A 67,488-nucleotide genomic window follows, 5' to 3' on the forward strand; every position below is an offset into this window, starting at 1 on the left:
AGTGCAGCCAAAAACCCAGGTGAAATATAAAAAAACCCAATTTTGAGTTTTTAATTCATTGAAACCAAACCCAGATGAAATCTTTTTCCAATTTTGAGCTTAATCACCGAACATCATGAAAATCAAATAAAAATTAAGCCAAAAACCCAAATAATGTTTCTCCACAACAGGAACGACGTGACTTGGATTCGATTTGCCACCTTTGGTTTTCCGTTCAAAATATACTTGATGCTAATCGGAGGTGGGAATGGAGAAAGAGGGAGAGAAGGAATACCTTAGTCGAGAAGGATTTCCCGATGTGTAGAAGCAAATGGCGAAATGGTTGAAGCAGTTGTTTTTGCTTTAGCGTGAAGTTCGTGAACCCGACTAAATAATACCAAGGTATAGGACTGGATAAGCAAGCGGGCATAAGGGGTATGAAAAAAGGTTGGGCCAGATTAATAATCTGGTGCTTATTTAGTCCAAAACTCACCAAACACCTGTTTTGTATTATATAGTACTATTCGGTGTCTTATACGGTGTGCCAAACGAAGCCTACTCTGGAGATGACTGGAAAAAGAAAAGGTTGAATCGAGGTAGTGAGTGGATCCAATCCATTCATTTCATATTAGATACGGGCCAGTTTGGGACCCCGTGCTTCTTAAGTTTTGGATCCGCCCCTCCCCGTAATTACATTCACCTCGCCTCGCTCTATCCCATTTCTTCTTTGAAAAATTCGAACCCGCCCCAAATCGCAAGTACCCGCCTCTACTCACTGGTCCTGGACCCATTTGCCCACCCTAATAATGAGAATTGGAGAGGGTATTTGTCACATCCCCGCCCGGGCCCCCATCACATCTCGGGCTCGACTCCATCGTAACACGATATTGTCCGCTTTAGGCCCCGACCATGCCCTCACGGTTTTATTTCTGGGAACTCACACGAGAACTTCCTAGTGGGTCACCCATCCTGGGATTACTCTCGTGCGAACTCGCTTAACTTCGGAGTTCCAATGAGCTCCGAAGCCAGTGAACTCCTAAAAGGCCTCATGCTATGTAGAGATGAGAATATACATATAAGTCTTATAGGATCCACACCCCTGGGCGATGTGGGATCTTACAGTCCACCCCCTTAGGAGCCCAACATCCTCGTCAGCATACTTCTGACTAGAGATTGGCTATGATACCAAATTGTGACCCACTGGGAAATTCTCGTGTGAGTTCCCAGAAACAAAACCGTGAGAGCGTGGTCGGGGCCCAAAATGGACAATATCGTGCAATGGTGGAGTCGAGTCTGAGATGTGGTGGGGGTCCAGGCGGGGATGTGACAGTATTTTCTATAGTTATATGGATAGTTGAGTTGGGCTTTTGAATTAATGAGATTGGTGTAATAAAAATAAGGGCAAATTATATTTTGCACCTTCAAGTTTTGGTGTAATTGCACCTCACACAACATCTTTAAAATAGTGTAATCACATATATTTACTATTATTTCATTTTACTGTCATACAACCGTTAAATAATTTGTTAAGTTAACCATTAAGAAATATTTAACTAATAAAAAATTAATATTTAATAAAATATTTAATTATTAAAAAATTAGAAAAATTTAATAATTAAAAACTTAAAAATAGAAAAAGAAAAGAAATTATACGTATACTAATGAGGTGTATTCAATTGAGAATTTGAGAGATTCTAATAGATTTATAAATCCATGAATTTTTATGGAGTTTAATTGATTTGTAGAGATTTCATATAAAATTTTGATTCAATTTTCTCGAAATCTCATGTAAAGAGGAGAGATTTGTGGATACTCAAAATATACTACAAAATCTCTCAAATTCTCTCAAATTCCTCAACTTTCTCAAATTCTTTAAAATCAATTTCTAATTGAATACACCTAGAATGTTATAAACTTCTAAATATTTTAATAAACTATTTTAAAATTCTAATTGAATACACCTTGAATTTTAGAGAATCACTGAAAATTCTGATTGAATATCCTAGATTCATTAAAAGAATGAAATAATCTCAAAATCCCAATTGAATACACCCCACTAAAACTCAACTAAAAACATTGTTCATTAACAGTGTAAGGACGAAAATGCCATCCAATTCCTTTGATATTAGCCCTTCTTTTCCATTTTACACAAGAAAAAGACAGGTTTGCCCTCCTATCCCACGCGTCCATCATCACTGCACCTTCTGCTTCGACTTCCGCTTCTCGGCTTTTCTGCTGTATTCCGCTTTCTCTCATCCAAAAAAATAAAAGATCGTTGCTTCTCCTACCCTCTCTCTCTCTCTCCTTTTCTTTACTAGGATTGCTGCGTGCTTCAGATTGGTTTCTGGAAATCGGAGGAACCGATGAAATTGGCGTTTGGATTTCGAGGGGAGGTTGAATTCTTTAATGTTTCTGATGAGGTTTCCTGTGTACCAAGTGCTTTCCATCTCCCATTTTCTTGATTTATTAAGGACATACTTGCATTTTGTTGGATTTGTAGATGGAAAAATATCAAAGTGAGGAAGAAGTAGCTCTTGGTCGTGGGAAGCGCCTGCGGAAAGCTGTTCCACAAGGAAGCATATGCTGCACACCTAACTGAAACCTTGAGTGAGGTACTCAAGTATAGCTTTGGTTTCATTAACCTTTTGGGTTATTAAATTTGTATGCTCTGATTGTTTTACAATTTGAGTTTGGATTGGAATTTAATTTTGATTTACAAATTTCTGATAAAACCTCAAAAAGAAATTTAGGAACGTGTTTCTTTTTTTTTTTTTTTGGTCTTCTTTCTTCTGATTTTTTGGGTTTTCATCTGGGATATTTTCTGAACATGCTTCATTTATTTTACGCTTGGTTTCGTATACCCTGCAGCAGTCAAATAAATAACCTTACAGAACCAGAAGCCACTGAAATGGCGAGTGGCATATATGTTTATTTCTATGTTTTCAAATCTGGGTTTTAGATATTTTTCTTTGTTTTGGTTAATTATGGAATTTTGGCTCCTAATTTCTTAAAACTTTAGATTTTTTTTCCCTATTTAGTGTGAGAATATGGGTCCAATATTGGATTCTTCCAATTTCTAGGCAGAGAAAACAGGGTGGTGACAATAGAGAATTCGAACTTCTTTGTGGTGGAAATCATAGTTTCATTTTAGATTTTCTTTTGGGTTTATGAAATGAGTTGGAATGATGTCTCATGATTATGTGAATTTTTTTTTAATTTAGTTGTGAACCTAATAATCTAATCGTGTCTCATCTCTCATGATTATGTGAATATTAATAAATTTAGTTGTGAACCAGAACCTGGGTATCAACCAAGGACTGGTATCAATCCCAGAAGGTCATGTTGGGGTATATTGGAAAGGAAGTGCTCTTCTGAAGATAATTATAGATCCAGGGTGATGTGCATTGAGAAGTTGCTTGTATAGGGCCTTAAATTTGCCTGCTTCTCATTATTTCAAATTTCAAGTTTTCATCTCAATCTGCCTGTGGTCACCCATTTTGAACCTGTTCAAGTGACCCTGCAGACTGATCTTGTAACTTTGGTAATCCATGTTTGAAAGATTGAGGATTCTATCTTTCCATTCATTATAGTTTTGAAGGCTTCTGTTAGCAACATTGTAGGCAAGGGGTATTTCATATGGTACGAAAGGGGGTGTCATGATCAATTTTGAGAAGATTGAGGTAAGGCTATGCGATATTATTCTTTGGTATTTGTATATTAGTTTCACTTAGTTGAAGGTCTTGAAAAACTCCATTTAATAAATCCAAAATGTGTATACCCTTAGGAGCCGTTTGATAACCATTTGGTTTTTAGTTTCAAGTTTTTGTTTAGATTTATTTTTGGGCATTTACGATAACTTTACTTTAGTATATGTAGATTTAATATTACAATTTAGTATTAATTTATATATTATCTTCTTCTTAGGTTCTTCAAGCATTTAGCTTCTTAGAATATCATTTTTGAAAAAAAGCTGGAGTTGTGCATTTTATAGTGTGGCCTAACTTCCTTTTCATTGAAGTGAGATTTTTGAGAGGGACTGGTGGATCTCTGAAAATGAACTTGGTGGAAATTCCTTATTACACTGTTCTGTCTCTAAAGTTGTGAATTATATGCAGGTATGGATTTTGTCTTAGCTAGATCGTTGTTTTAAACAACTGACTCATTTTTTGCTATTACTTCTCAGATTTTACTTATGTAGATACTCTCTCTTCATTTTTCAGATGGTTGACAAATTGGATGATGAAACCATGGCAATAGAATTTGGTCCACCTGATTTTACTGAGGCCCTATAAGGTAATATGCTCTGCCTCAATTTCACAAAGCTCTTACATTAGTTTTTTCTTGCTCCTTTTTAACTCCTGACATGATTTCAGGATGTTGGAAGAGCCCGCTTCCGAGCACATGTTGAGGGTCAACTAAAGGTTAACAAATTTGTATATTTATTATTAGCTAACTCTTAATTATGATGCCGTTAAAAAAAAAAAAAGTCAAGGATAATTTGAAGGGTTTGAAAGAAACTAAAGTGGAATTAATTGGAACTGAACCATTCACTAGAAAGCGATATATTTTTAGGTGTATTCAGAATACAAAGCAGTATAATAAGTGGTATATGTGGTTTGTATTTTCTATACTTTTTCTTATAATCTCTTATGCCTTGGTCTAATTACTTTCTTGAATTTGATTTGTTTTTGTAGAAACTTGGTTGCAAGGCAAGTTGCAAAGGCACAAAAGTTTGATCGCATCCTATAGAAATGCCAGAGAAGGTCATTTCCATTTCGTGCAAAATCAGACTTCTTTCTGCATACAAAAACACTAGGTAAACACGCATTATCCTTATTTTGTTCATGATATACTGTCTATAAATTTATTTCAATTTTTTCCCCTTGCTTGGGATGCTTGCTTAATGACCAACATAGCAGAAGACAACTTTTAGCGTTGCAGTAAACAACATTTCCCATTAATGTTTTTGGACAGGAAGCAATTTGTGTTTTTTCATATCCAAAGAACTTCGTAATATTTTTAATAGACGAAACAGGTTTCTCTTTTGATATTTAAATTTGTTTCATTCATGATGAGGTTGTATATAATTTGCATTGACATTGGTAACTCAGTTTTTGACTCAAACATTATTTATGAAGATTGAAATTGTATAATTTTTCATATAATTTTCAATCCCGCAACAACGCGTGGGTACAAATTCTAGTTATACATATAACTCAACAGAAAAGTTACTGTTTATTAACAGTGTGCTTCCCTTTTTGCCCCGCTTTTTTTGTTGTTATTTCAACTTTGCCACTTTTGCTTTGCTGTCAAACGGAGAGCAGAATCGCTCTAGACGTTTCTTTGCCTTCCTTTTTTCCTCTCTCACATACCTCGGGTTCCATCGTCTGCCGTTCTGTTTTATGTCTTCATCTTTCTTCGTTGGTTTTGTTGTTCAAAATCTTGAGCCATTTGCTTTGCTGTTCTTCAATTATCGTTAATTTATGCTTCTTTTGGGTTCGATTCGAAATATTTTCCCGCTCATTCGATCGGTCCTTTACAAGGAAGTTTTGCATGTTTCTGACGGCGAGGGTTTTGATTTTGCCTTTTTTTTTTCTTTTTTTTGTTGATATCTGATGTGTTTTGGTTTTGGATTTCAAAGATTTGTACCTATTTTGGATTCGATTGGGATTTGGTTGGAATCGATCTAATCCAGCGTTTCCAAGTCAGTTTTGCTCTGACGACGAGCCTGTGGCTCATTCCCTTGAGAGGGACAAGTCCGAAACGGGGAGTATTGAGAGCATTGGAGGAGGAGGAGGAGGAGGAGAAGACGAAGAGGAAGAGCCAGTGGATGAGCCCGACGATCCCATGGAAGAAGACGATGTCAACCCCGCTGTCGTCTTCTGCATCAGGCTGAAGCACCCCAGGTCCAATTTGCAGCACAAGATGAGCGTCCCCTAACTTTGTCGCAATTTTAGGTAAATTTTGAAATTCGAACTCCAATCTATTAATTTTTTTAGTTTTGTTCATTGAATTATGCTTCTTTTAATGGGGGTGGGGGGCATTTGATTGAATTGTGTTTAGATATTGGTTTCGAAGTGGTACCACAAATAAAATGAGAATATTTGTATTGGTTTGAGCTTTGTAGTTGTGTGTTCATGGAGAAAAATTCAAATTTTCTGAAATGAAACAAGAAATTGTTGTTATATAGTATATATTGAGATGGGAAGGAGAGAGAAGTTGTTAATTTTGAAATGCGGAGAGAGGAGGATTGATATTTGGGGGATTCTATGGCGGGTATTCCCAAAATTTTAGGTCTTTATTGATTTAGTTATGCCATTACTCTATGAACCGTTGCCAATCAATGACTTTCTATGATGTGAATAAAGGTGGACATGAGAATTTTTGGTACTGGATAATGTTTACTTCATTCTTACAACTCAGGAGAACTTACCTCCTCTCTTCACTTTGTAATTCAATCGTTAGTTTTAATACTAATTTCCTGCCTTAGTCTGAGAGTTGTATGAGTTATCAGCTTTTTGCAATAAAGGAATTGTTATATTTAGGTGCTCTTTCGTTTCTGGTTCAATTTTTTGCGTGAAAATTTTAAAAAGGAGAAATGATGATGGTTAATTTTTCTCCGATACATGATTTTCTTGGTTTGTTACTACTGATCTTTTGTTTCTTGGGCTGATTACACTTCTTTTTCATTATTTTTGGTGCAGATATGAAGAGGATTTGTGAAGTTGCTGTGATTTCATGGTAAGTTTCTTTGAACGGATTTGAGAATTTGGGATCGTTTGGGGTGTTTGAAGGGTTTTTCTTTTCTTTTTTTGGAAAAAAAATTGTTAACAGTTAATTGATTGTATTTTTATTTTTATTCAATTCAGGTACTCATGTTCAGTTTTTAGATTTTATTTAAAGGAATTTCTAGGGTTTATTGGTGAGTTCTTCAAGATGTGAAATGGGTAGTTTTCTTTTGTTTAAATCTGGGGCTTTTGTATTGTGGGATTTGTAAATGAATTGAAATTTATTGTATTATGATTTGGTTCTCTTTTTATTTTCAAGAAACGGTGGTCTTCATTTTTTGGGGCTATTGTGTGTAGGCTTCCAAGCTGTTTGTGCTTGAGGTATATAATTTCAGCTTTTCTTTTTGGGGTTTTTATTGAAGAATTTAAATTTTAATGTGCTCTGAATCGACTCATTTTTTGCTATCACTTTTCAGATTTTACTTAAGTAGATACTCTCTTTTCATTTTTCAGATGGTTGACAAATTGGATGATGAAACCATGGCAATAGAACTTGGTCCACCTGATTTTAAAGAGGCCCTATAAGGTAATATGCTCTGCCTCAATTTTACAGAGCTCTTACATTAGTATTTTCTTGCTCCTTTTTAACTCTTGACATGATTTCAGGATGTTGGAAGAGCCCTCTTACGAGCACGTGTTGAGAGTCAACTAAAGGTTAACAGATTTGTATATTTATTATTTGTGCATTGAATAAGAATCAGAAAATGGTTCATGAACACAAAATGATTTTGGCATATATACAGAATGATATAGTGTTTAAGCCTGACCTGTTTGTGGCGCCTCATTTAGAATTGCCACTTTTTCTTTTGGATCAAATGACGTATGTTGTATAGCATCTTATCTTTGCACAACATGTCGCTATTATTTAACTCCGAATGAATCTCATTTTTTTCAATAATTAGAATTTTGGGAAATTTACTTGGACTTATTTTTACGTTAGGCTCGTGAAGGGATTTTGCTCTTATCTACTCAGATTATCATTACACAAACAAAATGATGCATCATTGTTCACATATTTCTTCCTGATGAGATGGGTTGGAAGGATCAAGCTGGCAACCACTGTTCAGTAGTCAAAGCACTACATTTTTGAATTACATCAGTAAAATAGGATCAACAACTCTTTATATGTATATTGGAGTTAGTGAACAACTACTATATATTTTATGTAAATACTTTGTACATGTTTTAGGTTTATAGTTTATAGTTTTACATATTTATGCACAATGCTTTTAGTCCCTTATTCTAACACTTGCTTACATTACTTATAATCCATTTGACATTATTTGGAGCTCATGGTTTTATAGAAAGGATATATATGCTGACATGAATGCATGCATACAGTATTTCCTCTTCAATTAAAGATAGAAATTCCTAAACGATAAGATATATTATGAATGCATGCATATATTATTACGTAGCAAGATTCTAGAACACATTTAATGGCATTTAATTTTGTCTATCAAGAAACTAGAAACTAGAAGACATTGAATACCATTAGAAATTTAAGATGCATTACCTTCTTTTTGTATAATATTTTGAAGTTCTTTTTGAGTCGGTGAAAAATTTATTTTGTGGACAATTTTTCGATGAAATATGATTAAGTATAATACTTTCTGAGTTATTTTGTTTCGAGTCAGAGTAATTGAATTTTTCATGTGGTAGAAAGGAATTAGAATTTTGCATGAATAGAATTATTTGTTTTCACATTCCAAATTGAATGTAGTGTGTTTTATATATTGTTGTATTAGTTGCAAGGAAATAAAATGTTTATGCATATTATTATGAATTTAATATATTTTCACTTATTTAAAAACAGAGATTAATTGTAAATATAATACCTACAATATTTAACGTAGCTTTTTTCTCAATGTCATTTTCCAATGCTTAACGTTTGCTTTTGTTTATGCATTTGATTGAAGTGTTATTTCATATTTTAACGCTTTTAATTGATTCATGTTTATGTTTGAATCAGGAAAATAACGTTGCTAATGGTGAACCTGTGGTACGAGAACTTACTCTAACCACCTCCCCCCCCCCCCCCCCCCCCCCCCCCCCCCCCCCCGGAAGTTTAATTCATTTTGTGTATCAGTTTAAGTGGAAGCAATAAGTATGTTTTATACAGCATATTTTAAATAATTACATAAAAAAATTACTTTCTAAAGATTGATGTGAAAATTTATAAACTGAATTTAAATTTAAGAAACGCATGAATGAATTTAGCAAAGAATTGAAGTGTTATTTCATTTTTTTAACGCTTTTAATTAATTCATGTTTATGTTTGAATCAGTAAAGAAACGTTGCTGATGGTGTACCTGTGACGATGCAACGTTGATATACTTCTGTGTCAATTTGGCTTCAGTTATTTGGTAAGAGAACTTACTTTAACCTCCCAGCTTAATTCATTTCTTGTTATCAATTTTCTTAAGTGGAAGCAATAAGTATGTTTTATACAACATATTTTAAATAAGTACATAAAAAATTATGTTCTAAAGATTGATGTGAAAATTTATAAACTGAATTTAAATTTAAGAAACACGACTGAATTTAGCAAAGAAAACAAAAAATGATAACTATTTAAAAATTTTAAAATGTGTTGTAGGGTTTAGTAAGAAAAGTTGTTCCATGAGTTGTGTTTTGAGGTTTACGTTCATGATGTGAATAGAATATATGAATGAAATGCACATACATTATTTTTAATATTTTAAGAGATGATGTTTTTTGTCCGGAGAAAATAACATCATCATTCCTACATGTCAAGTTTATTTATTTTTTCAATTATTCTGGAGAAAATCTGAGGCCAAGTTCTTCGCTCTTCTCAGTTTCTGCTGCTGATCTGTTATCATCACACTATGTAATGAACTCTTCTCCTTCAAATATCATCTTCTGATTGTGTAATCTTCATGGTCTGTTTGGTCTATTCCATTTCCAATTGGATTCTCGCTGTTAGTTCTATGTTTGAAGTTGGAAAAACTCATGTTGCTTTTACAGTTTGATTAACAATTCTTAATTAGAATTGGCAAATTCTTTTACCAAACATTTTTTTTACTCATATTTCTGACGTTGGAGGTTCATTCTAATTTGATATGGAAATTAATGTTATCAAGAGTTTAAAATGTGATGTAAGACATAAACTATTATGATTTTGTAGAGAAAATAAGCTTTTAAATGAAGGAGCTGTAAAAACAAAGTCAATGTTAGGTTAAAGGGTTTAAGAGAGTAAAATTGGGATTATGAAGGGTTAGAGAGGTATGGGTGGGATTGGTTGAAGGATTTGATGGAAGCTAACTCTTCATTATGATGCCGTTAAAAAAAATGTCTAGGATAAGTTGAAGGGTTTGAAAGAAACTAAAGTGGGATTAATTGGAACCGAACAATTCACTAGAAATTGATATATTTTTAGGTATATTCAGAATACAAAGTAGTATAATAAGTGATATATGTGGTTTATATTTTCTGAACTTTTTCTTATAATCTCTTATGCCTTGGTCTAATTACTTTCTTGAATTTGATATGTTTTTGTAGAAACTTGGTTGCAAGGCAAGTTGGAAAATCACCAAAGTTTGATCGCGTCCTATAGCATTGCCAGAGAAGGTCATCTCCATTCGTGCAAAATCAAACTTCTTTCTGCACACAAAAACATTAGGTAAACACGTTTTATTCTTATTTTGGTCATGATATAATTCTACTGTCTATAAATTTATTTCAATTTTTTTCCCTTGCCTGGGATGCTTCCTTAATGACCAAGATAGCAGAGGACAACTTTTAGTGTTGCAATAAACAACATTTCCCATTAATGTTTTTGGACAGGAAGCAATTTGTGTTTTTTTGTATCCAAAGAACTTCGTATTATTTTTAATAGACGAAATAGGTTTCTCTTTTGATATTTAAATTTGTTTCATTCATGATGAGGTTGTGTATAATTTGCATTGGCATTGGTAACTCAGTTTTTGACTCAAACATTGTTTTTGAGCTCTCTGATAAAAACCCGGACTGGCGTTAATCGAGCAGAGCTCGGCTGTGGAGAGTCCCAACCCCAATCCCTATCCAACACCCAGTCACCCGCTCAGTCTCAACCCTAGTCTCACAAATTGGCTCGTCGGAGTCAATTGAAAACCGTCGGAGTTGACTGAAAGCCGTTGGCGAACAACAACCGTCATCACTGCAAACCCGCCACCACACCCACCAGTGACGAAGCGGCGATGCTCTTCTGTTTCGGCTTCCTGGAAAGAAAATTTTCTGTTTGTTTCTCAGGAAAATTGGGATGGAAATTTGGGATTTGATCTTCTTCTTCTTGTTTGAAATTTGAAGCTTTATTTATGTGCAATTTAAAGTTTGGAGAGAGAAAAAGAGATGGAATGCGGGACGAGGGACTGGAAGAAGGGGTGGGCGGAGCATCTCCTCCTTTGAGGTTTCGTATTTCATTTTTTTAGGAATATCAGGAGAAGAGTGGAGGTTTCATTTTTTTCACCTTAGTTTTTAATATTTAATTATTTTTTTAGGTTCCTTTGCATCAACTGTATAGATTCACACCATTTCCATTAAGAAATAACTATAGGCAATCAAATAATTCATTTATGGGGAAACTTGACATCTGATGGTAAGGAGTAATCTGCAGTACCATGAAACAAAATAATAGGAGCTAAGAGAGAAGCATCATTTCGAACATTCTAGTCTTGAATCAAAAGTTTTGGGGGAAAAAAGTTGTGAAGATTGTTCTTCTTCCATTATACTGTGAGAGGTTCTAAAGTCAAAAAAATAAAATGCAATTCTGGCTTCTTTTTTTTTTTTTTTTTTTGAACGAAAATGCATTTTTGACTAAAACTATGAAATTATAAGATATTATGTAGGGCCAACATTTTAGGAGACCAAGAAGTCTATACCCTAGAAAGATTTAATGATATATATACCTCAGCGGTGGAATTGATCCACTAAAGTTAGGCAAATTGTATCTGTTCGAAATCAGAAAACTCAGAAGTCAACTAAATACATGAGGCAATTCGAAGGAGATAGAAAATATAGTTGAGAGCAACTTTATTTGGTGAGAAAACTTCTTGTTCATTTGCATTGGATAGTCATTTTTTGTGTAAGAGAAAGAACCATGAACATAAACATAAAAACTGTAATGCTGATCAATTTTTTAGTAACATGATTTGTATTGGGGTGCTGCCATTTTTTTGTTAGGGTTTGATTAATGAGTGTGAGTTTATTGATAAATTTTATTTTTATTGTTAATTGTATCTTGTACTTGATGGTAATTATGCAATAGGATAATATTGACATTTCATATTTAAAATTTAAGTTGTGTGTAGAAAGAGGTTATATGAGTTCAAATAAAATTTCTCATTTTTTATTTATCACGTCATTAAAATATAAGGGTTTTATATATGCCACGTCATCATTTAATGGTCAAATTGACCATTTGACTAATGGATGTATGAATTTGCAATGAAATGATAGAAAATGTATGAGATTGAAATATTTTAAAGACGTTGTATGAGGTTGCAAGTGCATCAAAAACTGATGGGGTAAAATGCAATTTACCTTAAAAATAATTTGGGCTTAAGAAAAACAAGATGGACTTGGACTTGGCAAATTAGTGGGTAAATAAAATTGGGCCTAATATGTAATAAAAACCATATAAATATCCTCACGGTTCGGTTCGGATTGTACTGGTTTCTTGAAGGCCAAAACCAAACCGAAATCGGTTCAAAACAGTTCGGTCCAGTTCTCATTCAAAGTTTGACGGGTTTTGGTCAGCATTTTTTTTCGTTTTTTTTTTTTTATTTTTCATTCGGTTTGGTTTGATTTCACGGTTTCTTGGTTTTTATGCCTACCCCTAAATGAGATCACAGTTTACGGCACCGGTTACAACTAGAGGCAGAGGCTCAACAACCACAATTGTTGGATCAAAATCTTCGGAAAGCATCTTCAACACCACAGCTTCATTTTTGCGATCCATGAAATTTATAATGTTGAAAGATCAAACAGTCGAGAGTTGGACGAGAAAGAGAGAAAGCTCTGCGCACACCAGAGGCTTGACATTACAACGAATTCGTAAGTCGATGTATAATATTGCAATGTTTAAAATATGAGGTATGAATTTGTTGTGTGATCCAAAGTTGAGGTGATAAAATGTAATTTATCCAATTTTTTAGTAAAAAGAGATTAGTTAAGTAAATTAGTAATGATAAGGGAGTGTATAAAGAATGTATTATCCGTAAGATTTTCATTTCCATACGGAAAAGAGATAAAGTTGCTATAACTTGTATCTACGGTACTGGGGATGAGAAGATGGGTCATGTCACTCCCAATATCACAGACTCCAATCTCTGTGATCAATACTACATATGTATACACGCACTATAGCATATAAAAAGAACAACTGAGAAATAAATAAACTCAAAGGCGCAACGGACTATTATAATTTACTTAATTATGCAAGGACAGACTAATACCCTCAAACTCATCATATATATTTTGCATCACCCGATCGCTCTCACTCACAACACCAGCTCAACTCCAGTTTGATTTTGTCCGGGTCTTCTTATAGTCACTGGTTCTGGGGGATCTTTTCTTTTTCTTTTTAGCTTCTGGTTCTGCTGGGGGTACATTCCTAGATATTAATATAAAAGCGGATTCACATCTGATTCACTAGCAAGTGTAGTGAATCCTCTCCCTCTCTCTCTCTCTCTCTCTCTCTCTCTCTCTCTCTCTCTCTCCACGTAGTCACGTCCGAGTCATTTCCTAAGCCCTAGGACTGCCTTGCGAGCATCATCTTTACATGCATATTCCGTGCTATTTGTTTTCCGGCGAATAATTAGAAGCGGTAGATAAGAAAAAGAGTGCCAAAAGAAGACGAAATTTGCATGAACCCCTGAATATAACTTTATATATATATATATATATATGTATGTATTCCAACCGCTTCCTTCTCCTGATTAATAGTAGTTTGCTAGAAGGGAAAAAATATAGAGAGAAATAGCAATAAATTAAGTCGAAACAAATAAATTAGCTTGGAAACATATATCTCTATCCAACTACAAGAGAGATCGAAATATACACCTAGTATTATCACCACATGTGGAAAATAAAGTAAACGTTTGGAAGTGTAGGCTTTGTGTTTGTGGTCTGGATATCGGGTCCTCCCCTCCATTTTCACACTACACCGACTGTTAGTCTACTAGTCTGCTACAGTAGTGGTAGTCCTGGTAAAGGTTCCACTGAGAAAAAAAGGTTTGACCGTAGAAATCGAGGCCACCGCACGCACGCAAGACTAGAACTAGTACTACTCTTGCTGTCCTTTTCCATAAATAAATATTTATATATCTTTAATTTGATAAATACTTATATTTATCGTTGTTTATTATTCTTCCCTTTTGCTAAACTTTCAGGACAATAAAAGGAATAAGAATAGAAGTTGAAAAGAGTTGATAATCTTCCCTTCCACCCACACGGTCAGAGTTGTCGAGTCACATCCACTTAATTCTTATTCTTTTATCTCATTCTTGTCCTCAATCAAGACCCATGGCCTGGAAGGCATTTGTTGTTTTTTTCCTTTCCATTTTTAACACTTGGTTCGACGTTTTACTTTTTTATTGGACATTATTATAGCATGTTACTACAGGTAAGTAAGTTGGACCTTGGTTCATCCCAATAAAGTCGTCTTAGTTAATTAAAATTTATTTAGTCCCCTACAAATCTTCCCGTAGAAAATATATAATTTTTCTAGTATGAATTTCAAGCAAGATCTGCTCCCTGAGCCTTCATTGAGAACGGTGAAACATAACCCCTTATTCTTGAACTCCTTTCCATCACGAGATCCAATCTCTCAGGCTCAACCCACGGGTAAATAACCTTTCTTTCTTTTTTAGTTAAATATTATTACTACTGTATGCTTCCTTCCTTCCTCCGATTAAAACCCTACACAGAGAGGGGGAGAGAGAGAGAGAGGACCCTGCAAATTAAAGTCCCGATCAAATAATCTCTTCTTCTCTCCTCCTCTCCTTTTCTCTAGCTCGCTAGTTGCATCTTATCTTCTCTCAGTGTTTATCTAGTGGTCGACTATTCCCTACAAGAGGAGATCTATATTTTTGCACCGCTACCCGCAGCTTAAGGTTTCTGGGGTGGTGAGAGATATAGCTATTTGCATCTTATCTTGTCTCCGTGTTTGTCTAGTGAATGTCTCAATGTTTTCTTTTTTACTTTTACTTTCTTTTTCTGGCAAATAATACTATATACCAATTTTAGCTGACCATCGCGTTCACGCGAATTTTGAATCTTTTGATTACTTAGTTGGTTTTATTGGGGAATTATTCAAGGTCATAATTAAGAAGGAAATTCCAACTTTGATTGGCCGGCGCTGCTCTTACTATGGCAAACGGCCATTATACCATAGATTTCGCATTTTCTCTCTTTTCTTGTTCCAACTCGTTTCTTTATTAAGTCCCATTTGTTTAATTTCTTTTCCACTCGGGTTGGGTCTATTCATTCATCATGATTCATTGTTTCCTTTTCTGCCGTACGTTTCTCATCCCTTTTGCATCATTTGTTACTCGGTGTAAGAATTCAAATCAATGTTTGGTGCGATAATCATCAACAACTACTTAATTACTGTCCGTCATGGTAACTGGATAAGTTTAAAGATACTGATAAGAAAACTAAACATCGACCAAAAATTTATTTTTCTATCTGTAATTCTGTGAATGTATAAGGTTTTTTTCTTTCCATTTCTTTGTAGTTAGACTTTTTTTTCTTTTTAATTTTCAGTTTATTTCTGGAAATGCCATATGAATTGAATTTTATTTTTGGAATTTTCACGATCTTTTTATGCTGATGCTGATGCTGATGGGTGATGGTCTTATTTAATACACTTATATTATATATGTTATATTAATGACTGTATAGGTCAAAATTATTTACAGAGGAGGAAGAGGTGGAAGATGGCATCGTCGTCGACGAATTCGCCATGCGCCGCGTGTAAGTTCCTGCGACGCAAGTGCCAGCCAGAGTGCGTATTTGCGCCATACTTCCCACCGGACCAGCCGCAGAAGTTTGCTAATGTTCACAAAGTTTTTGGGGCCAGCAACGTCACTAAACTGCTCAACGAGTTGCACCCCCACCAGCGTGAGGACGCCGTCAACTCTCTCGCCTACGAGGCCGACATGCGCCTCCGCGATCCCGTCTACGGCTGCGTTGGAGTCATCTCTCTCCTCCAGCACCAACTCCGCCAACTTCAGATGGATCTGACCTGTGCTAAATCCGAACTCTCCAAATATCAGAACCTGCAGGGTCTCACTGCCAGCCACGGACTCATAGCCGCCGCCGCTGCTGCCGCCGCAACTGCCACTGCTGCCACCCACACCCACAATAACAATCACCACCATCCTCTACATTTACAGTCCTCTTCACTCAACAACTTGGGAATGGAGATAAATCTCATTTCAGGCGGCGGTGGTGGCCGAGAACACTACCCCCACCAGTTTTTCCCCAGAGATCGAGAACGAGACCATCATTCCCATCATCAGCAACAGATGATGATTAGGAACTTTGATGCCGGAAACAACTACGATGCAAGCCTTCTGTCCATGAACGCTGCTGCAGGGGGCATTCATGGCCAACTCAGTCACCAGTTCCAGCAAACTAGGGCTGCTGCTGGCGACGACCGCCGAACCATTGATCCTTCATAATTAGGATTTCCTCTTTTCCTTATTTACTCACAACAACTTCAACCAATTCCATCAAATTAATTAAGGTACGTTTATTAGTTATACATAAATATATAAATTACAATTTATATTTCATTTCCACAATACCATCAGTTTGGTTGTGATCCATTTATTAGTTTTATTGTCGTTGTTCTAACTCTTGAGGGTTGGATATATAAGTGCCTTTACTTAGTACTGTATGATCACTGTTTTAGGTCAATTATGCGCTAATTGACATACAATCAATCAGGCCAAATGCTGATCAAATAAAAGTTTTCAAAATTTTTAATTATGGGGAAATTTTTTTTTTTTTTTTTTTTTAAGACTGAAAATGAATTGTTGAAGTTCATATTTAGTTATTTAATAAAAGGGTAATGCTAGGAAGATTAAATTTAGAGGTTAAAATTGTAAACTAAATGACATGTCACAATGGAAATGAACACGTCTATCAACGCTTAAGTAATAAATCAACCATTAACTTTCATATCTTTTAGTTTTCGAAATTTATTTTCCAATTAGTTAATGCTAAGAAGATTAAAATTTTAAACTAATTTAGTCTCGTATATATGATTGCTTACTACTACTCTTTAAAAAAAAAGTAATTTATTATTGTTTACTATTAAAATGATCAGTAAAATACTCAAAATTAACTATAAATACTAGAGTGATTTGATTGACATCCTACGTTTGTTAAGTACACCTTATCTACCGAAAATACTCTAAATTCTATTTTTCAAATAAAAAATCATCATTTACACCCACTTAACTTGGCCAAACTATTCGCACACCCTTTTACCCAAAAAATTAAAAAAATTATTCGTACACCCGCACAGTATCCCAACTCCCAAGTAATACATTGTTTTAAAAGTCAGTAGCTTCCAACTGAAAGTGAGTTAAGTTTCAGCGAAGAAATGCTGAAAGTCTTGAATTTTTTCGCAAAAATCTACTGAGGTAGTGTTTTGGAAGGTGCTTACCGAAATTGTTTTACGGAAATGATTCACACACACCATTATTTGTCTCTCACACATCATTATCTTTAATTTTTTTCTTAGATTTCTATAGAAATGTCTTCACTTTTTCGGTACCAAAATATCTCCATAATAAAGAGAAATATCTAATTAATAAAAAAAAAAAACTCTCGTTGGTTTGACCAGAAGTATGACATTGTTCCAATTGCAAAAGAGTAATGCTACACTTATCACTCAAGTGTACCATCATTTGTACCATCCTCTAATTGAGATAGGGTCTGCCAATACATATGAGTCTTATCTCTATTAGAGAGATGATACTACTAGATGACAAGAGTAGAATTTTTTATTGCAAAATGAAAAAAAGAGTTATACCTTATATGCAGCAAACAATCGATTTTATGTTCAATTTGTCAAATTTAACCCTTTTTTTTTAAACCAAAGTGTACGAGAATTCACGTCGCTAGTGTTTGGGGTTTATTTGATTCCACAATAAACGGTGGGAGCATGTCTGAGAATTTGAAGAAAAAGATTTTTGGTGTGTAGATGTTATTTCACGGTAGACTTGGGACTTTGAGAATCCTTCCTCCAAACCTAAACCCTTTTATATTAATACATATAAATTATTAGTAATATCAACAAAATGTGAGTGCCAATAACCCACCCTAAACAATTTTTTTTTTTTTTTAAATCTTAGAAACCCTAAATATTTTCAAGTGAGCACTTCCGAAGAAGAGTCCAACTTAATCAAAGGGAAAAAGAAGACGACACAAATCGCACTGCTGAATGTTTGAACAAAATGCCTACGTACCTACATCAAAGTACTTTTATCAATTCTTTGTTCTTCCTTTTTCCATTTAAAACAAAATAAATTCTTACTGTCAAAGAAAAATGATTATACCCAAAACAGTGAGGAATATAGCCACTTAATATTACGACCTAATAGTATTCTTCTTTACTTGTAAGTGAGAGGTTTTATGTTCGATTATCGTCAAAGACAAATTTGAACCACATTATTACTAACATATTATGAGACTAAACTCACCCTCTCTTTTAAAGTAAAAAATATCATTTGTTAATAACAAAAATACAGTGAGGAGTGTATATATAGCACCCGATGTCCGGACTCAGATTTTTCGCTATGCTACCATACTTACACTGCGCACGGTTGTATTGTATGACAATCTCAAGTCATGCGAAAAGCTAGCTAGTTAGTATATGGTTAATTAGGTTTTGCTTTACAAGTCATACAGAGTCCCAGACTCCCATACACTCCTGATTTTGTTAACTCTTTCTATCCATTTGTTTTGGCACACATGCAGGGTATCAAGTACTATCAAGAAACGAAGTTGGAAATTTTTCAAAAGCCAAAATAAACAGCGATGCGAGAGAGAGATGGGTGGAAGAGGTTGACGGTTTTATTTAATTAATCAAATACCTGTTTTACAGACAATTTAATTATATCTAACTTATGTCTCTTTGAAATTGTTTTCTCATGCACACATAGTATATCAACTGTATCTGTTTTCATGCATATAATATTATTGCGTATCCTCCTCCGTCCTCTAAGGAGAAAGAAAATTGGGGAGAAAAAGAACAAGAACTTGCACAGAAAATAAAGGAAAAGGGAAAAAAAAGTTTGTCCAGAAAGTGTACTTGAACTCGCAGCAGTCTCACAGTATAACACCACAAGTTCCTGTCCGCTTATGGAGCTGGCACGGTGCATGGGTCTGGATTTGTTTGTACTCTTTTTGCACTCTTTGTCTCAACAGTAAAATTAGGAGACAGATATATCTATTTGCAGCAGTCCCATATATATGATCCTATTCCTATGATAGCTAAGTCACTTCTATAATACACACACACACACACACACACACACCACATTAATTAGATGATATAGTGGTTCTGGAAAGATGGATGCTCGATGCATGCGTGTATGCATGCATCAAAATATGATTACCACAATTATTAGTTTATTAGTAGATAAAATGACTAATGACCATTTTAGTTTGTACGGGATTAGAGTTAACATAAAATTTCTAACAGCACTCAGAAGTCATTTGACCAACTGGTGAAATCAAATGTTGTAAGTCACTCGACAATATTTATTCCAAGTGGAGAAATAATCAAGTTTAATCGATCATGTGTCCTTTTTCCAATAATAGGGTTTATATGTGTTTGTCCTCATAGTTTAATTAGACTGACGCGGCAAAAGGAATAATTTAGCCAGCATATATACGCATTTTGAAATATACATATATATATGTATATTTATACACACTGTAGAGAGTATATACCTATACAGATACAGATGATAAATGCCTGGGCAAAATTAGTTTGGAAGTCATCGAGACTGTTAAGCAAGCATAAGGCATTTCTTCCGTTCCCGGACAAAGGCAGAAGACAACGAAATAAGACAAAATGACTGACTGACGGATAGGTGATGGGGGAGAATTAATTAAGGTGACCCTCAACCTCAAGAGAGAGAGAGAGAGAGAGAGAGTTAGCCTAGTTTTTCTCCTTCTGCCAGAAACATGAAAGGCCATTCCAGAGAAGATATCATGACCATTTACTACCCTCTGCACAGAATACTCACTTTAATATATGAAAAGAAAAAAAAATGAAAAAAAATCGTAATCAAAATCCGATGTAAAACAACAGAAATCAAGCACAGAAAAGAGATTAGCTGGCTAGCTAGATTGATCAGAAATATGATGTGGCTAGGCCGGAAGGAGAAGAAGCAGACATACAGATCAAAAGGAGGTAAACATGAATTTAATTAATTGAAATTTATATTAAAGGCAAGCAGTGTTAGAATAGAAATGTAAATATTGTAATTGATATTTCCTAGATTATTTCCTAATAGGTCTTCTTTTTCTTAATAGGTCTCTTGATTATTTCCTAGAGTAATTGTGATTTGGTTTGTATAGTTATATATTTCCTCCTCGCGAGATGCCAATGTGATAAAAAGAGATATCAATGGTTGGTAGGAAGATTGATGTATCTGGCTCATCCACAGACATACTTGGCTTATGATTTCAGTGTGGTAAGCCAGTTTACGCATGATCTTATAAAGCAATATATGGATGCATGGATGCAAATTTTACGATATGTGAAGTCAGCTCCATGTAAAGACATCTTGCTCTCAAAGAATGGTCATTTGAAAGTTGAAGCGTATACAAACGTTGATTGGGCAAGATCAGTTGATGATAGGCGATTAACACCATGTTACTTCACTTTTGTGGGAGGTAATCTGGTGGCGTGGAAATAAAAAACAGAATGTTGTTGCTCGCTTGAAGCCGAGTACAGAGGCATAGGTTTGGGAACTACTGAAATGCTTTGGTCACGAAATATCGTAAGAAATTTAGGATATGGTCCGAGAAAAGGCTATGAATTGGTATTGTGACATTAAAGCTGCTTGTTAGATCAGAGCTAATCCGGTTGATCATGATCAAACGAAGCATGTAGAAGTAGATTCGTTCTTTATCAAATAGAAGCTAGACCGGAAGATTATTGAGATACTCAGAGTCAAGTCGGAAGGTCAGCTTGCATGTCTTAACAAAAGTTGTGTCGAATAAAATATTTGTAAAACATGTGGCTAAATTGGGCATGTTTGAGATTTATGCACCAATTTAAAATGGAGTGTTTAATTCAGAAATCATAGACAAATAAACATGCATTTAATTAATTGAAATTTATACAAAGGCAGGGAGTGTTCGAATCCGAATATACAATTGTAATTGATTGTACAGAGGATTACTTTTCTTCAATTAATTATGATTAGGATTGTACATCTATATATTTTCCTCCGATATTAAAGCATTAACATATTCTTAAGTTGCAGATGCTACGCATATGCACTTTTAAATTTGAGTTCATCACGCATCAGTGAAAGAGATAAGTTAGTAGCTCATCTGTCATTTTTAATGAAGACGATTAAAGGTTCAAAAGTCAAAAAAATTTAAAAAATTATTTCTAACCGATTATTAAATCATAATTCTATAAAATCTACTAGACCATTATTTGATCAAAAGATTATCGTATTGCCCAAATGTAACCCTCCTCCTATGCCGCTTATGGGTGAAAACTGAAAAATCCAATCTTCCCTTGCACCCTTCCCTTCGTTATTTGGGTCCAAAATCAAAACGGACGTAGTCAAATCAAGTCAAAGAAAAAGAAAAAAGAAAATTGATTTGCACGACAATGATGACGTACTATTGCAATGATGGTTTTGGCCTTCAATGCAATTGGCATTTGCCAGTGCCATCTGTCTCTCCTCTTTAATTCTCTATCACGCATGTCCATATTTCTTCGTATATATTAGGTGGATCAAATGTTCAGACTAAGAATTTTAAATTATGTAATGTTATCACTAATATAAAAAAAAATATACGTTTACCAATATTAAAGCTATCTCTAACTAAAAAAATTAAATATAACCTCCTTTAAAATTATAGCTTCTAAAAATTTATTTTTAAATAAACTATGTCAAGTCAAACTCATATATTATCTTCAACCGATTAAGCTAAACATGGCACCAATTTTAGCAAAATGCACAAATTAACTTGGCAAAAATTTATTAGTTTAAAGTTTATACCTTAAATTTATTTGTTAGTTTAGTTAAACAATCATTGAATGTTTTCAAATCTAGTTGTTGAATTTAAATAAATTATTGCAGCTGAGAAGCTGGGCTACAAAAAAGGGCCAAGATGGGGGGCTACATATGGCCAACATGATGCCTTTTTGGCCAAATAATAGCCTAATAAGCTTCATAAAATTATAGTCTTCCCATAAGTTGAAGATGAGTTTTTTGACAAATCAGACCATTTTTTTGGCTTTTGAAAGTTTAGCCTTCTCTATTAGAGATGACCTCAGTAATACTTCAATTGTCAATAACCATATCATATAGCTTATAAAATATGATTTAAACAGATAGACTCTCTATCATTAGCCTATGTGATATATATATATATGAAGCCTTTAAGGGGAGGGATCCCCATTTTTCAAAAAAAATGGGGACACCCTCTTGACCGTTAGATTTGACTTTAATGAAATTCTGTAGCCTGTGATTTAATCTCAATCACAAAATTTCATTAAAGCCAAATCTAATGGTCAAGAGGGTATCCCTATTTTTGAAAAAAAAATGGGGATCCCTTCCCTTAAAGGGTATATAATGGTCAAGAGGGTATCCCTATTTTTGAAAAAAAATGGGGATCCCTTCCCTTAAAAGGTATATATATATGTGGGGTTAGGATTTAAGAACATCAATTTTGATAACTTTATTTAATGAAAAAGACTTAAAGTTCAATGAAAATGATTTAAATTTTAATGAAAATGACAAAAATTTAATATAATAAAAAATATAATAGAAAAAAAAATAGACGCGCACGCATCCATCATACAGACTATTTATGAAACTGAACAACACTATATTATTTATGGAACTAAACGGTACTATATTTCGGAAATTGAATAGTATTTCTAAAAACTGAACACTAATTATTTCTGAAACTAACACGAATATCACACTATTTCTGAAATTGAACACGAGTACTACACTATTTCTGAATTGAACACAGGTACTACACTATTTTTGAAATTGAACACAACACTATTTCTGAAAGGTTGTCGTGCACTGACTATTTTAAAATTGAATATGGTATTCTCCAGGAAGTCTCACAACCATTATTCTCTCATCTTCTTAAATTTTGTCGGCACTTTCTCACCTTCCAAAGACCTTCTCTTCTTCTAATTTTCTTTGATTTTCATCCTACTTTTTTGAATCACAAACCCAAAAAAAAAAAAAATGTCTTAATGTTGTAAAATGATACGAAAAATAAATATGTAAGCACCTACACGCACAACAAAACAAGGCCACATTCTACCATTACAAACCTATAATACCAAGAGAAAACTCAATAATTACATTTAGGACTAGATATTTGTCGATGTCCGTCAGGTTCCTAGGGGAATTCTGTCATCCGGCCCAGTTAGCATGATCTGCTATATTATGCATTTACTATTAATAATCTCTTCATCATTCATATAAGATATCAGAGGGAGAATTCTACATATATTACAATTGCCACAATGGAAGAATTTTCTTCGATTCTCATTTTTTATCCTTGGGTTTGTGATTCTTATTAGGTTTTATTTATGGGGTTTTTAATAGAAGCAGGCTTCCATTTGCTATAAATGGGGAGTGGCAGATTTTGTTTTTTGTGTGTGTTTGTTTACATGAAATTAATGGGGTCTCATTGTTGATGGCCAAATTTTTCGTTGTGACAAAAACATGGATGATACATTATGTGTATTTATATAAGTAGTGGAAAATTTTATTTTTTAAATTATTAACTTTTTAATATACATATGCCACTATTTATATAATATCACGTAATGTATCACCTCGTATGCTAGTCACACTGAAAAATCTCTTCCGAATAAGAACTTTCACTCCCGTGCATGTGCTGCAACTTAGGTGCAGAGTCAAAAGCAACAAAGGTATGTTGCACGCGCCTTTAGTTAGTTTTTTTTTTTTTTTTTTTTTTTCTCTTGTCTCTATCATTAAAAAAAATTATAAGATGATTTTTGAATGAAAATCAAAGTTTTGAAATTTTCTTTATTAGGTTTCCTTAATTTTTAACAATTTGAACCATCTATATTTATCGACATGTGTCAAAAATGTATATTTCAAATTCTAACTCATATATATAATTATATGTATAATGTTTTTTTTCATCAGCGATTGGTAGGGATGGGTTCAAGAAATCGAACACCGAACCGAAACCAAAAAACAAATCAAACTGAACCAAACCTTATTGGTTCGGTTTTGGTTTTGGAGGTTCGAAAACTGAACTGAACCGAACCGAATCCCTTTACACTTTATGAATGTATGCCCATGATATTTCTTTTATGAAACTTTGTTGCCAAGTTTGAAACTAAGCCTAGGGCTTTTTCAATGAGCATACTTCGTTCAATTAGAGAGGATATTTTCTTGGTTATAGAGAAAAAAAATTTGGGAGGCTTTGGAACTTGGAAGAAGTTCTTTATTTGTTTGTGTTTTGGATGGATACGATGATTATTTTTCTTTATAATTGAGGTTGTTGATGAATATGACTGATTTATATGATCTTGTACATGTACAACTACCTTCCCACTTTCCCACTTTCCCCATTTTCTTATTATTAGTCTACCAATGCAAGCTTCTTTTCTAAATAACATATTAAAAAAAATTAAGTTTTATAAAATAAAAAAAAACCAAAATCAAATCAAACAAAACCAAATAAAAAAAAAACCAAACCGAAAAAAACTCAAAAAAATTAAACCGAACCCACCCCTATTAATTGGGGTACGTACTTATACTAATAATTTGACGCTTCTTGCACGCATGCTATTGTATTATTTTCGGATGCATTCATCATATTATGTGTGTGTGTGTGTGTGCATGCACATTCAGCATACGTAGGTTTTCACATCCCGGTCCGGGACGGATCACTTCCCGGACCCGCTCCACCACCGTAGCACGATATTGTCCGCTTTGGGCTTACCATTCCCTCACAGTTTTGTTTTTGGAAACTCACGAGCAACTTCCCAGTGGGTCACCCATCATGGGATTGCTCTAGCCTCTTTCTCGCTTAACTTCGGAGTTCCTACGGAACCCGAAGCCAGTGAGCTCCCAAAAGGCCTCGTGCTAGGTAGGGATGGGAATATACATTTAAGGATCACTTCCCTGGGCGATGTGGGATGTTACATAGGTGCTACATATTCGTGGCACTATTTTCTAACATAGGCTCGTTTAGATGTATTTTTAAAATGACTGAAAGAGCTTTTAAAGAAAATATTTTTGGGTTTCAAAAACACTTTAAATGTTTTTTGCAAGAAGCAGCAATTATGTGCTTCTTCTAGGAAGCGCTTTAAGTGTTTCTCCAGAATTTACTTGCATATTTACTAATGATTGGTTCTAAAAACATTTTCACCAAAATCGTTTTCAGTCATTTCAAAGCCTACGTAGCTGCTACATATTCGTGGCACTATTTTCTAACATTAATTTTTTACAAAAGTTTTATGGGGTTCATTATGTAATATATTCTAACAATTCGAATAATTTATTTTACGTATTTCCTTTAAGATCACGTTTACCAAAAATTACCCAAATTCTTTACAACTATTGGTTAAGGGTTTAGGAGTTTTTGTAGAATCGTATTCGTTCAATTTCTTCACTACAAATGAATGTCTTAGTGATTTTGTATTTTTCTAAGTTTTTGCAAGGATGATCTTTAGGTAATGTTCTAAAAGATAAACAATTTGAATCTTTAAAATGCATTACGGAGTGGCACGCAAAAACTTGTGTTAGAAGTTGTGTAAAAAAGGTAATGTCACGCATAATGGGCTAGCAATAATAGGGGCTATCAATAATGTGATTCAAATCCAATTTGATGAAGATTGAATTTAAAACCTCACTTATAAGTAAAAAGAAATATTATTAGATAAAGAATCGAACCTAATTTTTAGATCTTATACTTCAAGAAGCAAAGTAAAAGATCCAAAGAGGAGATTAGAAGTCGTCTAGGTTGAAAATAATGTGTGAATGTGATGGTGTGAGACTCAAACTCAAGATAGCTTACGCGGTGGTGGCCTAATGGGTGACATGGGCTTTTTTAGGAAGGGAATTCGTATGGTATGGGAATACTTAATAATTTTTATGTCAATAATATAAAGATATTTTTTAATTTATTTTACATGTTTTTGTATTATTAACATAAACTATTACTGTAATAGTATATCTATGTTAGAAAAAATATTAGGAAGATAACATTATATCATCTCTTCATAAAGATAAATATACTTCTATTGATGAGCTCTATTTCTATCACAAATGATGATTGGCTCACCAAAATATAATTTATCTAACGTTAGTACGTCTATTTCTTCTTTTCAATGTCTTTTTTTTTCCTAGTGGAGGAAAGAAGCAAATCATATCAGTATATGAGCATGCAAACAAATTGTAGAAAGATGTAAATATTTTGCATTTATTTCGGGTTGTACCTCTGCCTCAGGCTCCGCGCAGTGAAATAATAAACCCCCACAAAAGCACCAAGGGGATCCCCCTTGTGTCGTTCGAGGACAAATCCATCCAGTATTTACTACTCAATGCCGCAAAATCCGCTGGAAAATCCGCTCTGGTGATTCTAGAAATATTGCGATTGTGATCGTTTATTATATATTATACGGTCAATTTTTGTTGGATATTATTTATATTTAATTTTAATTTTTAAAATAATTTCTAACCGTATAATATATAATTAACAATCACGCGAGAATCTGCCTAACACAACGCTTTTCATTTATGGGACAGTGCCAACTCCAACACTATTCTCTCTCTCTCTCTCTCTCTCTCTACAGGTAGGCAGGCAGGCGGGCATGTCTATGAGATGACTAATCCTCAGCCCACACTGATCAATTAGTAAGTATTATTCCAGGCAGGTCAGGCAGGGATCAGGAGGGCAGGGCCTTGAATCTTGACTATTTCTCTCATTTTCTCGTCTACCATTTACTTTTTAATTCAACAGCCTCCCCTTCTTGGAATTTGGCCTCACACTCTCTCCAATATTTATAATAATAAAAATCAAATTTCCATTACAAAACAAACAAAAAGAAAGAATAGGAGAGAGAGAGAGAGAATGGAGAAAAAAAACGTTTCATCAGGAGCAACAACTGTTACATCTTTTTCTTTCCCCTTCTTTAATTACGTGCCTCCAAACTCCTGACTTGCCTTTACCTTGCCCTTGCCGTTCAGGGAAAGTAACGGCTTAATATTGAATCCTCTTTTCCTCTGTCCTCGCACTCCTCATATATACTATCCATATACATGTTAATTATACCATCGCAAAATTAAATTAACAAACTAAAGTATAATATACATTGAATAGTTTCACTTTTAATTACGTAAACACTTTTAATGGACAACATCAATGTTATTAACAATGAAACATTAACTCATCTCTCTCTAATTTTAACAGAATATCATAGCAGGTTGATTGACTAATAAGTTTGTGAGTCTTCACTTTTTTTCCCTTGCTTGAAGTATTGGGGTGTTGCCTTGACTTCCTTTGCTTTGAATTACAAAGGGAAAAAAAATCATCACTGAAGTGGAATCGGTTGCACTTATGGCTTACTATGTGGTCTCACGTGAGAGGTTTTGTTGAAGAATTTAAAAATCCCACATCGAATTTTAGCATAATAAAATGCACTATACAATGAAAAGTTCCAATCCTAATTACACCAATGTTCTTTTATGATAAAAATCTATGCTTGTCAAGTTGTGCATATGGTAAAATTTAAGTGAAAAGATCATATTAATGTGCTTAGTAGTGAATCAATGACACTCTTTGAAATCTTGAGAATGACTTCAAAAATAATTTTACAATCATTTTGACTAAAATAATTTTATAGTCATTTTGACTAAAGTTTAACTTGAATATAAGAAACATGGTTGGAAATGCTCATATTCTAATTAAGTTCTATCGCTCTCAATTTTTTTCCTTGATTCCTTGAAAAAGAAGAAGAAAGAAAATAAAAGGCACTTGCATGACTCAGTTGAGCTACAATACATGCGCATGGATTGTAGTGTAACTTAATATTGATAGAGGATAATGATTTAAGTTACGCCAGTTTTTGAAAATAATGGGGTTCCTTATATAGTTCTTTATGTTTGGGCTTCTTGCGCATTTGGGCTTCTTTCGCATGTAGTTCAGTATTCTAGTAAATAGGGTGTTAAATTTCCACTCATGCGTCACGGGTTCGACCATTCCCTAAATGATTGTAATAGTTTTGAACATTCCCCTCCCATAATTTTTAATCTCTAATCTCTAATCTCTAATATTTAAAAGCCAGAAGTCAAGTTTGGTGTCTCAAGGCTTCACAAAAAATAATTGGACATAAAAATCCTTCAAACAAAAAAAGTCAAAGTTGACAGAAAAATTAGGGTTAGAATTGCCAAGGATATTTTGTACAAAAAAATGTAAATAAATTAAATTGAAAAATATGAAACCAACATACGGTTATCAAAAAGAGATCAGTTTCACACCCGCTACAATTGCACATTTCTAATGCTGTCGTTTAGACAAATTAATTGTTTAATTGCTCTACCCATGACCGCTAATTGATTTTGAGGTTCAATGGAAGTAGAATTCACAAGAAATATTGCTTAATGATTTTTTAAAAGTAGCCATTGCATGCGGAGGAAGCTGAAGATAAGCACCTAGATATTCTTTTGGCCATTGTCGTTTCTTTTATTCATCAAGGTGGTAAGCCTAATACATAATTATTTCTTCTTATATGTATAGTTTCTATGGCTTGCACTCTTTCTTTAATTTGTCAAATTTTAGCATATTGAGAGCTTTAGCAAAGCGAATCGATATTTTAATTTCTTATGTATCAATCCTCTTGCTTCTTATGACCACAACTTATGCCCTTCGAAAGCATCATACTCTTAAGCTTAGAACCCCTTGCCCGCTCTCTTACAATTCTATCATCGTTAAAAAGATAAGATCAGAGTAAGAAAAGTATAGCTTTTATTGTAAATAATTGTAAAAATTAGTAATGTAAAGAATGTTTGGCATGATTTTATAAAAAAAATGTCTTTATGCATGCTCAAGTGAGAAAAATTAAAATGAATTTCATATGCCGTGATATAGAAAAAGACTTTCTCAAGCGTGCAAGATTGCTAATATTAAATTTAAAAAAAAATAAAAAATTAAAATAAAAAAAAAGGAGTAACTTAAAGTAGCAGTGAGAGGCACTCATTGTTTCGGAAATTCTCTTCTGCACATTTGTTTTTTCTCTCACGAGTTGAGACTTAGTTAAATCCCAACCCTTCTCTTTTGTCCTCTGATGCGCAGGAGAGCAAAGCTCCTCACTGTAATTAATTTTCGAGCCCCAAATGGCATCAAATCCAGATTCATTCCAGAGTATTGTCATGTCATCCAAATAGAGCTTCATGCTGCTGATCATTTATGAATGACATTCTTTACTGCAACGCTTATCAACAGTGAATGACACTATCTTGTTCTGCTATACAACATTCAAAGCACACGACCAGGAAAAATAGGTTATCGATCAGCAAATCAGCTTATATTGGACCTACCTAGCTACCTCGCTTGAACCTACCTAGCTTTGCAGAACATCTTCCGCCCTAACAGAAACATTTCTGTTCTCTGCTCTATAACGAATGCTTTTCAGATTTCAGATCTTCTAGAAGAAAATCACGTAAATAACCAGGCCAAGTTTACTCATACATGCACATTTAGAACACAACAGAAGAACTGAAACCCACTTGAGGACAGGGTTGCAACCGAAATAAAAGAAGCCGGAGGCACAATTAAACAAAATTTCCTCATTCAGAACAAATACTGCAACTTGCCTGAGCTTTAACTGCATCTACACAAGTAACATTAACCTTCGAATAGCATATAAGAACATAAATTACATCAAAATTCAAACAAGAAAAAAATTAAAAGGCATAAAATTCATAGTAAAAACGAAGCCAAAGACTGCAGTTATTTTACCCTGATATCAAGATGGAGCAAATGGGCACCCCGAAAATAAGAGCAAACTTGAATGTTGCAAGGAAGGGGACCAAGTCCCCAATTTTCAGGGGCGTGCCTCTGGCTTAGCTGTGAAGTTACCCAAGTGACCACTAAAAGATTTGAAAAAAATATCCAATCTTCATTTTCTATATGATTGAGATGGGAGATGTTTAACAAGCACCATGAACAGAACAAACTGCAAAGCTTCACTTTATTTTGCACAACTTCATTGTAGTATCCACATACCAAAAACCATATAACCTTTTTAGGCTTCTGCAATCTCTACTTCTCCCTCCTGCAGTTCCTTGACTGCTCTTATAAGACCCCTTGTAATCCCATTGAGATGCAACCCGTTATCCTTCATTTCTTCAAGCAGTTTCTCTGCCGTTTCCCAATCCAGAGCCTTAAGACAAAGAGATTGGACCAACTTATTGTACTCATCAACATTAGGTTGGACCCCAAAATGTTTCATCTCACCCAACAACTTCAAACCTTTGTCAAAATCTTCCAGTTTACAAAATCCACGGATGAGTGTATGGTAAGTCACAGGACCCAGTTTCGGATGCTTCTTTTTGGCTTGGGACAATATTTTACAAGCCTCCTCCATCTGACCCCCATTTACATAGCCACGTATAAGAACAGTGTAAGTATACACATCTGGTTTCAACCCCCTACTCTCCATTAGCTTCATCATCTCCATTGCCTCTCCCATATCCCCAGCCTTAGAATAACCATTGATAACCAAATTGAAAACTGCATTTCCTGGAGGCGGGCCCTCCCTTGTCATCTCAAGAAGCAATTGTTTGGCCCCATCAACATCTTTTATCCTGCACAATCCTTGAACAACAGTTGAAAAGGGCTTAATCCCATATTTCCGTGCCTCTCCAGATAAATCACCCAACATATCTAGAGCTAGTTTGACGGTTTCATCCTCCCTACAGAGTGAATTGATCAAAAGATTAACCGGCGAGCGTGGCAGGTCCTGTTTCTTCACCTTCACCGACAAATAAACCAAATGGGCATCTTTAGCATTTTTACCCTTGCAAAACCAAGATATGATCCTACCGACTCTCTCACCATCAGGCAAGGCTCCTGCATCAAGCATCTTCCCGCAAACAGACTGAGCCCAAACAAAAAATGAACGCCTGCAGAGTGCTTCAATTGTAAAGTAATATGAATCTGCATTCGGGACACATCCAAAACAAGCAAACTTGTTGAACACCTCAAAAGCAGCTTTCCCTTTACCCAATTTTGAGAATGAGGATATCAAGTCATTGAGAATTTCCAAATTCAACAGAGTATTTTCTTTCTCACCAATCTCTTCAACCAAATCCCACAAAAAGTATACATCTCTCTTCCTAACAAGGCCACTACATGTAGATCGTACAAGCGCATCGAGGACATGGGTAGTGACTCTAAAGTCGGGTTTCTCCTTCAAAGCCCACTTAATAAACCTCATCAAATTCTCACCCAAAACAAGCGGTGTTTGAACTAGTTTAACCACAAACTCAGGATGCAGAGTCAAATTTAAAGCATCAAAACTAGACTCAAGACTCCCACCAGCACTGCTCTGAAGGAGAGACAATACACTCTCCAGCTGCTGCAAATCAATCTCATAAACCTCTTCCCCTTTCCGCAACTCTACATAACCACCCTCCGAACCCTTTTCGTCCCCATCCCCATTCCCAGCGGCAAGATTGTCCAGCTGGGAATCACCATTTTCACCAAATCCCACGGGAAGCTCTTCTCCTTGAGCGGAATCAGAAGCGCTACGGATTTCTGAGAACTGAGAGAAGAACCTAGGGTTTTGGAATCTAGTCTGAAAATGGGGAGATTGATCAACTAGAGGAGGGGTTAGGGTTTTAGAGGAAAGCACCTTGTGGTTTGGATGAGCTGCGCGCAGCGTCCGTGCCGCCGCCCGCGTCGAAAGGGACGCTGCTCTTGCTGTCACTGCAGACCTCCACATCTTTGTCTATGGGTCTGCTCTGCGTGCCTAGTTTACTCAACTCAAACAGCGAGTGACCGTACTGTTCACATTCGAAAACCCTGATGTCTATGGGGAGATGGGGAGGACAAGTGCAGAAAATGAAACGTGGGCTTCTGCTCCCGGGTACGACCCGTATAACTAACTGCTCCTTCGTCAGGTTCTGGACTGTTAAGTTTTAACGTTAATCTCTTTGAAAACATCTTAAAAATTGTACAAAAAATATTATTGACAAACAGTACATGAAGGGTAACATTACGAGAGAGCCTCCTCAGCATTTCTCCAAGTTTAAAATGTTTGGCCCGGCAATAATTAACATAAAGTTTTCATTTTTTCAAGTCTGTTCTAGTGAACATGGTTACAGCAACATCGACGTCCATCATCTTTTGGTGTTATAGGCAGGGATAGAAGTGGAACACGGTTAAACCATTACAAACCAGCGAAGTCCGCAGCATAACAGTCCTAAACTCCATTCAAGTTGGGAAGATGATTCTCACACCTTTTTTTCTTCTCCTCCACGCCCCGTCTTACTTCTCTCTTGATTCTTAGGTCAAAGCTCCATAACTGTTACCCCAAAGTAAACCATTTTAGGTCAAGCTCGAAAGGCGGCGATATAGGGTTCCATGGTGGTAGGCGGATTGAAAGAAAAACAGGGAGAGAAACATTAAGGTGAAAGTTCTGGGGTTGGTGTCCATACAACCACTCGAGACAGAGACCTTTACAGACACAAAACTTCTTATCGTGAACAAAGAAAGATCAGAAACAGTTAAGTAAATCGAAAAATGACAACAAACTCGACTAGGTATCCAAGTTAGCAGCAAAGACCTTAATTAGGCAGAATATACAACATTACTTGCAATTTCAGAAACGCTTCTTTACTTTCTAAGCACTACGAGTATATTTCAACCTACAAGACCCGACTAAAACATCTTCACAATGGCCCTGTTCCAAATTCATAAATCCCGTGACAACAATTTCTACAAACAGTAAACGATCATCAGATGCCGGATCGTTTCACAAGGAATATTGATTCAGATGTATGACTAACATAACTATTGAGCATTGATATAAAACTCATTCAGCTTCAAGTTCGGCGCCAAACTGCTCTAACCGTGCAGCATCCTCATCCAGATTCCGGACAGAAGCATGGTTAACTAAACCATCATCCTCACTTGCACGTATTTGCCTACCGCCAAACCTAAATGAACATATGAAAAAAAGATTGTAATGATTAAATGTAGAACCAAAAGAAAATGGGAAAACTAAAAAACATTGGAAAACGAAAAAAAAGAGACAATTAAGTTCTCAGCAGCAAGAAAATTTTCAGCGCCATCACAAGTGGTGTACCAGCTCATATTTCCGGGAACACTGAAAAATCTCACAGCAGCACCATCTACCCAGCCTTACACAATAACGGCAATTGTAATTTACTAAACACACAATATTAATTACCATCTCCCATTCATCATTTCTATGCACTTTTGAGCATCATTCCTATCCTTGAATCTGACCAAAATAACTCCCTGGGGATGATTCTCACAAACCTACAAAAAAAAAAAAAAAGGGAACCTGAGGATATTAGGAAAGGGAAAAGAAAAAAGAACATAGATAGACATGTATGCACAAATCACGGAGAAATTCTGAGTACCATTCTTCATCACACACACATGCTGTATCGGTAGTTTAGTCCTAGGCCAGGTTTACTTGCTTATGAAGGGTATATTACCTTCACTGAGTCCACTGGACCAAGCTTCGCACATTCCTCTTGAACGTCTGCCTGTAATTCTGGACCTAAATTTTCATCTGCCTGTAAACATTAAGAGAAAGGTAACCAGAACTGGATCAGAATGATAAAATAGCCTTCTCGCACAGGCTTTATATATTGAGAAAGTTGTGTGTGCAAATAAACATCAGCAACTATTGATCTGTCAATAAGTGTTACGCAGAAGGAAAAAATAAGTTTTCCAGCAGCATGGACAGCTATGAACTTACCCTCATTTCAGCAGGAGTGAACATGTAGCGAAGAACAACAGTAGCTGGAATTGACACCTTTTCATTGTCACGGCCGGCTGTTCAATAAGAAGAAAATGTGATCATATTATGAGTGTTGCAGAGCACATAAGGTAATTCATGCCAAAATTATGACAGAACATGTCCAGCAGGCTATGACGCATAGGCATATGCTAATTATCCACAGACATCCACATTACAGATTCACACTATGCTTCACTGTAAAACCAAAACACCAAGAAACTACTTGTGAAGCATAGGAATATGTATATGATCCGCAGAAATTTCCTCATGACTATAACAATGAACACACTGAGGGTAGAAGAAAACGTAGTTTGTATTCTAAAGGGGTGTGCTATACACACACCCCTTTTTACTTCTCACACACCCTTTCAATTTTCAGCTGTTGGATCAGAGGAATTGAAGAAGATCAAAGGACAGAAATTAACAAGGGGTGTGTGAGAAGTAAAAAGGGATGTGTGGATAGCACACCCCATTTTAAAACTCAAAATGTAGAACTTCTATAATATATGTCATATGATAAAACAAAAAAGCATATTATTATTCACAAAGAGAGGGAACAACTAACTACAGAAGCTACGCATACTACATTTGGACAACAAGACTAGAAGCTTTAAGCATAAGTGCAAAGTAATCAAAATATGAGGTATTCCTTCCCCAGAATTAAGATATCTAATACAAGAAGCCTTCTAGTTATCAATCAGCATGAAAAATAAGGTTAAGTAAGAAAACAACTAATATTAAGATAATAACCTACCCCAGCCAAGCATCTTCTCTTCCACCTTCTTCAGTTTCTTTTTCCTCTTGTTGTCTGCTTGTTTGGCAACAAATGTGTCCCCTGGATACATAACAAAAGGTCATAAATAAATCAGAACACAATTGAAAGCTCATAATCTATGGCATGCTGTTGAAAATGTTTCTAATACTGTGTCGATGATGTTTTTAAGTAGTTCTGTCATTTGTCTATAAAGTAGCAAAAATGTTAAAATCTCAAACTAAAAATACAAAGCAAAAAACAGTTCAACCAATATCATCTGACTACTACGTATTAACAATTACCTTTCTGCTGAAACTTAGCTTGGGTGACTGACATAAAAACCTTGCCACCAGGGCGTAGAGGTGTTCCATCCAAAATTTGGGTAGCCAAAACAACCGATGGTTCCTATAGTACACATAAACACATCTAACAAGATACACAGATATGACATGTTACAATCACAAAGACCGCAAAAGTAATAAAAAGCATTGTTACCTTCATATATGTAACAAGTGCGTCTCCCTTTGTCTTTCCAGTCTCTTTGTCAACGTACAACTTCACACGAGGCTTTTTTGTTTCAGGATCCTATAAATTTCATTAATGAGTATCGAGTTTATAAGGTGTTAAGTATGAGAGCAGATATTTATCCATTAAGCTACGCAGTGCATAGATGTTCACACTTAGTATCATGATGCAATAACAAGGCCACTTTCCAATATAATTTGACAATAACTCTTAAGAAAAAGTCTAAGAATTTGGTTGCAAATAAACACTGGACCACAAAAAATAAAATTCATTATGCAAAATATTATTCAAAGCTATATAACGGATTGTTTTTTAACTCTAAACCTCAGATAAGTACTAGCATCTTTAAAAGTTTCCATTCCAAAAAGATTAATTCAATTGTGAGTTCAACTTTATTTAACCGTCAGGTACTAATCAACAAAGTAACAACATGAACTTTATGAAAAAAGAAGAAGAAAAATTTACCTCCTTTATAATCCCACATTTGGAAAAGACCTCTACCACCTGACGAATATCTCCAAAATTAGTAACATGCCCCAATAAATACAGAGGATGAAATCATGAAACAATGACAGTGACTTACTTCGTCGACTGTGACGTCATCAGGCAATCCGGTTACATAAACATGTGTGTTGATCTTCAGCTCAAACCAACTATCAGGAGGTTTATTAGCTTCCTGAAAATACAAGGAAATAAGACAGGGGGGAGTCAACCATTACTGCTACATAAATCCTATACACATAGTTCATTTCCACTCTAGACTGGCATAACCGAATTTAATAATAGGATCCAATCACACATCCCCAGAAAATACAGTTTGATTAGCAGACTTTTGATGGAAAAAAAGAAAAGAAAAAAAAAATTAAAAAAAAAGGGGGCAAACCTTCTTGTCAGCTTCCGTATCCAACAATTTCCTCTTAGAACTTTGATTGCCTTCTAACTCACTTCTACCATTGATATCATCTTCTTTGGAGGGATCAGAAGCCTTTACAGGTGCATTAACCTCTTCCCTTGCGGTGGCCTCAGAAATATTGGCAGCAGGGAAAACCTCCTCTTCTTGCAAAAATGTCATATCTTCTACTCCGAAAGCGCTATCCTATTAGATAATAGAAATTAAATCAGTCAAATATAAATTCAACAAATACACGACAAATTTTCAAGTTTGATTTCAAATTTTCCTATTTCATAAAATTGGAATGACATTCTATTCAAGGTTCATCAATGTGCAACCAAACAACAAAATCGACTTGCGTGTGTTCATTGGCAGGCTACCAGCTATCCCATGAACAGAAAAACCACTACAAACAATAAAATAAAATATAAGAAAAGCATAAGAAGTTGTAGAAACCATGAACCAACCTGAGGAACCCAGGCCCTAAGACCCCGATCCCACTTGTATGTAGTCCCATCATCATCGGTAAATTCTTCCTCACCCTCCGGGGGCATGGAAGGTCTGTCACTATCTGCTTGTTCTGTCTCACTAACCTGCTTCTGCCATTTGTCAAAGTCTTCCTCATCATAAGTTGGGATTGGGGGCACTGCAATGGAAGTGAATAAATTGTCAGTCTTGTAATTCATGGAAGTGATAATCCAATTCCAAAGAAGAAGAAAAATGATTGACCTGCGGTTGAAACATGAGGTACTTGGTCGTGGTGAGATATTGCAGTGACGAGGTCGGGAATGGAGGAGAGTGGCTGCCATGCGCATCTTCCTTGAGCCCAGACGAGCGTATGGAGGGTGAGGTAACCATTTGAGAAATGCTCTGTCGCAAAGTAAGCAAGCAAATTCGAAGTGAAATTGAACATGATAAGTGAGACTGAAAGATTGCTCTATTCGATTGATTACGAGTAGAACTTTTAATTGAGAGGAAGGAAACAATGTGCCAGTAAATTCAATTTCCATATTCAACATTACATAGCAATAAAGGTGAATCACTATTCTTCATTCTGCAAAGACAATTGAATGTTCATATTCGTATTCATACTATATATAATCTACTACTACTACTATTATTATTATAGATTATAAATATTATAATATAAGGTGCTGCTAGGGTAAGGGTAGGGCAAGGCAAACAAAACAAACTCACCCCGCAGCTCCGAGAATGCGTAGGGACCAACATGCTGTTGATTTTCGCCCAGAATGAACCATCCTACTTCACTCAACTCTTCTTCCATCCCCAATCTTTTCTGCTCCCAACCTCCTGCTGCTGCTGCAACTCCAACTCCTACAAATCAAACCCAAATCAAATCACATCAAAAACCTTTTCTTTTATTCTATTCTTGCATTGTATTTGTTCATACAACGTTAATTATATGTATATATTTATACAGGTTCCAACTTCCAAGGGTTTTTTGCTCAACAACGATTAGGATTGAGGTCATTTTGCTAAACAACGAAAATTACAAAATATAAAGAAATAATTGCACGCCACGCACCCGATTGAATTTTCTGCGCTTGCTCTTCTTCTTCTAGCTGGTGATTCTGCGAGCCCTCCTCCAACGCCATCGTTTGCCTGCGACTCCGACTAACAGACCAAATTGTAAATCTAATGGTGTGTAATAATAAACTGATCGGAAAAGGGAATGGGAAACTTTGGGCTCTTTCCCATCACTTGGCCCTAATTGGTTCTTTTGGGTCCAAAATTTGCGACCTGACCCGTGGAGGTCCAAAGCCCTTCTACCCATAAACCAAATTCATTTACGGCCCATTCCTTGAATCTGAATTAAAATTTTTTTTTTTTTTTTTTGGCTCATAAAGAAAATTTCATTCAAATTGCCAACACTCTAGTACATCCAATTCCTCCACACTCAAAAGACAAGGCATTCTGAGCTCCAGCCGGGACACAAGAATCCCAAATGTTTAGGTTTTCAAACCAATAGAAGCTAAGGCATCGGTCACAAAATTGGCTTCCCTAAGCACATGATTTTATTTGGCTTACTGAAGCAAGGCAACACACCATCAAACATCTTCCAAGATGAACTTAATACCTCAAAGAGTGTCACAAAACCCTTGGATAACATCAATAATAAGCTTGGAATCTCCTTTCACAATAATGTGGTTCAACCTTTTCCTTTTATTCAATCTCATAGCCTCACGAAGAGCCAAGGCATCCGCCACAAAAATAGTGTTTTCTCCTAGGTTCAACACACCAGCGATTATAGGATTACCTTGAGCATTCCTTATAATAAAGCCTCTCGCCGCAACCTCGTTGACAACAGAACCATCAAAATGTATTTTAACAAAAGGGGTTTTGGGCAAGACCACTTAATCCGGTTACTTATTCCCTTATTTCTCTTGTTGTTATTTTCTGTATTAGCTTTAAAGTAGGATGACGCAGTTGTCATTGAGTAGTTAAAAGACCTATTTGCATTTGGTTTATCATTCCTAAACCATGTTTTTAAATGTGTGATTACAAATCCTTATGTTTTAGTCAATTTTATTGAACAGATAAACTTTTGTTTACAAGTGAAGAAAAACATTACTCATTTTATACAATCATGTCCGTTTACAATTTTATTGGTAATTAATGTGCGTTGATGAGGTGCTTTTGATTTATATAGAGGTTGTCATTTTTTGGTTGGAGGAAGAGCTACAACTTTGAACGTAGGTAATTCAAATACATAAATAAGTTTTGCTTTCATATATATATATATATATTGATCAAAATTACTAGGGTTGGATGAGAACTAGAAATAATAGGATTACTTGTCCAAAAGCAAGGAGTAATACTGTTTGCAAGAAAAGTTTTCTCGATAGTGCGACTGAATTATAATAATAGTTTCATCTTACCCCTTGAATCCTAGTCAATTCAATATTGCAAGAGCATATAAATAATGTGAAGATGTAACAGAATAATTGAATCAGACAAAAACAAATAAAGAGCAAAAATTAATCAAGTAGCCGTTACAAAAGCTTGGTAATATTTAACTTTGGTCCCAACGCCAACGGTCATATTTCTGATCCTCACGAACAAGAAGTCGCATATTTGATTTGGGAGCCTCTCACATCACACTTGACAGCCAAAAGAAAAGGTGACCGTTAGCCCTCCACTCCGCTAACCCCATTTTTATATATAAATACATAGGGATTTTGCCCCACAATCTGAAATCCTGAATCATAAACCTCTCTCTCTCTCTCTCTCTCTCTCTCTCTCTCTCTCTCGATTAGGAAAAGGGGAATATCAGCTTTGAGAAATCCCAGATCCATCTAGTATTGTATTTAGTGGGTACAGTCTACAAATTAGGCACACACATACATTCGATAATTGTTCGGAAATGGGTGGCATGTCGATGAATGTGGCGAAGTTGGGAGGAGCAAGGTCAGAGTCGGCATACCACACCCACAAGGTGTTCCTGCTGAGCAACTACATTTTGCTGGGAGCAGCCTCCAGCTGCATCTTCCTGACGCTGTCTCTGCGGCTGCTGCCGTCGGTGTGCGGCTTCTTCTTGATCCTGCTCCACGTGCTGACAATTGCCGGGGCCATCTCGGGATGCGCGGCAGCGGGGAGCAGGTCGAGCTCCAAGTGGTACGGAGCGCACATGGTGTCGACGGTACTGACGGCGATATTCCAAGGGTCGGTAGCGGTGCTGGTGTTCACGAGGACGGGGGACTTTCTCGGGGAGCTCAAGTCGTACGTAAGGGAAGAGGATGGGAGTGTGATTCTGAAATTGGCAGGAGGGCTGAGCGTGGTGATATTCTGCTTGGAGTGGGTGGTGCTCACACTCGCCTTCTTCCTGAGGTACTATGCCTCTGTTGAGGGAAGTGGTGCTGGTGCTGGTACGAGGAGTTCCAAGGTGCAACAAGCAGCTGACGAGGATTTGAAGGACTGGCCATGGCCCTTCCAAGTCTGACACGGAACATCAAACATACAACAACTGCACTTCGGCAGAGGCTCCTTTGATTTCATATTATAATTATATTCTATAAAATATCCCCCTTATCATAATATATGTATATGTGCTGCTACCGCTGCTTATTATTATGTAGTAATTAATTCGTTGATTCAAATTCAATAGCTCGCTCGCTCGCTCGAAAATTTGTAATTACCAGTTTTGGAATTGTTGTGGCTGGCAGTGGCTGGGTTGGGACTGCTAGTATTTTGAATTATTTACAGAATAAAATCATTCACCCTCCAACCGACGGATGGACGATATCATCACAAGAGAAGGCAAATCATTCAATTACTTCATAAACTGAAGCGAACCAGAAATAATCATCATTCACTCTCAAGGGAAAGGGAAAGCAGAAGCAGCACAATCCTTCCTCATTCATTCATAAACACATTCATTCATTCATTCATTCATTCATTCTAAAGGGAAAACGAAACCAACACAATCCTTACTCTCCCTTTTTTTTTTTTCTTTTTCTTTTTTTTTGTTCTAGTTTCTAGGTAGGATGACAAATAAGACAAAATAAACAGTGCATCAACAAAAAGCCCTACCGAAATTACTCTCTCTACCAGACACGGTAGGATATGGGGATAGTTGGGGCGGGGGACCTGCTTAAACCTTTACTTCCCTACCAAAAATCCAGCTGAATGGAACAAGGGATGAAGCCTTGGTCCTTCCCTGTGCTCTTTCCTCCAACCTCCTGATTCTCTGTGGCAATTTACACACAAAATCTTGCGCCTTGCGTCCCTCACCAGAAAGACCAGTCAACTTCTCCACATTCCATCTTCCAACCAAAAACTCCAATATATCAGCATAATCCCTGGCAGTATACACCTCAAGCCTCTGGGCAACAGCTGAGAAATGATCAAACAGATTATCATCCTGACCATCGTACATCAAGTGGGCAGGCATTGATATCTTTTTCTTCATCATGTCAGCTAAGGCCAACACAGTGCCATCTGGATCAATCTCAAACAGCTTTTCCACAATCTTTGTATACGCAGTTTCATGGCGCTTTTCATCCGAGGCAATGGTGCCGCATATCTGAGCCAATTTCAGGTCCCCATGCTCTTTGGCTTGCCTGGCTGTGTTCCCATGGGAGATGAATGTTGCCCTCTCTTGGAATGAAGTGTAAATGAACCCAAGGTAGGGATTGTTCTCTGTTTTAGGATCCTACAGAATACGCAAAATTGAAAACCAAAATAGTATAAATGTAATATTAATATTTATAATAATAATAATAAAAGTAACAATAGTCATGGTAATAACAGTATAAACAGAAAATTTCAGCTACGTTTAACAAGCGTAAGCTGTGCAGAGTTTAAATCAAGCAACCAAAATTGGAGAGGGGGAGAATGGGGTAGATGTTCTTTCTTAAGAATCTTCTGTCAGCGTGTGTGTGCTTGTGTGTCTATTCTAAATCATCGTAGTGATAACTCATGAGATTACATCCATGAAAATAAGTGACAATCATGCAGGTACAACATTCTAATCAAGGTAATCTCTTAATGGCTATTCCTCGAAATAGTTTGTTAACTCAATAAGTCACACATAAATGCTTCATTTTCCAAGCCGACATGAGATAATAGACAACCATTTTGTTCATAATCATCACCAGAAATTTAAACATCCCTTTTTTTTTACATCAAGGAATTGATAATTAGACATGCCCTTAAAAACTCGAGCATCAACTAGACTAGAATTCCACAACGGTTACAATGCAGAGGTTCTCTGAGGTGCCATAAGCATAGTATTATAAATGAACATAAAGAAAGTCTTCCATATACGCCGGAAATTTAGGACATCGTGTACTATTAACATTTCATGACTTGTTCTCATCTTCCCTACTGTAATATATTTATGACCAGCTGAAAAGTTTTAAGCATCCCAAACTCCAGTCAGCAAATAATGTAAAAGAAAAAAAGAAGATAACAATTGCATTGCCCCTTAGTTCACAAGTTTGTATCCTTCAAGATTAATATAACTTCAAAATCTTAGCTACAATGTTGAAATTCCTAAGCGTGGACTCAGAAATGTCTCAAAAAAATATCACGGTCCAAAAAATAACAAAAACAGACAAAATGAGAGGAAACAAAGAACTCACCATTCCAGATCCAATAAGGTACTGAATTGTTTTCTCGATTTGTCTCATATCTACTCGTCCAGAGAGATAAAGATACTTGTTAAGAAGATCACCATGCCTATTCTCTTCAGCAGTCCACGCCCTGGTCCAAATAGCCCAGGAAGTAAGGCTTGCACCAGTCTCATCCCGAACTCCATCTAGGGTATTAAGCATTGTCTGGTACGTTGGAAGGGCTTCTTCTGTGATCATATCACCAACCAACACAACAAAGTAATCATCAGGAATTTCCCTTGCTCTTTCCCTCAACTCCTTAACTTGCTCCTCGAATCCATCTGACTCAGGAAGTGGAAGAAAATCTTGTGGTTGCCAACATTTCTCAACAGGCTTTAGGTGCACCAAGATGTTATTCTCAGCCCAATCCTCTAATGACTTGAAGATCTCAATCTGTTGAGGAGGCATTGAATGAGTCACCTGAACATGTACCTCACGTGGAGGGCCAAAAGACTTCTTCAGATTCTCAGTCTCTCTGTAAAAAACAGAAGAAAAGATCTAAAATTGGTATGCTTCAATTACTGAATCTAACAACCTCATAGTTCTCTATATAACTATATAGAGGTGGGAGAGAGAGCGTACATAGAGTAATACAAAGTTAACAAAAAGAAGAACCGAGCAAGAGACTAAGATTGCCGATTGAGGTGGGTGGAGAGGAGAGGGAGGGAGAGAGTGAGAGTGAACAGAGATGTAAGCTCGTCTAAGAAGACGCGAACAAACATGACCAACCACAATACAGAACAGAGAAATCAAATATACAGGCAGTTATCAAATTCAGAAGTGAAACTGAACAGAAGAAACCGTAGTTGTTGCTCACGGTGTAACAGCTAAAACTGAAAACTTGAGAACATGGACATAGTGGATTTCATGGAAACCACTGCAAATCTCAATAAGAATACCACTAACCATATCAACAAGTATGACACGTACACGCTTGAAAATATAAGGAATAATTGTCTAGCACAATGAAAACAATGACCCGACAACCTACATTGCACGAACCCATAAAATGATATATAATTAACAAACAAGCAAATGCGTAGACTCAAACATTAAGCACACAAAAAGGGCCATTTAGTTTTTAGTTTTAGTTCACTTTTTTGTGCTAGAGATATGGGGAAAGTTTATGGGGGAAAGAAGGATGAAGAAGAGTTGTCTGAACGAAGTAGAGAAAATGTATGAGGAAAAGTACACAAAATGAAAACTAAAAACCAAAAACTATTTTAAAGCTGTTTTTATTTTCATTAATTATTCTTTGTTTCTTCTTCTCCCTCCCACCAACTTTCTTCATTTACCCTTTCTCCCATATTCTTTCTCCATAACTCTTTGATAGCAAGTACTCGGAGAAATACAAAACAACAAATTGCACAAAAAAAAAAAAAAAAGAAACGGGGGGAACTGATGCATTATACTTGTATATGAAATAACATATACTGAATAAATCGATTAAATAAATGAAACTAGTCAACTTACAGGACACAGTTCAAAAAGAAAGAGAAACTCAAGAAATCAGATCTACAGCTCAACTAATGTAAGAAATAGTTAAATAACACACGCATGCCTTCAGATTGAAAACAACAAACAGAAAACCTACTAGTGATTTTCATAAATAACAGAAAAACTTTTAAAATATCCCAGCAAGATCAATAGAATATATTCAATAGCAATAAGAGCACAAAGAGGATTTTATTAATTTTTTCAGAAAATAAGGTTCAAAAAACATCCAATCATCATTAGAAGTTCTTTTATATGTCCTGCAGCAAAAATTGAACTGCGAACCATGCATGCAGGTGAAAGAAAAAAGGAATTGGCTAACAACCAGTTCCCAAAAATTAAACAAAAAATAAAATAGGAATAAAATAAATTTCAATTACGTCCACAAACCTCAATAATAACAAAATATTTCTCAAAATGCATACAAAATGAATGAGATTAACGCAAAATAGAAGCCCAGAAATCCAAAAACGGCCTCTATTCAGCTGAATTAACATAAACCTTTCGCAAAGTAAAAACCCAGATCAGCAGAATGGTTAAAAATTCGTTCTTGGCGATACCCATTTGCATTTTCGCCAAGTGGGCATCCGAGACCCCAAGATGATCAGCCGCGCACACATGCGATGAAAATGCAGAAATGAATTGAATAGAAGGAAACTCACTTGGTGGAGGAGTGAAGAGTGGAGGCCATGACGATTTTGGGAGATCTGAGATTGTGGGACTTGGCAGTGAGGCTGTGAGACGGGAAGGTCAGCATCGAATTCAGACTCACAGCCATTGGTTCTTTCTCTCTAAGCTTTCTTTCCCTCTCTCGAGCGTTCCGCTTTCGTGAATCTCAGAGAAGTGCTAACTGCGAGAGTTGGTTTCAGGTTATGTGACGTGAGGCTCTCAGTGGGAGAGAAGGGGAAGGCAACGCGACGAGAGAAGGACACCCGCAACCAAACGAGGAAATGTTTGGCGAGGGAGACGGCAAGTTTCTTTATTTAAAGTTACCTAGTTTCGATAAGGGCCACTCATTCCCACCAAATCACGTCATTGCCACTTTATTTTTCGGGCAGTCGGTTGGCTTTGGCTTTGCTTTCTTTCGTTCCTTCCACTTTTTTTTTTTTTTTCGGGAATTTGCAAAATTGTGTGATTTTTTTTTTAACAAACAATATTATCTATACTATGAAGAAATGAACGAGGTGGGCTAAATAAAAGTCTAATTCCTCCTACAAATATCTTACAAATTTTAATGTACAATTTCATACAATTACATAATATATTTTATTCACGTGGTATAATATGAATGTACGTCATACATAATATTGATCAATGAGTGCCCAACACTCACACCTATTCATTTAACACGAATCCTCGTATATGAACATCTCGATGCACCGTGTCTCCATCCCCATTACACTACATGTAGAAGGAGTTAAACTACAAATCGGCAAGGAGCACCCTAGCGTACCGATTGGTAAAAGAAGTCCTCATCTTAGCAAGGCAACTCAGGCGAACCATATTAATAGGGGTTTTCATGCTAATGATCGAGAGGAAAGGATCTCGTATGGGCAAAGTACCATTTCTTTCAGATTAACAAGGAAATCTATCATTCTTCTGATCGGTCTAAAAGTTTATTGTAGGAACAAGGGCCTCGTGTACGAATTGGAGAATCGCCTTGTAAAGAGGCCTAGTGTAAAGAACATTCATCGTAATCATCGATAAGCAAGACAACCCCCAATGAAGAGCCCCCATGTGGTGATATATCATTGGTCCCTCCAGTAATTAATCAATGCAAAGCCCCACATTCAATGTTATAGTCAGGATTTTCTAATAATGAGGTCATAATATTAATAAAAATAAAATAAAAAAAAGAGCTTCCTTGAGTCATTTTGTCGAGCATCTTGTGGGCACATGTCAATTCATATCAACATATGTCCAAAGTTTATGCCAACTTATGTCGACAACTACTATTATTTGTAGAGACTTGTCTAGGGTGGATGCAGGATATTGTGGAGTAATGTTGAAGACTAACAAGAATTTTCAACTAAAGTATTTCATCGGGCACATTATCGCACAATAGAGTCGAACACGAGAAGAAATGAAAGGCAAATATTATGGAAGAAAATAGAAGAAGTAAGAGGATGAAGTTGTAGTTTAGTTTGCTTAGTTGTTTGTAGAGGTCAAATACAATACATAAACAAATATATATAGAATTTTCAAAATTATTGGGATCAAGAACAACTATAACTTCATGTTGGTTCTTCCACTGCCCCCATTTGTCCCAACTTGGAACCCACATGCTCGGTGATAGATGTCACCACGGTAATCTTGTTTCTAGTGTTTCATATGAGAAACCACGGTAATCTTGTTTCTAGTGTTTCATACGAGAAATTATCCCAACTTCAAATCCACAAAAAGAGTTTATTATTCTCCTTGAGAGTAATCACAATTTACCTAGCCTAAACCATGTCAACTTGAGTAATCACAATTTACCTACCCTAAACCATATTTATTTTGCATCGATAGTTATTATAACACGAATCATGATATAATATAAATATATGTATTGTAATATAAGTAAACTAGTAACACGATATGGTGGCCAAACCGCCACATCCAAAACCTCTCGACTCAAAAACTTCAAAAGTTAAAGTTTTTTAAATTTTCAATTATCGAATGAAATAACTTCAATTTTCTCTAAGAAAAGAAAAAAAACATACACACGCATATATATGCTCATCACCTAGTGGTCTCGTTTGTGGAGAATTGGATTTGAGTGGATAGCACATTACAGAATTTTTGACCGAATTGTGACGGAATGACCACATTGGTTTGCAACACTCATTTTTAGGGGCTACCTTGATTGTTTTCAATTTCAAATACCATCTTAATAAGATGGATCAATTTCAAGGACTATTTATGATAAAAACCATTTCTAAATTGACCACATAGCTTTAATTTCTTATCCAAACAGGGGGAGTGCACGCTTATATTATATCAAAAAGGTGTGCGAAGAGTATTTTCCATATACATATACATTTGTGTGGTTGGCCATTAATTAGGTTGCTAACAATAATTAGGGTAAATTTTTCACAAAGAAACTTGCAAGTGAGAGATATTCGGTCCGATTCTCGTTAAAAGTAAATTTGAATCACATTATTACTAGCCCATTGTAAGGCTTAATCCAATCCCTTAGCTCATAGTTAAGATAATATCGTTTGCTAAAATAAAATAAAATTGACCGGAAGAGTTTAGGAGCCACGTGTGCTTGTAAATTGAGCTAGAATTAGGGATAAATAGGTATGTGGTGAACAATGAACATAACATGCAATTCGTAACAGCGAAAAATACTCATATTTGTGTGATCTTGTGGAGTTCTAGTTCTCATTAATTGTCCTCTTTAAATAATTAATAGTTTAATGCACTAAAACTATGTCAAAAGTAAAGAAAAACAATGAACATAACACAACCACTAGGTCATGGCGTCATTTTTCATGTCAACAAAATATGAGACGAGAGAAATCATTAAACTTTTGTTTCATGATGAGGTGAGACCCATTCTATACAGAGATAATCAAAAAAATGTAAGTTACCTCTACGGACTAGGATTCTCTGCCTTGGTAATTCTCTCTCCCTTCATTCCTTCTTTGTTTCCAGCAGTTTATTCTATTACAAAAGTGATTCAAAGCTCAAGGTTCAGCCACGTTCCCACAACAACAGCACGATAGCAATATCCCATGGTTAATGGCGTTGATTATGCACAGACCGGCTTTGTATCATCTCCGTATTGTTGCAAGGTGAACCACATGTAAACATATACAACATACAAAGTCATCGTACAAGTGTTACAAATTGATGGGCTTTTCTTTTGGTAAACAAAATAAAAAATGAAATGGTATTAAGGGGCGAAACTACAGAGAAAGTAGCAGCAGCCAGCGTTGGAGTTGGAGAGTTGGATTTGGATTTGGAGCAAAACAGAATGATAGAATATAGAAGATTGAATCTAATCCAGTCTAATCATTGACAGAAAACAAAATCATACAATATAAACAGAAAATTGCAGCTGAAATTCATGAAGAGGCATTTCCATTTAAGGCCTTGAAAAGGTGGACAATTCCCAAAGATAAACAAGTAGTAGTAAAACCAATCGGCAGCAATGGGTCGGATCAGTTGTCTGGTACTGGTAGACTGGTAGTGGTGGGTAGAGAAGAAGAAAAAAGCCACAACCTCCCACCTGTCTTTTCCTTCCAATTCAATTTTGTTGTCGACGACAAGTCGGTCAGTCTACAAAGCAAGCAAGGAAAATTGGTTTGACTTATGCTTTTGCTGCTTTAAATCTTCTGGGACAAAAGCATCCTCAAATTCATTCATTGTCAATGCTTTTCCACCAATAACCCACCCAGCCACTACCCATTACGAATCCATACATATATGATTGCCACTCTCTTAATATACAAGAATGATACTCATTAATTAACAAGAGTTTTAACAAAATACTTTCGGTACTGACGAAAAACCACATTTTTATCTTTTCTTAATACTATTCACTAAACCTTTATTTGCTCTTTTTCATTAAAATTAAAAAAAAAATATTAACTTTTCGTTAATTTTCCTTTAATTAATTACTCACTAACCACCCCAAAATTTACTTATTATGTTGAAAAGTCAATCACTAGTAGATACATACATCTCTTCATTTCAACCCGCTTATTTCTCTTTCTCCTTAAAACTTTCCTCAATAGTCCCAAAACAAGATTACTAGTAGGAGGATTACTAGTATTATCCAGCTGTAAATACAAACCCAGAAAAAATTTCTACCACCGGTAATGGAACGCCAGTGAATTCTGTTTTGCTATCTGAATTCTCAGACACAGATTTTACATCAAACCCCATCTATACTACATGGGATTTCAGAGATACATGCTGCTAGTAAATAGTATTAGCATACATAACATGCCACTCACCAAAACACAGCCATGTAACCCGTCCCGTATATTACATAACATTATGGGTAACTAAAACAAGAGGCTACAGATGTTCCTACGTGCAACTCTGATGCCCTTCTGCAGAACTTGCCTTCCCAGCTAGCTGAGGTGAATTTTCATTAGGATTAAAGCTTTTACCAGCAGGCGGCAAGCACCTTTTCGAGAAAAACATAGCTATACTCTTGCTCCGCCCAGCACTCTTTTCTGCTAATCACAGATGAATATTAGTCTCAAATGAATACGTTAACCAGGTTCATGATGGTAAACACCATTTATCTGAACACGGTTACCCATACCAGGAGATATTGACAAGCCAACTTTCTCCAAAATTTCTTTCTTCACCTGCATTAAGATGACCGTATATTAGCAAACCATAACTTCTTACATATATTAGACTGAGCCAAAGAGGCATATCTCACTCCCAAAAGACAAAACTGCAAGATCTCAAATATTCAAGACTTCGCATGTGTCTGTGCATGTGTGTGCGCAAGTGGATCTTGAAAGGAGCCGGAATGGCACTCAACCGAGTCATGAGTCATTAACCTGCCAGCGGTTATCCACAAAATCCGATATCTCACGCACTTTATTCCTTAACTGAGACTTTGATGCAGCTGGGAACTTGTGTTGCAAAGTTTGTAACACCTTATTGATGCTCTGTGAGCATGATTGAATGACAGAAACCTGAAAATTGCAAAGATTATTCTTATTAGCCAACCGTTGGCACCATTAAGAAACAGGTTTAAACAAAGCAAAATTATTTATGAAGCTATCCCCAACCACTCCTTTTAGTTTTTCACTTTAAACTAATACTAAGTTTAGGATGCAGTACCAATGAAACAGCACATGTAAACTGGAAACAATCTCATATAAGGTTTCTGAATTAAACCGTAGAAACAAATTCACTACTTACGATTGTAGGCAAATCTGATTCTGGTATAGCTGTCACAGCAGAGGTTGATTTAATACAGCGACTGCCACTTAAAAGACAAACTTCTTGGTTGTCTTCTTGTATGCCATCAACTGATATCTCCACATGTGAGTGACCAGGAAATACATGCATACTCAGAGCTTGCAAGCACATCTGTTCCAGCTTAAGAGTACCATTAAGATCTTCAGCCTTTAACAAAGAGACCTTGTCATGCGCCAAATTTGATATAATTAAAGGCTGATTTTTCTGAAGAGCACGTTCTGTCAAATTTCCTAAATATTTTTGCTGTCGAAGCAATATAGAGAATTTTTCACTCTCTAAATCTTGCTTAATTCTGGGTGAGCTTCTGGTTTCCTCAAATGTTGTATCAGTTTCCATCCTGTCCACTTGTACACCCTGCATGCATAAAATAGCAAGTTTCACAAATAGATACTTTCATATAAAGGTAATTTAAATGAGGAGAATGGACAACATTTCACTCATCAATAACAGGCAGAACCGAGAAAGATTCGGAAAGGAAATGTTATGCCCATGGAATTACTCTATGGCAATGGCTTTCATACGGACACAAGCACAACCACCAAATTTTGGTGGACATACACAATGATCATCCAAAGCATTATCATAAGGGTGAAAAGTAACTTCACAACGTCAACCAATCACAGTTTCTCACCTCATTTTCCGAGAGATACCCGTCAGGTACAAGAAAGCCATCTTCACCTTCATCTTCATCATCAGGTTTTGAACACCCCTCTTCCAAGCTTTCTTCATCGTCTTTATCACAATCTGAGAGGTTTTCACCAGGCTCCTCCTGGATAATGACAGAGTCATTAGTGACAATCATCTCCTACATATCAACTACATTGTATGAAAAGAGTCATATTACCTCTTCCCACTCCTCATCGCTATCAACATCATAATCCAAGTCTGGGTCCCTCCTAAAAGGGTGGCAAGGTCCAACAACACGACTGAAAGACAACATTACAATAAAAACGATCAGTGTCATATTTGAGCACACAGCAGTTAAGCATTCTAGACATCACATAAGACAAAATGTCATGATTTAATTTCATTACTGCATAAAAAGACAACAAAAATGAAATTTACAAAAGGGAACTGTTATTAGCACTCCAAAAATCTCTTTCTACACTCCTCACAAGTGTATTGTTCTTTCTATTTATAGAAAATTTGGAGTGCAAAATGAGTTTTTGGAGTGCGAAAAACAATTCCCTTACAAAATATACACTACATAAATTTAGATACAAATAGACAAATAAAACTTGTAAAGTACTCAAATGATGTAATTTCTTGCTTCCCTTTTACCTTTGTGCCCAAGAATTTCCAATTAAAAGTGTTCAATAAAAATGTGATACCAACTAATCAGGGTCAGCTACAGAAAGACACAAATATAAACAGACTATGTGCCAGCCTGTGGGTTATATGTCAACATTGGCATGTTCCCAAAAACTTACTTGACGATTGACAAACGATATGTGCTTTCTGAAACTTCAAGCAGTCATTAAAGTTAAATGATCAAAAAGTGGAGACACTGTGCAGGTTGACTGTTATAGACCTTGAGCCATACAATATGTTCTTAAAATATCTCACGTAAGTCTCACACTCCAAAAACAAAATCCATGAAGGAGATTAACTCACCTTTTCTTAGGCCATATACCATAAAATGCAGGTCTACAGCTTTTATCAAATTGTAAAAGCTGTTTTCCCCGCTTGCATATTTTAACAGCAGCAAGAGAACAATCTGTATTAATCTGACATGATTTATCATTAGAAACTTGTTCTCCCCATCTATCAGCTAGTTTCTCAGTGCTTAAATCGTCCACATGAACTAGCTCTTTACTGGTTGTAAGCTTGAGTTCCTTAACTAGTTCAGTCTTAGGCTTCTGACGTCGGCCCCAGTGTTGGTTTCTGTTTGAACAAATATAATGACCAATGTGACGCCAAGAAGACAAGTGTGACCTGCAATATGTGAAGAAACTATCTTACTTTGAGACGAATACATCTTTATTGATATATGGTTTGAATATTGATAATACCAACCTGCGTACATCCTCGGCATTAATCTCTACATTAGATGAAAGAGTGCTGTCCATTGACTGAGTGACTACATCAGGCATATTTTCACTGTTTTTACTCAATGATTCAGAGACAATTGTTTTAGTTGGGAACTGGTCATTCTGGCACGCTGAGCTGGTTTTACTTCTTTTGACAAACCGTTCCATAATTGAAGCTTGTTTTTTTATGGAAAGTTTTTTTTTCAATTCAGCTTCTTCCTTTTCTCGATGGCGTTGTTCTCTTTCAGCATCTTCTTGCTGCTTCCTCTGCAGTTTCCTCATTTCAGACTCTTCTTTTTCACGACGCTTTTCATCTTTTTCTGACTCCCCTTGCAGCCGCTTTAACTCTTTCTCCTGAAATACTTCTAAATTTCATGACATTACAACTAGGAAACACAAAAGGTATCAAAAAATAACTTACACTTTGCAACTCTTCCTTTTGACGCTCACGTTCCAATTTTTTTTTCTCTTTCTCAGCCTCTCGTTTATCTCTCTCCATTTGTTTCATTAGTAGTTTTTCTTCTCTTTTTGCTTCCTTCTTTGCCCTACGACAAATAGGTAAACAAAATAAAGACCTTAATGAATATAAAATGTAAAATAGAAACACTCTTACTGATACTCGCAGAATATACATACATGTCTGCACCATTTTTCACTGATAAGCGATCGATTAACGATCGAATCTTTTCCTCAGACAGCGCTTTATCAAGCTGTTCTGATGCCTTCGTCAGGTCATGTATGTAATTTTGATCGCTCTCGGAATTTTGTAGCGCCATTGTCATTGCTAACATAAATATATATGTCAGTGACTCATCTTACAATAAAAACACGAAAGAACTTAATGAAGATGACAGTGTAGGAATTAAAGGTGCACAACGGTTCAAGTCTTCCTGGAGTCATGTACAAAGAAAAACCAACTTTTATTTCATTTCATAGCCACATGAAAATGAATTAGATAAACCTTCTTCAGTGAGCTGAAGTGAATTCAAGTGCACATAGTGTATAACTAACAAGACACTAGACGAGAGTTCCCAAAGTTGAAGAAACATGATCAGCAGGCAGAAAAGGTTGGTGCGTACTACCTTGCATCAGTTTTAATTACTCTACACTCTTATTCATTTTATTTCTCAGTGGTATGTCAATACCCTATAAAGAATAAAGAAATAAAATCTATAATTGGGAAAGATAATCCGTATAATATGGGACCATGCCCCTTAAGAAGCGTTATAAAATGTTATGATAGTTAATTGGAAATATCAACCTAAAGCAGATGAATGTAAGTAGTCCCTTCCTGTCTTTATTGTCTGCATCATCCTCTTTTCTAGTTTCCACTTTGTTTCCCTCTTTTCAGTTCGGGTACAAGCACACTTTCTCTGATCCTATCCTTGTCTGACCCCAAAATCTGTATTAAGTAAATGAAAGACTACCCCTCGACCCCAGAACCCTTCATCTCTCAGTTTACGTTAGAAATCAAGAAGTGTTTATGCATGGCTAGTCACATCACAAGTAGTCTTCAAGCCAGATACATTATGTGCATATGAGAAAGCATAACATGATTTTTTTTCCTCGGTATATATATAGCCTCAGCAAGCACTTAAATTACAAAAACACAGAAGACAGGGAATACAACTAGATCAATTATCCAAATTCCCCTATGCTTGAAAAGTCTATTTTAACTTAAGGAAGTGAAACCCAACTTATGCAGTAAATAGCTCTACGCATTGCAGACTTCTGTTTCTGCCTAACAAAATAAGTATCAGATTACAAGGTTTTAAAGAATATATTGGTACCACAGCGACAGAGAATGCCGCTGGAGACAATAATTATGTTGACAATAAGAATTAGATGAAGCAATCTGTTTTGTGGTGACAACCTTCATGTGATTCATGTATTGCAAAACTAAACATAACAAAGATAAAATACATTGCATCCCTGCTCATTATTAGTAAGGACTGCATAAGCAAACCAAAACCAGCCATCTATGTAAGGAAGCATATATATACCAGAAACAGCAGTAACCCTCTCATGGATTTTTCTTCGACAAGTACGCCTAATATTCAATACTCCTCGCACAGATGCTGGCATCAACTTTACATCTCTTGTCTAAATAATACATAAGAAAACATAATAACTTATTAAATCAAAGATAAGATAAATACTGCAGCATAGAAAGTTCACAAACAGCAACAATTAGTAGGCGGCCCAACAATACGCAAGCAACAAGCAAGCAGTAGCTATAGGCAACATCTCAAAAGAGAAAAAAACTATGGGTGAACATAGAATTGCCAAATATTCAGAAACAAAGTTAAACTGCCAGGGTATGCAGTTTTTCTCTCCAAGCACCACATTAAAGCTCACAACGGAACAGCAATTAAATTCAGACCTAAACAGCAATCTAAATACAATTTCACATGAACAAAAACATACCCAATAAGAACAACACAAATTCATAAATATATCACCACAAATTCAGGAAAATACACAAAATAGATGGGCAAATATTGAATCTTGACAAAAAGTCAAAACTATACAAACATTACCTCCCAACACCAAAGACAGGACTCGGACTCGTCCTCCAACACATCAGCATCAACATTTGGCACGCCGTACATCACTCTTTGCCCAACAAAGAGCACAATGCTCTTCACATAGGCCAAAGTCACATTCCCAAGAACCTCATTGCCGTTCTTGACCTTGTCGAAGACCTCCTCAACAAGCTTGGACAATGGCAGGCCACTCTCTTCGATCAAAGCCCCAATGACCGAATTCACATTGTTCCCATACTGCTTCGGATCCAAATCTAATTTCTGATCCATCACTTCCTTGTAGTACCCAAACAACCCATCAAGCTGCTTGCGAAAAGATTCGATCTTCGCCCTTTTCGCCTCGACTCCCAAACATTCTGGGTCCAAACTAGCCCTTTTTCGCTTCTGGGTCTTCCTCACATGATCTTGGTTGGTAGATTTCTGGCTGCTCGGGTCATCTCCGCCGTCGATTACCGCCACTTCACACATCATTCTTAAGAGCTTAGAGCTAGAAAAGTCCGATTCAGTCAAACCCCAGATGAAATCCACAGATACGAATCCCGAACTCCCACGGAAGTTGGACAGGACGGGTAAAGGCGCTGTTTGTGTCAATTGGATTGGGGATTAGGAAGAAAAACGAGATAAGACTCCGAAACCCTAACGAGAGAGAAGTAATGGCTTTTCGGATAAATATTCACAAACAAAAAACCTTCTTTGAGATTTTTTTGTTTTCTGGAAAAGAAAAGGCAACGGTAGTGGAGGCAGAGAGCGGCAATTAGATAAATAGATTAACAAGTTTTTGATCCAAGAGCTAACAAATTTCTTTTCTCTAAATAGTGTAAAATGATTTCCAGGGCGATTTAATTTCCTCTTTTTCTGCTTTTTGGGATAAATTTCTTTTTCCTAATTGTCATAATTTTTCTTTCTCCCGCCAAATTGGTTTGCCTTAAAATTCCCGCTTAGGGTGGATTTTGATTTTCGCGCCTGAATGCCATTGCATTTGAGCGGTAACTGGAATTGCCGCGCCGGGACGGACAATATTTGGGCCTTGAACGGTCACGAGCCTTTATTCTACGCGGCACAATACAATATCAAAACCTGTAATTTTTTTTTTTCTTGAACAAAAAAACCTGTATTTTTTTTTATCTCACCAAACACTTAACTAAAACTGATTATCAAACATTCAATATTCTAGCATCCAACGCCCTTCTTCTCCTTCACTACTGGCAGAGCGGAGGCACAAACCACAAAGGGTTCATTTGTTTGGCCTCACAAACGGTCTCTGGACTAGACTACATATTAACATAATCTTGTGTTTGTCAAGTGGAGAGAATAAGTTAAAAATGAGATTAAAGGGGACAAGCAAGGATTAACTCCCTCGTTAATAAGACCCGTCGAGAACCATGAGATTTGCGGGGACTAACTCCCTCGAGTCTCTCTCTGCTCTATTCTCTTTCTGCTCCACCAAGATCTAATCCAATTGGGGCCCAATAATCCCCTTCGACAAGTTCATTCACCCACAAGGGTTGTTGGATTTCAACGTCTCAAAAATCGCCTTCGCATATCTAGACCTATCCAAAGTTGGGCTCCTCCTTCTCTCCTTCTCCTCTGGAACTTTCTCTCTGGGAATCTCGGGATTTTCAGGCTTCGTTCAATTCAAACTTCGTTCGGATTCGATGGAAAAGGTCAGTCCATTGATGGACCAAAAAAAGGGGATTTTTTTTGGGGGGGGGTGGAAGTCAGTGACGTCTTAGAGAGAGAGAGAGAGAGAGAGAGAGAGAGAGAGAGGGTGGAGAGGTGCATAATTAATCTGGAACTCTCTCTCTGGGAATCGAGATTTAAATGGTCCAACGAAGATGTCAAATTTTAAGTGGAATGTCAAGTATTCAAATTTGAAGATAGGAATAAACTTCAACTGATATGTTAATCCTATGTAAATTGACATATGAATTTTCATATGTTAAATTTTTCGTGTTTCTTTGTCGGAGCAAATTCCAAATAAACATTGGAGCACCCAGAGAACGCTATTGATCACCGCTAAGTTGGATTAAGGTAAAGGGATCTTGGGGGCCTCTATAATGATTCAAAATAATGATCTTAGTAAGCTTGTGTTCATGTGTACTGCTATACCTATATGCAAATAGTTATGACCCTTTTGCATATGTTGGTGTTGAGAGAGTAGTTGAAAATATAACTGAAATGGTTTTTTCAACCCTTTAATTGAATAATCTGATTTAAATTTGAATATCTCTTTCTAATATATGTCACATGTAAGAAGGGATTCTAGTTTTCTAAATCATTCTCTATGTTCAAGATGGTGTGTGTGTGTATATACACATGGCTTGTTAATAAGCTTGTCTCCAGTATGATCGTATTTTTCTTTCTTCTGAAGAAGTATTTGATCTTTAATCTTTTGTACTGTCCAGAGTAATAGTTATGATTAAAACAAGTCGAAAAAACAAAAACAATATCAAAAAGAAGTGAAAAACAAGATGCTGAGTTAAAGAGATGATACAACCCTTGTATTTATAAGGAAGAATTTTGTTTAGTTTAGTCTTACTCTCGTAAGGACAGAATTATGCCAACCCAAAAGTGCACAATCGGGGAAAGAAGCCCTTTCGACACTTAAGTCATCTCCAACCAAAGGGTCCAGATAGTCGAAATTAGCTCGAAAACCGTCTCCAACCTAGGGCCATGCCAGATGGTTCGTGGGCCCCACATAATCTAAAAAGGCCAAAGGGCCAACCGGCTGGTCCAAATGAGTCAGCTAACCAGCCCCAGGCTGGGCTCGAAAATTGAGCATTTCTGTCGGATATAACCGACATGAATATATTTAATATAAATATATTCCTGTCGATTATATCCGACATAAATTCCATGCCAAATTTCAAATGCAATGGCTAGTTGACGTCAGCTAGCCGTTATTTATTTATTTTTATTTTTTTTGCAGTTTTATTTTTTTTATTTTTTACCAAAAAAAATTCCTATAACTTCTATTTTACAAAATTTGTTTTGTATTTTTTCTAAATTCTATTTTTTTCCTATAACTTCTATTTTACAAAATTTGTTTCATATTTTTTTTTAATTCTATTTTTTTCCTATAACTTCTATTTTACAAAATTTGTTTTGTATTTTTTCTAAATTCTATTTTTTTCCTATAACTTCTATTTTACAAAATTTGTTTCATTTTTTTTTTAATTCTATTTTTTTTCAATAACTTCTATTTTACAAAATTTGTTTCGTATATTTTTTAAATTCTATTTTTTTCCTATAACTTCCTAAGCCATTATACAACATTAAATTAAATTAAGTAATATTAAACAATATGAAACAACATTAAATAATATTAACCAACATACAAATTATACAACATAAAAAAACATTTAATAACATGAAACTTAAACAACATTTTTTAAAATATTTAAGAACATAAAACTTAAACACCTACTCCATACTTCTTTTGACCCAAAGATGTGTAACAAGATCCTGATGTAGGTACTTGTTTATGGCACAGGAACGTATCATCCTATAGTGACTCATGTACTCATTTATAGATATACTACCAATTCTTGGATTGAAAGGCAAATTAGGCTCATCATATATTTTTGCACAAGCCTTTCTTGACCTATTCGGATCCTCTTAGTCATCATCGGACTCTCCATCAATATACCCATATCGCTCATCCTCCACAATCATATTGTGTAATATGATGCAAGACATCATGTTGGAGTCCAAATTTTCTCAACTCCACCCTCTTGCCGGTTCCTTGATGATCTTCCACTGTACTTGTAGAACACCAAAAGCTCTCTCAACATCTTTCCAGTATGCTTCTTGGTGTAAGGTAAAACATTTTTCAGCGTCATTTTTAGGGTTTAGAATTGCTTGGACAAGTGTTGCCCACTTTGGGTAGATGTCATCTGCCAAGTAATACCCCATATTGTATAGACGGTTGTTGATGTAGTAGTCAAGTTGAGGTGATTTACCTTTCGTCAAGTTATTGAAGATGGGTGAACGCCTTAGAACTGTAATGTCATTTTGGGATCCAGATACTCCAAATAAAGTATGTCAGATCCATGTGTCATACAAGGCAACGACCTCTAACACAATAGTTGGCTTTCTTGACCTTCCACTAAAGCATTTTTGCCATCCAGTGGGACAATTATTTCAATTCCAATGCATGCAATCTAATGACCCTATCATGCCTGGAAACCCACGGTTTTCAGCTTTGCGAATGAGACAATCCAGATCTTCTTAATTTGGCTCGCGGAGGTACTTCTCTTTGTAAAGCTGAACAATTGTGTTACAAAATTCAATAAAAGTATCAAGGCATGCAGACTCAACTAATATCATGAGTTTCATCCATCGAATAAGTTGAGGAGCCATATGTCATCATTCGTAGTGCAACAATAACCTTCTAATGAGGTGAAAAACCATAGGGGCCTGCTCTGTCCAGCTTCTATTGAAAATATGGATTGACCTAATAAACATCATGAAGTACACGCTCGAAGACATGACACATCATCCGGAAGTGACGTCTGAAATCATCTTCTATGTACACCGAGTTGGGGTTGAAGTAGTTGTTCATCAGATTGGCATGCATCATCGCTCTGTTTCATGGTTTGTAAGAGCAACCAGCAATAGAGCCACCCCATTAAGGTTATTCCTCGGTTGGCTGACACACTATGGCCGCAGCCATGACTGCTACATATTGTGTGTTGCGCCATGCTTCATCTTCTTCATCAGACTCCTCATCTTCTCATCTCATCTGCACCCATTTTTCTTTCAATTTGGAATTGGATGAGGACCTCAGTTGGAATTCGAATAGGATCCAAAGTTGGAATTCATTGTAAACTTGAATTGAAAGAAATTGAATTGAAATAGATTGAAATGAAATAGATTGAATTCAAATGTGTGTGAATTATAGTCCAATATCAATCCTATTTATAGTAAAAAAAAATCCAAATCCAACGGCTAGTGGACGTCAGCATGACATCAACTAGCCGTTGGATTTGAATTTGAATTTATTTTGGCCAAAATTTGTAAAAAAATATTAAAAAATTCTCATTTTTTCCCTATAAATTTAAGTTGTTATAGTTTTTAAATTTAAGTTGTAGTTTTTAAACATAAGTTGTAGTTTTTAAATTTAAATAATAAATTATGTTTGGCCCTAAGGCTCTTTGGCCCTCTGTTGGAGATGGTTTTTTGTGACATGGCTAAAACGAGCCTTATGACCCTCGGTTGAAGATGAAGGCAAATATAGTTATGAATTGTTCATTAAAATATTAATATCTTGGAGGGTCAAAAGGCTAAAACGAGCGCTCTAGCCCTTGTTTGGTTGGAGATCGCCTTAGGCCATCTCCAATCGAAAGGTCCAGAGGGCCAAAGGGCCGAAAATAGCCCGAAAACCGTCTCCAACCGAGGGCTAGGCCAGAGGGCTAGTGGAATTTGAGAGGACCCCACGAAATTTGAAAGGGCCCCACAGAATTTGAAATGGCCAAAAGGCTGGAGGGCTGGCCAGAAAAAACATAACCGACAATAATGCTTAAAAAGAAATTTGAATCCAACGGCTAGCTGACGTCAGCTAGCTGTTGCTAGCTAGCGCCAGTTACCGTTGGATTCATTTTTTTTTTTTTTTTTTTTAATTCTCAAAAATTCTATTTTTTTTCCTATAAATACCCAAACCATTCATTCACCATTCCTACACCATTTCAATTCTTATATTTTCTTTCCTTTTTCAAAAATCTATCCTTCAATTTTTTCAATAATTTTCAAATGACCTCGTCTGTAATGAAAGGTAGGGCTTGGATCCGAAAAGAAGATGAAGCTCTTTGCAAGGCTTATAGATGGGTGTCGGAAGATAGTGTGAAGGGGAATTGTCAAGCAAATGACAGTGTTTAGACTCGTGTGTCCAAAAAATACTTAGAGTTCTATGAATGCACCACTCCAGTGAATATTCGAAACCACAAGAGTTGTTCTTCAAAATGAAAGAAACATCTTCAGCCAAGTTTGAACAAATGGCATCAAGCATTATTAACAGCCGCAAGTAGACATGAAAGCAGCGCTAATTACTACGACAAAGTGAGTGTTTTCATAATTTATTTTAAATATTTAATTATATTACAGTTAATTTCATAAATTAATTTTCTTTAATTTTTTTTTAGGTACGCTAAGCGGAGGAATTGTATATGAAGAACAGCTCGAAACTCTTTCAGTTTCACATTTGTTGGGAAATTTGTAAATGATGGATGTTATTTGAAGATCCACCACATAGAGCTCCTACGCCGGTGTTCGGAACTGCATCCTCAGCTGCATATATGGATGAAGATGGATCTCCAACCATTCAACAAACAAGGGTAGAAAATCTGTCTTCGGGTGAAGGTTACATACCTAGGGCTATGGGATGAAACAAGGCACGAAGGTTGAAGGAAAAGGGTAAGGCAAATGATGATTACGCCGCTCAACATGAAGTGGCAGCCTCATTGCGATTAATGGTGGAGCAAAATGCCCTTGAGATGGAAGAAAGGAAAAGTAGGCATGAAGAATGGGCCAAACAAATACAAGAAGAGATGGATGATAAGAATATGGAAGGGAACACTTCGAATTACACTCCAATGAGTAAGGCCTATTTTGATAGGAAAAAAAGAAGAAATTATGACCCGGCATCAGTTGTTTACCTATGACTATACTCCTACAATGGTGGATGATGAAGATGAAGTTGATTATAGATATTAAATTTAAGTTGTTGTAGTTTTTAAATTCAATTTAATGTTGTTTTTAAATTTAATTTGTAGTTTTTAAATTTAATTCGCCGTTTTTAAATTTAAGTTGTAGTTTTTAAATATAAGCTGTAGTTTTTAACTTTTTAAATTTAAGTTGTTGTTGGATTTGAATTTAAGTTGTTGTAGTTTTTAAATTTAAATAAAAAATTATGTTTGGCCCTTTGACCCTCGGTTGGAGACAGTTTTTTGTGACAGGGCTAAAACGAGTCATTTGGCCCTCAAAGATATTAATCTTTTAATGAACAGTATAGTGCCATGTTTGCCTTCATCTCCAACCGAGGGCCAAAGGGCCAAAGGGCTCGTTTTAGCCCTGTCACAAAAAACCATCTCCAACCGAGGGCCAAAGGGTTAAAGTATGAAATGTGAAGAATTGAAATAAAATGAGGTAAGACAGACTGGAATGGTGAAAAAATATGTGAGAAATGGTGTAGGAAAAAAATTAGAAATTAAAAAAAAAAAAGGCGGGATGTTAAGAAAAAAACAAAAAAACGGGTTGACACGAAAAATTGAAGGCCCTAAAGTGGGCTGAAATAACAAAAACACAAAAAGGGAACCGGGCTGGGCAAGTGAAAAGAAGAAAAATGGAAAGAAAAAAAAAATCAAAGTGGGCTGGCTGGCTGGCTAAAGATGGCCAGCCCTCTGGCCTAGCCTTCGGTTGGAGACGATTTTTAGGGTATTTTTGGCCCTTTGGCATAGCCCTCGGTTGAAGACGATTTTCGAGCTATTTTTAGCCTTCTGGATTCTTCGTTTGGAGATGGCCTTAGTATTGATAAATCTGCCTAACAAGGTAGATGGCACTGGTGACCGAGACTAGTGATGACAAGATGACTAACAAAGAGGGAGTCGTGGGAAAGTAAACATATTCTGGGAAGTGGTCCTTGTTCTTGGGAAAATTAGGATTAGGTTTTGATGTCGATGCATTTTATTTAAGGAAAACTAATGAAAATGGTTTGAAAACTTTGAGTTTTAACGATAAGGACAAAATAAAGGGTAAAATGAATAGTACTAGGTTTTGACTTTTTAGTGTAAAAATGTGGTTTTTCGTTAAAGTGAACAGAACCGCAGGATTTTTATTAAAACTCTCTTTTATTTAATTAATTTCTAGATATCTATATATTCTGATTAGATGGTTGTACATGTGACATTTTGTTTAGTCCGGTCAATTGTTTATGATGAGGTTTACGTCCTTGTTGAGCTGCAGTTTCGCTCACCCCTTTATAGGTGTTGAGGGTCTCACTGGCGTGAAAAGTGAAAAACAACCTCAGTATAATATTGTGCATAATATTTTGTAATTAGGGTGTTGTTTGTTTGATGAATAAGGCCTCACCACTTGTTTAATTTCACATTTATTTTGCGGAGTATAGGAACATAATGTTCCTTTGGGAAACTTAATTCTAAGAGATACTTTGATATTATTTTCAGTCACATTTTGATTTTGGTTATAAATTATTAATTAGAATTGAGATGTGATTCACTTCCCAACATGAAATTTGAGTATTTTTTTTTCAACGCGACAAACGATGATTATGTTTTTGTTTTTGTTCAATTAGATTATGCGGGTTACGATGATCAAGACCTTATCATAAAATTAGAATTGAGATGTACGTTGCTTCCCAACATAAAAATCGAGTTTTTTTTTTTTTTTTTTTTTTTTTTTTTTTGTTCTGGTGTAACAAAATATGATTATGTTTTTGTTTTTTCAATGAGATGATATCAGTTATGATGATCAAGACCTGATCATTACATCTCATATATAATAATTACTAATTATATATGATATTTTCATTAGCAGTGCACACCACGATTGCAATGCACTGGCAAGTCATAGAAGGTGTTATTCTGGAGAAGGGCGATGGACCGGCGGCCGTGGCTGTATGAAAAAGAATATTTAATTGACAAGGTTAAAAAGTGCGTTTGAATGGATGGACTATAGGAGGAGGGGGGGGGACCTGTGTGGTGGTTTGGGTTACACCACCACACACGCTCACAGATGCCACAGAAGCGAATAATTTCCGTATCGGGTAGGTTGGTGACCAATGCATTATTTATCTGGAGAAATAAAAGTATGTGATGAGAAGCAAATCAGTTGATTCTGTATCCCCTTGGCTCTGTCCTTTTTGTTTGTTTGGATACGCACTCTTTGTCCAGCTTGCTTTTGCTTTGTCCAGCTTGCTTTTGCTTCTCACCTCATCTCATGTCTATCTTATTCTCCTTTTTCTATAAAATAGTATCTAATTTTCGTTTTCGGTTGGAATGAATGTTCCCTTCCCTTCATGACTTCAATTTCATCCATTAGCTAGCTAGCTCTTACTTATCAGTCACTTTCCCACTGAAGAATTCCATCCTTTCTCTCTCTCTTTCTTTGAGTAGTGAATCTTTTCTTTCTCTTTCTTTGTGTAGTGAGTCAGTTGCCACACACCCATCCTCTCCCTTTCTTGCCCAAAAGGTAACAAGCACACACCAAAATATCAATCTGTTCTATATTCACATTAGAGCAAATGGTAACCATTAACCGTTTTACGTCATCATTACGTATCATTAACAGTAAAAGAAAAGTTGATGAGGGCATGCAACTGCTGGTTAAGTGATGAAGACGCAACTAGCTAGCTAGGGTGGGCCTTCCATGGACCAAACAAACAAGCATGTATCGTGGGGTGTAATGTGCGGAAGAGTATCCTCTTCGGTTTTATTTTGTGGAGATGCTAAGAATTTATACATTTTAACCATTCATTGTATATCGTACGGTTAGTTTTCATCATATACTATTTATATTTATTTTTAAATTAAAAATTTTTAAATAATTTTTTATTATACGATACATGATGATTGATGAATGATTAAAATGTAAAAATTCTTAAAATTTATATAATTTGAATTCAAATGAAAACCAATTCCGTACTGTGCTAGTTGAAGTTAACGAGGACAGGCAGAGTGTGATGATGAGTAGACAGTGTTTTAAGTGCGTGGTTGGTTAGTAGCGCGCAGCAGGCATAGTACACTCATCACTCACGTACGAGTCATGATCTATCTATTCTGGTCGTAATTACACCGACTGTAAATAGTGCATATATACATTAATACATAGTGGTTTTCTGTCCTTTGCTGTTGAGCTTGAGCATATATATCTTGTCAATGGCTAGCCAATGATGTAATCCATTACCATTTACATGTATGAGAAATTAGGATGCCTGCTGGCATTTGGATTACCATTTACATGTATGAGAAATTAGGATGCCTGCTGGCATTTGGATTCCTTTCCCCTTCTCTTTTTATCCTCTTTTATGTACTTTTTATTTTATCTTCTTTATTTTTTTATAAAAAATTAATATAAAATGTTGACGTGGCTTAATCGTGATTGTTCAAATAAAAAGTAAAAAAAGAAGAAAGAATCATACTCCTACTTGCTGGTAATAGCATCTCTACTGATGTCGTCAATTGAGTAGACAAATCTCTCATGATGAGTCACGTAAGCAAAAACTAACTCTAATAATATAAGCAATTGAGTTTGCAAATTTTGCGTCTCTCCCAAAGTAGACGCCTACAATACCATGGCCAAATGCCTCTCATCTCTTTTTATGGTAAAATATTCTACACGGAAGAAGATGTCAAAATTAAAAGCTAAAAGTAAATCTTATAAATGAAAAAAGAAAGAAATATAATTTTGCTAACTTGGTTGGCTTAATCCATTTGAGTGTCAAACTTTTTTTATGGGACAATTAGGTAAGGAACAATGGTTCGTAACCAACTTTTGATTGCTTACACCATTGAAGATGGTGTAAGCGGCATGACTAGCTCTAGAGGTAGCGCGCTGGGCACATAATAAAAGACAATTTGATCGTCCAGTGTCCTATATGGTGTTTGGAAATCCCTTCCTAATGTCGACATGCGTAAATGACAATGCGATTAATTGAGTTCGTTTAGTTCATCATATTCACACATACCCGGTTCACTCTGCAGTCTCTCTCTACACATGTTTGAATCAACTAGATTCCTTAAGAAATCGATGACTGCATTTCCTATGCTATACAAACCTCACAAGCCAATAAAACATTGATGCTTTCTAGTTTGTATTTTAATCACATTTGACTTACTCAACTCCAATGCATGCACCGATTTAGGAGCAAATATGTGATTATCTCATTTCTCAAATAGCACTTATCAACATATATATTGGATCAATTTAAGAACGGAGTTTTAAAGAAAATCCGCGGTACTGTTCACTTTAACGAAAAATCGCATTTTTACACTAAAAAGTCAAACCTGATACTATTCACTTTATCATTTATTTTATCCTTATCGTTAAAACTCAAAGTTTTCAAACCATTTCATTAGTTTTTCTATTTAAGAATCATTCATCATTTTGTCTCATATATATATATATATATATATAGAGAGAGAGAGAGAGAGAGAGAGAGAGAGAGAGAGAGAGAACCCCAAGCACTTCCGTCTTGAAGATGGTTTAAAATAAATTACAAGTCCAGTTTTGAATTTTACACAAAATTTTGAATCAGCTAGACTAATATTAGTAATTTGTTTCAGTAGGGTGGTAGCTTATTTGTAGAAGAATGCTTTTATGCAACTATAAATTCTTTATTTCTGATATATATACTTTATCATTATCTTTAGTGTGTATGGAAAAGAAGTTTTAACATAGAAAATATAAAGTAATATTTTTTTTTAATTAAACAACGATGTCAAATTCAATCCTACATTTCTTTCATGAAAAGACATTGTTGTAAATACATTAATAAAATAAAAACTAAAAGTACAATAAATTAGGGGAGATAATAAGTGTTGAAAATGAATTCACATTGATAAGATAATGTATTTTGTATCATGACATTTGGGTGCATAAGACAATATTCTTGGTATATTGAAAAATCTTTTACTTGCATAGATTTATAAGTAAGTTAATTTACTCATTATATTGTTTAGTAATTTTATGGTAGAATCTCATTTCTTCAAGAAGCCTAACCTAATACAATCTAAAGTCTAAAGTAATAATGCAAAACTTTCCCTCTATATACTTGACTAAATAAGCTGTTGTTAGTAATGAGTTGAGATTTTTTAATAGTTCTTGTTAGTTTTAGTGTATATACATATATGTATCTGGAAATTAAATGGTAACTTTATAGAATTTTCTTTCTTTTGGAGGGAAAGAGAAGATTTTGACAAGGTGGACGATGATGAGGAGAAATTTTTAGGAGTGCCGGGAACACCATGACACATGGTGTTCCCTCACCCATTAGAAATTAGTTTTATATATTTATTGAAATATAAAATTGAAGGATATCCAAAATGTCAATTTCTAATGGGTAAGGGAACACCATGTGTCATGGTGTTCCCGGCACTCCTAAAAATTTCTCGATGATGAGGGAGCCTTGGACCGACAACGCATAAACTGATCAAATGGGAATAAAAACTGGTGGTCCTACTTGACTTTAGGGTGGATGAAAGAGGAAGGGCATATCTCCAAGGGCCAATCGCCAATCGCCAATCCCCGTGTTTTCGTATCAGAGGAATTTAGTAAGAATCAAAAGAATATAATAAAAATATCAAGAGAGCAAAAGGCAAAAAGGAAAGAGCGATTGATATATGGCCGGAGCAGAATCTTTCATTGAGTGCCCATAAACAAAAGCTAACTGGGAAAATAGCAATATAACATGCAATGCAACAGAATATAAATGTTGAGAATCAATGTTAGGTAAGGTTGTGTGGAAGACAACATAATTAGGTGCAATTAATGTGTTTTGTGTGGTAGCAAATAAACTTAGTTTAATTAAGTGTGTGGTGTAGCTTTCATTTGATTTGCTATAAATACCCAAGTCCTCAAGCATTGTAAATCATCCAAGGAAAAACAAAGCCTAGAGCTAAATAAGAAAAGTTTTGCTAATTAGTTTGTTTTGTGAGCTTTCTTTAAGAGTGTGCTCCATTTTCTTCTTCTTGGGATCATTAGAGTTATCTTGGATACTCTTCTTATTCAACAATTGGTATCAGAGCCAAGTCGATCAGGGATCGTTCTTGGTAGAGCATTGGTTGTAAAGTCTCTTGAAATTCCGAGTATGCTCTGTGATTGCAGTTTTGACTGATCTTCCACATCAGAAAAGATTTCTTGAGATTATTGCTGGGGTTATCACAAACCTTAAGAGGGAGCTTCTTTGTGTCGAGAGTAGTGTATTACTTTGCACGGTAGTCACTCAAGCTTGTTCGGTGTAGTCAAAGTCTTGCCGATACGATGGGTGATCTTCAAGTTGTTGGAGGAATCAAGAAGCTCAACAACCAAAACTATAACACGTGGGCAACGTGTATAGAGTCTTACCTTCAAGGTCAAGACTTGTGGGAGGTTGTCGGTGGTAGTGAAGTTACAC

The 67,488-nt window shown here is 35.9% G+C and overlaps 5 protein-coding genes, 1 long non-coding RNA gene and 1 pseudogene across 27 annotated transcripts; 3 read left to right on the plus strand and 4 right to left on the minus strand.

Annotated features, from left to right (window-relative positions):
• The first annotated feature begins 2,048 nt into the window (after positions 1-2,048).
• On the plus strand, positions 2,049-11,350 carry LOC137744856 (uncharacterized). Of its 12 annotated transcripts, none has more exons than XR_015954194.1 (17): positions 2,049-2,399; positions 2,480-2,591; positions 3,276-3,659; positions 3,998-4,094; positions 4,200-4,272; positions 4,353-4,400; positions 4,674-4,795; positions 5,621-5,936; positions 6,684-6,720; positions 6,849-6,901; positions 7,027-7,088; positions 7,221-7,293; positions 7,374-7,421; positions 8,740-8,769; positions 9,060-9,133; positions 10,290-10,410; positions 10,776-11,350. It is a non-coding gene; the product is annotated as an uncharacterized LOC137744856 (long non-coding RNA). The 12 variants fall into 12 exon arrangements; XR_015954184.1 differs by lacking the exon at positions 6,849-6,901 and adding an exon at positions 9,587-9,618 and having other exon boundaries at positions 9,055-9,133; positions 10,712-11,350; XR_015954186.1 differs by lacking the exon at positions 6,849-6,901 and adding an exon at positions 9,587-9,618 and having other exon boundaries at positions 2,214-2,372; positions 9,055-9,133; positions 10,712-11,350.
• Positions 11,351-13,703: 2,353 nt separating this feature from the next.
• LOC137744117 (protein ASYMMETRIC LEAVES 2-like) lies at positions 13,704-18,926 on the plus strand. 4 transcript variants are annotated; one of them, XR_015953882.1, is made up of 4 exons: positions 13,704-14,049; positions 14,159-14,612; positions 15,672-16,518; positions 18,762-18,926. XR_015953882.1 is itself a non-coding variant. In XM_088680875.1 (2 exons), the coding sequence occupies exons 1-2, from the start codon at positions 14,498-14,500 to the stop codon at positions 16,451-16,453; spliced, it is 897 nt and encodes a 298-aa protein (XP_088537001.1). In that variant the 5' UTR covers positions 14,386-14,497; the 3' UTR covers positions 16,454-16,607. The 4 variants fall into 4 exon arrangements, 1 of the variants encoding a protein (XP_088537001.1); XR_015953883.1 differs by lacking the exon at positions 13,704-14,049 and having other exon boundaries at positions 14,495-14,612; positions 15,689-16,518; XR_015953884.1 differs by lacking the exons at positions 13,704-14,049; positions 14,159-14,612 and adding an exon at positions 14,760-14,893 and having other exon boundaries at positions 15,689-16,518.
• Positions 18,927-29,821: 10,895 nt separating this feature from the next.
• Positions 29,822-32,199, minus strand: LOC137745026 (small ribosomal subunit protein mS80 (rPPR6) pseudogene; annotated as a pseudogene). The gene has a single exon (XR_015954071.1). The product of XR_015954071.1 is annotated as a small ribosomal subunit protein mS80 (rPPR6) pseudogene (transcript).
• Positions 32,200-32,866: 667 nt separating this feature from the next.
• On the minus strand, positions 32,867-37,897 carry LOC137745027 (uncharacterized). Of its 4 annotated transcripts, none has more exons than XR_015954072.1 (14): positions 37,765-37,897; positions 37,416-37,553; positions 36,948-37,088; positions 36,686-36,864; positions 36,210-36,422; positions 35,910-36,002; positions 35,792-35,830; positions 35,297-35,386; positions 35,104-35,206; positions 34,802-34,882; positions 34,006-34,082; positions 33,740-33,820; positions 33,361-33,557; positions 32,867-33,211 (listed from the first exon to the last, which is right to left on the minus strand). XR_015954072.1 is itself a non-coding variant. In XM_068484879.2 (14 exons), the coding sequence occupies exons 1-14, from the start codon at positions 37,832-37,834 to the stop codon at positions 33,088-33,090; spliced, it is 1,491 nt and encodes a 496-aa protein (XP_068340980.2). In that variant the 5' UTR covers positions 37,835-37,897; the 3' UTR covers positions 32,867-33,087. The 4 variants fall into 4 exon arrangements, 2 of the variants coding, with proteins under 2 accessions (XP_068340980.2, XP_068340978.2); XR_015954073.1 differs by having other exon boundaries at positions 33,466-33,557; positions 33,662-33,820; XM_068484879.2 differs by having other exon boundaries at positions 33,466-33,557; positions 36,686-36,834.
• A 1,534-nt stretch (positions 37,898-39,431) lies between these two features.
• LOC137744675 (uncharacterized) lies at positions 39,432-40,341 on the plus strand. Its single transcript, XM_068484446.2, has one exon. It carries the CDS (start codon positions 39,604-39,606, stop codon positions 40,177-40,179), a length of 576 nt encoding a protein of 191 aa, XP_068340547.2. The 5' UTR covers positions 39,432-39,603; the 3' UTR covers positions 40,180-40,341.
• Positions 40,342-40,509: 168 nt separating this feature from the next.
• LOC137744674 (stearoyl-[acyl-carrier-protein] 9-desaturase, chloroplastic) lies at positions 40,510-44,902 on the minus strand. Its single transcript, XM_068484445.2, has 3 exons — positions 44,509-44,902; positions 42,323-42,827; positions 40,510-41,391 (listed from the first exon to the last, which is right to left on the minus strand). Exons 1-3 carry the CDS (start codon positions 44,622-44,624, stop codon positions 40,831-40,833), a joined length of 1,182 nt encoding a protein of 393 aa, XP_068340546.1. The 5' UTR covers positions 44,625-44,902; the 3' UTR covers positions 40,510-40,830.
• Positions 44,903-48,523: 3,621 nt separating this feature from the next.
• Positions 48,524-55,612, minus strand: LOC137745398 (chromatin assembly factor 1 subunit FAS1). Of its 4 annotated transcripts, none has more exons than XR_015954239.1 (12): positions 54,357-55,203; positions 53,820-53,919; positions 52,453-52,600; positions 52,238-52,361; positions 51,803-52,170; positions 51,401-51,721; positions 50,631-50,712; positions 50,418-50,555; positions 49,727-50,140; positions 49,236-49,497; positions 49,113-49,158; positions 48,524-49,023 (listed from the first exon to the last, which is right to left on the minus strand). XR_015954239.1 is itself a non-coding variant. In XM_068485350.2 (12 exons), the coding sequence occupies exons 1-12, from the start codon at positions 54,831-54,833 to the stop codon at positions 48,872-48,874; spliced, it is 2,505 nt and encodes an 834-aa protein (XP_068341451.2). In that variant the 5' UTR covers positions 54,834-55,612; the 3' UTR covers positions 48,524-48,871. The 4 variants fall into 4 exon arrangements, 3 of the variants coding, with proteins under 3 accessions (XP_068341451.2, XP_068341450.2, XP_088537689.1); XM_068485350.2 differs by having other exon boundaries at positions 48,524-49,020; positions 49,360-49,497; positions 54,357-55,612; XM_068485349.2 differs by having other exon boundaries at positions 49,360-49,497.
• Between the last annotated feature and the right edge of the window lie 11,876 nt (positions 55,613-67,488).

Source organism: Pyrus communis, chromosome 12 (genome assembly GCF_041283825.1).
Source record: "Pyrus communis isolate YQ-2024b chromosome 12, ASM4128382v1, whole genome shotgun sequence".
In the NCBI taxonomy this organism is placed as follows: Eukaryota; Viridiplantae; Streptophyta; class Magnoliopsida; order Rosales; family Rosaceae; genus Pyrus; species Pyrus communis.

Bases quoted from the DNA above. Each gene is read 5' to 3' on its own strand.
- LOC137744117 (XM_088680875.1), top strand. From the start codon at position 14,498: ATGAATTTCAAGCAAGATCTGCTCCCTGAGCCTTCATTGAGAACGGTG. The intron at 14,613-15,671 runs GTAAATAACCTT...ATGACTGTATAG, and splicing joins CTCTCAGGCTCAACCCACGG to GTCAAAATTATTTACAGAGG.
- LOC137745027 (XM_068484877.2), bottom strand. From the start codon at position 37,834: ATGGCGTTGGAGGAGGGCTCGCAGAATCACCAGCTAGAAGAAGAAGAG. The intron at 37,089-37,415 runs GTGAGTTTGTTT...ACTTTGCGACAG, and splicing joins CGCATTCTCGGAGCTGCGGG to AGCATTTCTCAAATGGTTAC. The intron at 35,387-35,791 runs GTAAATTTTTCT...TGAAATTTATAG, and splicing joins AATGTGGGATTATAAAGGAG to GATCCTGAAACAAAAAAGCC.
- LOC137744675 (XM_068484446.2), top strand. From the start codon at position 39,604: ATGGGTGGCATGTCGATGAATGTGGCGAAGTTGGGAGGAGCAAGGTCA.
- LOC137744674 (XM_068484445.2), bottom strand. From the start codon at position 44,624: ATGGCTGTGAGTCTGAATTCGATGCTGACCTTCCCGTCTCACAGCCTC. The intron at 42,828-44,508 runs GTGAGTTTCCTT...TGTTTTTTACAG, and splicing joins ACTCTTCACTCCTCCACCAA to AGAGACTGAGAATCTGAAGA. The intron at 41,392-42,322 runs GTGAGTTCTTTG...CGTATTCTGTAG, and splicing joins ACCTTATTGGATCTGGAATG to GATCCTAAAACAGAGAACAA.
- LOC137745398 (XM_068485349.2), bottom strand. From the start codon at position 54,833: ATGATGTGTGAAGTGGCGGTAATCGACGGCGGAGATGACCCGAGCAGC. The intron at 52,601-53,819 runs GTATATATATGC...TATTTATGTTAG, and splicing joins GAGGGTTACTGCTGTTTCTG to CAATGACAATGGCGCTACAA. The intron at 50,713-51,400 runs GTGAGTTAATCT...GTTGTCTTTCAG, and splicing joins GGTATATGGCCTAAGAAAAG to TCGTGTTGTTGGACCTTGCC.